This window comes from Akebia trifoliata, chromosome 8 (genome assembly GCF_017979445.1).
Source record: "Akebia trifoliata isolate Shusen 1 chromosome 8, ASM1797944v1, whole genome shotgun sequence".
In the NCBI taxonomy this organism is placed as follows: domain Eukaryota; kingdom Viridiplantae; phylum Streptophyta; class Magnoliopsida; order Ranunculales; family Lardizabalaceae; genus Akebia; species Akebia trifoliata.
The window spans coordinates 17,955,131-18,027,219 of NC_141382.1; the positions used below are offsets into that span (position 1 = coordinate 17,955,131).

Genomic DNA, 72,089 nt, shown 5'->3' on the forward strand with positions numbered 1-72,089 from the left:
TAAATCGATTCAAATTTCTAATGTACCAAAAATCAGTGAGTAGACTCAATAATTTTGCTCAAGAAAATCTTGATTTTCCAAAATCGTCACATGCGCCAAACTTAATGAATTAGCCCATACATTTCGTAAAATCAACGAATTGATCCATTAATATTATAAAATAAGAAAATTGATCCGATAATATTAATAATTAATTTGTTGATCCATCAATATTTCAGAAAATTTTAAAATTTGTTATTAGTGTCACGTATACCTAAAAAATCGACGAATCCATTCGGATACATAAAAAATTATGAAGTCAAGAATAAATAAATGAAATAAAAAAGTAAATAAAAAAAAAATTACCTTTATCGAATGATTTCGGATGCTTGGATTTCTTCAATAAAAACTCGAAATAGCTTATAAGTAGTGTCGTGATCTTGTGAGTTTGATGTGTGAATCTTTCTCCAAAATAAATTTTTTTTCTTTGAGGGTAACGAAGAAGACGTTAATGGAAGTGAGGCTATAGCTGATTTTTTTTTTATGGTAAATAGAGAGGGAGAGAGGAGTTGAGGACATTAATAGAGAATAAGGTGTGACTTTTTTTTTTTTAAAAGGAAGAAGGTTGTAGGTTTAATGGTAAAAAAATGTTACTATTTTTTTAGAGGGTAGTCTCATAAATATTTTTCTCATTTTCAATGGTTCCTTTGATCCTCTTTTATGATAGTTCTACCATCAAACATGAAAGAGGAAGAAATGGGAGTGATGGAGGAGGACATGAGTAGTTATGAGAAGTTGGAGAGAAGGAGATGGAGGACATGGGGAAGAGAGAGTTAGAGAAGAAAATGTGTGTCCATGTATTTTTTTTATCTTTTTTTATTATTTTTTATTTTTTATTTTTAGAGAATGGGAGGTGGTGATCCCACGCTACTCGCTTTAATGATCTCTCATAGACCATTAAATTGATTGGTCAGTTGGAACTCAATTTTAATTCAATCGGATTTATATTTCAATTTGATCGAGTGAAATTTTTTTTTTTTTGATTGATTTAATTTTAAATTCGATTGGTCAATTTTAGTTTTGAATTTAGTTGATCGATATTAATTATTCGATTGGATTTTAATTTCAATATTAATCGATAGATTGGATTTTGATTTAAAAGTTTGGTGGATTTTAATTTTCATTTTACTTAATCAATTGAATTTTAATTTGACTTTTGTTTGATTATGATTTGATTTTGAATTTTAATTTGATTTTAAAATTTGATTTGATTGATTCAATTTTAATTTGATTTTGATTTTATTTTGATTGGTTGATCGATTTGATTGATTCTAATGATTTTCAACTTGATTTTCAATTTAATTTTGAATTGAATTTAGATTGATTTTTGTCGATACTTTAATTTGATATTTAAGTTTGATGTTTAAATTTTGATTTTGATTTTGTATTTCAATTTGATTTGGTTGATTCAATTTTAATTTAATTTTGATTTTGTATTTTAATTGGTTGATTAATTGGATTTTGATTTGATCGAATGTATTTTAATTGGTCGATTTGGTTAATTGATTTTAAAATTTAATTTTGCATTTTGATTGGTTGAATGATTTTTAACGTGATTTTCTATTTATTTTTTTAATTTTGATTTTGTATTTTTAATCAGTTTCTTGATTTGTAATTTAAATATAATTTTTATTTTGTATTTTAATTGAAATTTAATTTGATTTTACGATTTTAAATTGATTTTAAATTTTGGATTTTAATTAGATCTTAATTTAATTTTCAATTTGAATTTTATTTTGGTTTAATTTTTTATTTGAATTTTATTTTCCTAGGGATCAAGGTCTTTATGTTAGAGTTGGATGTTAAGGGGCGTTTTGCTCATTTTTACGATTTTTGACGATTTTTCTTGAATTCTCTGTTTTCATCGATTTGAGTCCCGTTAGACTCGAAATGACATTCTGAGTTCAATGGAGGTACTTTCGAGATTTTTCGGAGGTCCAAAATTTATGAGGGGTATTTTCATCATTTTTGTGATTTTTCAGATTTTCTATGATTTTCAGCGTGAGGTTTCTTTTGGTCACCGTGTGAGTATTTCTAAGTATCAAAATTATATTTTCCTAGTGTAGCAAAGTCTGTAAGTTATCGAACTGTTTAGCGAACCTAAGCGTAAGTGTTTGCTAAATCAGATGTAAGGTATAGCGATCCTAAGCGTGCGTAAATTTCTATGTTGATTCGTAACGAGTAGAGGGGATGAAAAGTCTAGAAACAGAAGGGATCAAGCAATACTCACAAACCTTCGAGTTCTTTTATGCTCATCATTAGGAATCCACAATAGTCGACTAACAAATTGTCGAATTGGGCAGATGCAAAAATGGGGTGTCTACACCAGTTAACTTGATTGGGAACAAAAACCACTCCTTGTTAGAGTCGGGAAGCTCGAACAAGGACAGCATCCCTCTCCTTTTGGTTAAGTAGAAAAAGCCTTGTTTTTTGGGGCACCTCTTCAAAATGAATTGAGCCTTAATATTGAGGAGCCTTGAGCTGTAGACCCTCATCTAGTCGAGCATTCATCTGCTCAAGGTCGTGGATTAGGCAAAAAAAGTTCCCGCTCATTTGGCCTGAGGCCCACCTGTAAAAATTCAGTACCTCCTGATTTAGCTTACTTAGTGGAACTCGGAGGCTTGCCTTAATTTTCCCCCAGTATACCACGATGGTACCTTGGGAGAAACTTCAAGAGGACGTGGGCTTGTCCAAGTAGGACATACCTACGCTATCAAGGATAGCAAAAGCTTCCTTAACATCAGATAGAGAAGGGCATGCGGGGGAATAGGATTTCCCCCTGGCCATTGGGAGATGGAGGAGTAAAAACAATAGGAAAAAGGGAAGAAAACGTTTTAGAGGAGAGGGAGAACATACTTGGTTCCTAACTTAGCAGAAAGAACGACTAGAAAAAGGAACTTGAAATGCTCAGAGAACTTGCAGGTGCCTTGTTTGTGTCAAGCTTGAGAGATTGCACAAGAACATAAAGATAAGAGATAGCAGAGAAACTAAAAGGTAAAAATGAAAAATGAGAAGAAACGATGGGCTTAAGAGGCCTCGAGATGCGTAACCAGATCAAAGGCTAGGATGCCCTTGAAGAATGAAGCAATGATGACAACAGCGGAGTATTAAATGGTGTTGAAAACGAGGTGAGAGTACGAATACGCATGTGTAACCGACCATTCACAAGACACCACGTGTGGACAATGCATAAATGCGTCACACAACGGAACGGTTGGGAGCACACATCACGAGGGCAATAATTACGCACGCCATCTTCGAAATATGTACAGTCGGATGTCCTGAATTTATGTAATTGATGAGCCAGCTCAGACCAACACACAATTGAAAATCGCCACGTGTTAGCTAACTATATATCTCGGGGTCTCGGATCTAGATCAAAGACCTCGAGAGGGGGTACTATGGAAGGCATTTCTTGGAGCTAATGACATATGGCAATTTCAAGAAATCATTATTGTGGCGCCCCGCCGAACACTAACACAAATCCCCATGTCAGATCTCGAGGTAGTAGGTGGCACCTCGAAATTTCGGCATGGTTTCCTCTGTTTATGTTAGCATTCCAATGCGAATAACCTGCACCTGATAAACGACATACAATCCTGCATATATACGCATAAAATAGAATACTAGCGGAAGCTTATACACATCTAATATCGTACGATAGATCAGAGTGCGGAAGAGAAAATTTATATACAGGATTATACAGAGATTTTCTCACTCTAACAAAAGTCCTAACACTTAAGACAGAACCCATAAGACTACCTGGGGAACTGACAACACTAGGGGGTATAGCCCTAGTACTTACCAGGTGACGAACTCTGGTTGTCTATCTGACCAACCAGATGATCCTTATTCGTACTCTATACTTGCCTCGCCAAGCTCTAAATCTGAAACTAAAAAAAGTAGAGAAGGAAAGGGTGAGTAACAATGGTTACCCAGTAAGGAAAAACACAATTTCTGCTAATAACCTCTTCTAACATGAACGAATAAGCATACTAGATCATTTTAAAGTTTGTAAAATTTTACAAAAGAAACTACGATTAACTGGTACATATAGCCAGGGATGAGCAACTAAACATTTTAAAACTCATATTACATCAATCAACAGTACTCACTATAACATTCTCTTTTTATACAAATCTAATTGATCAAATAGAAACATTAAACATGGATTTAATTTTATATATCAAAATAAGGCAACATGTACATAATACACAATGGTGAAGTATTGGAATTAGAGATTTGGGATTCACAACTGGATCGCTCCCAGTCAGGACATGATGTTACAATTCTTCTATGGTTTTTAGTTCCTGATTTTGTGGCTGGTCGCTGTTTACCACGCTTGGTTGACCATTTATCCAGCTCAGGCTGGCCGTTTGACGTGACCGTAAGCAATGGGTCTCTTTTCGATGTGTCAGAACGTTCGACTACTATAGATTGTTAGTGATCACTGACTAATCATCTTCGTCTATGCCTATCAGGCGTGCATGTGATTCCCAAATATACAAACCATTCGTATACGACCACCTTTACATTACAAGTTCACTAGTAAAGATAGAGAGGAATAAACCCGAATTCCAATTGTGACTCCACTCTCATACGCGTCCCATACCACGTATGAGCTTGGTGGTCCCTACCGTACATCCAAGGATAGTACACCACTCCGGATGATATGACGCACTATCCCTTCAGGCATTCACAAACTCTTTAACAGCTCACAAAATAGCTACACATATATATTATTTTCATTTGAAAACAAAAGAGAAATTAACAATACAAGGTTGAGAATAGACATCCAGTTTCCTACCATGCAAGTGTGGCCACCCGGCCTAAAATAAATAACAGAACAGAAACGTAAACAGTGCCTCGCGCTAACAGAAAGTAAATAAACATGCAACTAGTAACATTATCCCTAGATATTTGTTCACCAACCTACAAACAATATAACAACGTAAAATGCAGACATCACCCCTCGGGTGTGACTCTGACATTTTATCGTTTCATACCTTTTTTCCCTCTTTCCGATTTTTTTTTTTTACAATTTTCAATCTCTTCAATAAAACATCCATTTTCTGATATTCATCAACTCAATATGAGTTCATTGAATATTAAATCACATTTTCCCACTAAAGAATTTATTTTTATCAATAATATTGAAAAAAAAACAAATTTCATATCAAAACGGGGTCCGAGCAGTGCACAAGACCCAATTTATAGAAATAACCCGTTAAAATATCCTACCCACGTATAATTTGTTAAAAATACAATTAAACATATCAACATGCAATTTCTGACGTGAATTTTGAAATAACAAAAGAATTCTATATTTTGGAAATACATCAAAAATTTTCAGATAAAATCTTAAATGCAATTTTCACAATCTACGATTACTAATAGAAATTGAGAGTTCTTTACAATCACTTGGCGACGGAATTGAAGTACGTGCGCGGAAATCGAGGTGAACAGCACTGAAATCGAGACGGACCGAACTTCGAAGCGGCTGATTTTTGAAATCGACCCGGTGGTTTCGAAGATCTCGATGTGTTCGTCTCTTCTCCCTTCTACGGCGAAAGACGGTTTGACCCCGAAACCGATGATAACCGAGGTCAAAGTTACGAAATCTCCGTATAAAAATACGGCTAATTTTTGACTATACGGGGTGAAAAACACGAGAAAACGGAAGGAATTTGGGTGGGTTATGTAGAGAATGAGACTGCGGACGTTTCTCCCTTCTGCGTCGGAAGACGATTTGACCCCGAAACGGATGAAATCTAAGGTCAAAGTTTTGAAATTTCCGTATCCAAATACGACTGATTTTTGACGATATCGGGTGAAATAGAAAGTGAAACGAAGAAAGGTTGGGTGGGTTTTGTAGATGTCGAGGCTGCGGATCTTTTTCTCTTCTGCGGCGATTGTTGAAAGTGGACCGTTTGCGAGGGATCTGAGGTGGAAGATCGGAAGAAAAAACGATTTTTTTTTTTCGTTTATTATGTCGCGCGGCTATATTGACGAGTTGGGGAAGATGACATATAAAAAAATTTAAAAATATTATTTAAATAAAATGTGGGACGAATTCGGTATTTTCGCCTATTGTTTTGATCGACGATAACTTGACCGTCCGGACTCCAAAACTGACAAATGAATACTCTATTTCGCCTAATTTTTCGTTCCGGATCTAATGGTATAGTCAATTTCTAAAAACTTTATCTCTAACAAAAATTTACATTTTTAGCCTGACGTGACCCCTAAACTTGATGTCGTTTTCATTTTTGACAATAATTCGACTTCCTGATCTCCAAAAATGATAAATAAATAGTCTATATTTAATAATTTTTCGTTATGAACCCAATGGTATGATCGAATTTTAAAAATTATTGTTCTAACAAAAAGTCACTGTTTTAGTTTCCGTATCCAAATGCGGACGTTTCTCCCTTCTGCGTCGGAAGACGATTTGACCCCGAAACGGACGAAATCCGAGGTCAAAGTTTTGAAATTTCCGTATCCAAATACGGCTGATTTTTGACGATATCGGGTGAAATAGAAAGTGAAACGAAGAAAGGTTGGGTGGGTTTTGTAGATGTTGAGGCTGCGGATCTTTTTCTCTTCTGCGGCGATTGTTGAAAGTGGACCGTTTGTGAGGGATCTGAGGTGGAAGATCGGAAGAAAAAACGATTTTTTTTTTTTTACAATTTTCAATCTCTTCAATAAAACATCCATTTTCTGATATTCATCAACTCAATATGAGTTCATTGAATATTAAATCACATTTTCCCACTAAAGAATTTATTTTTATCAATAATATTGAAAAAAAAACAAATTTCATATCAAAACGGGGTCCGAGCAGTGCACAAGACCCAATTTATAGAAATAACCCGTTAAAATATCCTACCCACGTATAATTTGTTAAAAATACAATTAAACATATCAAACATGCAATTTCTGACGTGAATTTTGAAATAACAAAAGAATTCTATATTTTGGAAATACATCAAAAATTTTCAGATAAAATCTTAAATGCAATTTTCACAATCTACGATTACTAATAGAAATTGAGAGTTCTTTACAATCACTTGGCGACGGAATTGAAGTACGTGCGCGGAAATCGAGGTGAACAGCACTGAAATCGAGACGGACCGAACTTCGAAGCGGCTGATTTTTGAAATCGACCCGGTGGTTTCGAAGATCTCGATGTGTTCGTCTCTTCTCCCTTCTACGGCGAAAGACGGTTTGACCCCGAAACCGATGATAACCGAGGTCAAAGTTACGAAATCTCCGTATAAAAATACGGCTAATTTTTGACTATACGGGGTGAAAAACACGAGAAAACGGAAGGAATTTGGGTGGGTTATGTAGAGAATGAGACTGCGGACGTTTCTCCCTTCTGCGTCGGAAGACGATTTGACCCCGAAACGGATGAAATCTAAGGTCAAAGTTTTGAAATTTCCGTATCCAAATACGACTGATTTTTGACGATATCGGGTGAAATAGAAAGTGAAACGAAGAAAGGTTGGGTGGGTTTTGTAGATGTCGAGGCTGCGGATCTTTTTCTCTTCTGCGGCGATTGTTGAAAGTGGACCGTTTGCGAGGGATCTGAGGTGGAAGATCGGAAGAAAAAACGATTTTTTTTTTTCGTTTATTATGTCGCGCGGCTATATTGACGAGTTGGGGAAGATGACATATAAAAAAATTTAAAAATATTATTTAAATAAAATGTGGGACGAATTCGGTATTTTCGCCTATTGTTTTGATCGACGATAACTTGACCGTCCGGACTCCAAAACTGACAAATGAATACTCTATTTCGCCTAATTTTTCGTTCCGGATCTAATGGTATAGTCAATTTCTAAAAACTTTATCTCTAACAAAAATTTACATTTTTAGCCTGACGTGACCCCTAAACTTGATGTCGTTTTCATTTTTGACAATAATTCGACTTCCTGATCTCCAAAAATGATAAATAAATAGTCTATATTTAATAATTTTTCGTTATGAACCCAATGGTATGATCGAATTTTAAAAATTATTGTTCTAACAAAAAGTCACTGTTTTAGTTTCCGTATCCAAATGCGGACGTTTCTCCCTTCTGCGTCGGAAGACGATTTGACCCCGAAACGGACGAAATCCGAGGTCAAAGTTTTGAAATTTCCGTATCCAAATACGGCTGATTTTTGACGATATCGGGTGAAATAGAAAGTGAAACGAAGAAAGGTTGGGTGGGTTTTGTAGATGTTGAGGCTGCGGATCTTTTTCTCTTCTGCGGCGATTGTTGAAAGTGGACCGTTTGTGAGGGATCTGAGGTGGAAGATCGGAAGAAAAAACGATTTTTTTTTTTCGTTTATTATGTCGCGCGGCTATATTGACGAGTTGGGGAAGATGACATATAAAAAAATTTAAAAATATTATTTAAATAAAATGTGGGATGAATTCGGTATTTTCGCCTATTGTTTTGATCGACGATAACTTGACCGTCCGGACTCCAAAACTGACAAATGAATACTCTATTTCGCCTAATTTTTCGTTCCGGATCTAATGGTATAGTCAATTTCTAAAAACTTTATCTCTAACAAAAATTTACATTTTTAGCCTGACGTGACCCCTAAACTTGATGTCGTTTTCATTTTTGACAATAATTCGACTTCCTGATCTCCAAAAATGATAAATAAATAGTCTATATTTAATAATTTTTCGTTATGAACCCAATGGTATGATCGAATTTTAAAAATTATTGTTCTAACAAAAAGTCACTGTTTTAGCCTGGTCCGACCCGATAATCGAGGATTTTGCAACTTTTATATTCGGACTCGCATTTGAGCATGCTTACAGGCTAAACTATGTTTTTCGATCATTTTGAATCTAATGGTGAGGTTAGATTCCATTACAAATGATCAGAACAAGGTCCTATAGTTTTACCCTAAGTCCCACTTTCAAGATTTTCTTACAATTCCACTATTTATTTTTTTTCCTTGAGATACGAATTAAAAATTCGGGGTGTTACATTCTCCCCCCCTTAATAAAAATTTCGTCCTCGAAATTGAAATCACACTTATAAAACTTAGTCGCGATTCCACTAACACGACATGTATAATAAACAACACTTATTTTCGATTACCATCTATTGTTAGTCCCAAACCAATCTGATTTATAACTCGTAGACTTATATCTCCCATATTCCATCAACTCAACACATTAATTAATTAATCACTATATTTCAAACTCATACTCCAACTAATCCATTATTTGTATAACCTTAAGATAACAATCAATTTAACTTGTATCACTTCCCCACCAATGTCTATCAACCACAATCCTTTCACATCTTCTTTATTCTTCATCTTTACTTCTCTCATCAATTACATCGTCTATTATGTTTTACTCATAATTGTTATGAATATTACTCCTCAATGCATAGTCTTACCGCAAACACACCATTATCTTTATATTTAATTCAATATTATATTTTCTACTTATTGCGATATTTCCTCAAAACCTCTGTCATAACCTTTATAATTTAAAATCTTACTCGAGGGGATAAATCATACATTTATTTTCTCACAATTCCATTAAATCATCATTAATGCAACATTGTCACAAGATTATTCTTTCTCACATTTTACATCGACCCACCTCCTAACTTATACTATACTAAATCTCTTTAGGATGGATGTGGACACTGGCAGGTGGTAGTCGCTGCTTCTATGGAATCATTATCTTTACTTATAGCGCTTTCGTTTCGAGGAGTGAAAATGAGCCACAATCAAAAGCTCGAAGTGAGTGCTTGTCTGTAGAAGGCATTGATCATGTAACGAGAACGATAATAATGAATTCTTCTATTGGAAGGCGATCGTGAAAGGAGAAAGCAAAAGAAGAGTTAAAATCGACACCGAGGATAGAAAGATAAAAGGAAAAAGATGATCTATCTTTTCAAAGGAGGAGAATCAATTCAAGAAGTTGTAAAGCAAGAACTGCTTTATCTAATAGTTCAGTCGTTAGGCCTCCCAAAGTTAAGCCATCTTCAATCGAAAGGAAAGATACGCTACTCCTTGTGTTGATATTCGAAGAAGTAGCTCTCGACATGAAGAATATACAAGAAATACCTGCTTATCTACTAGTGTAATATACGAGTAATTGACTAGACTATTGATATAAAGACTAGCGTACCAATTGAACATTACTTGTCTTTTCACACTTTACAATTATTCTAATACCTATTTTGCAAGTTTTTAAATGATCTTCCAAAAATCTTATTCTTTCTTCGCAAGGCCTCCCAATGGTATAAATAATTTCATTACTTAATTCATGTCAATAGTTTCTAGATCTAGTAAGTATGCAAAATCTCGACAGAATTATATGATCTAAAGGAACCAATATTGAGTAAAACTCCACGTTCTAACATTATAATTAGAAATTGTACCTTCCAAAACTTCGTTGGAGACAGGTACTTTCTCCTGGGTCACAATCCTTGCTCGCGATTGTGATAGAAGGCATTATTTCCTAATATGTTCCACCTGACCACACGCGTAACAATGTCAATGATTTTGTCTTCGTAGATCTCTGTGGAGTAGGCAGTTGGTAGACTGGGGTTTGTAGGCTCTGAACCTACTTTGTTGATTCCTTTGGCCTTGTTGGCATCATTGGAGCTCCAACTGCTCTATAACTCAGTGATTGGGGAATTTTACAACTTGATTACGAAGGAGTTCTATATTATGGATACATGGATCCGGGAGAGATTTGTCTCGTATACATCGGCCTCTTATCCGAATCTAATTTGGGAATAAAAGAAATCTAAGGTCAACTAATTTGCCCCCTGGAGGTCTGTAACTCTATCTCCTCTCGTTCTATCCTTTAAGCTCGATTTACCGTATCTCTATAATTGGTAATCTCAATCATCAACCTCCTAGCCCTTAGGGAGGATCATAGTCCTTTAAAGAATCTACAGGATTTTTGTAGATCTGCTAAGATAAGCTCGAGCGCATATCGTGACAATCTAATGAACATCATATCATAGTCTGTAAGTGATAGAGTACCATGCACTAATCTCAAAAACTCCTAGTGTTTGAATTCTTGAGCAGTCTCAAATATAATCTATTAAGAAACATCTTCTCGAGGTCTACCCACTCAAACGATCCATCGCCTAATACATTCCTCTCAAAACATTATGACTAGCCTCCATGTCCAATTGGAATGTAGTCACCGTTACCCATTGATTTCTCGGGCACTACATGGCACTCAAAACCTTTCAAGTCTTTAAAACTCACTCATTGACCTCAGTTGGATCGAAAAAAAAATCTTAAATTTCGGTGACGTAATCGTTGGAAATTCTATAATTACATCCATGAAGTTACTTGTCCTTTGGGCTGGAAAATTCTCTTATTCTTCAAAGATACGACCTGTGGCAGTGGTCCCTGAGGTGAAATAGTATAAGTCTCTTGCGAAGAAGTCCAACGATTCCTTATTTCTTGGACTTAGTGGTACACCTTCCAATTGTGGTAAGTCTTGTACAATTTCTTGCTTCCAATCGGTAGTCTTGTCTGTTCGGGGTGGCACGAGTACATTATTAACTTTATTGAAATCTGGTGGCCTTATTATTCATTGAATTGGTTTGTCTAACATCTTTCTGAGCCACGCATCATTAATCGGTTGACATCAACCCGAACCTTGCTTTCCTTTATGTCCCGATTTACCACAGTCATAACATACTACAACTCTTTCTTTTAACTGATTTAGTAGTATATGTTATTGTCTCTTATAAAATTCTTCCATTCATTGAGTTGGTATGTCTATAATATCACTCCTCACGTATAGTTATTTTTCCTATGAATTTGTTAGTTTCGTAATTTTTTATCTCTTATTAGATACTAATTGTCTTCTTTCCATTTGGTTTCGAGGTGGTGGTGGTTGTATTATTCATATTTCTTCTCTAAACTTGTCATGAAACTCAGTCACCTATTCGATGAATGACATTAGTTGTGATATCAAGTCAAATGTCTGATCTAGAACCTATCTCTGTTGTGTTTTGGCCTCTACCTCGTCCACTTCTCTCGCTTGTGTTTATCCGTAACAAGAAACTTATCAGAATAAGGCCAAAACTGCTTTTACGTAACTATGAATTGTTACCATAGCTTGGAACTTAGTAATGGACTCAATTTCCATTACTAACAGAACAGACCTAGAATCCTATCTGAGGCTTACTAAGCTCTATAGACTTCTAGACACGGAAGAACTCGTAATTCCAATATGGAACTACTGATGAGCTCGGATACCAAATTCCTAGTGACACTCTATGATTATCGATCAAATATCTATGGTATCAGTAAATTCTCCAAAATATAACAGATCTGTATCCCATACGGATCTAATACTATGCTCTTATACCATCTGTGGCGCCCCGCCGAACACTAACACAAATCCCCATGTCAGATCTCGAGGTAGTAGGTGGCACCTCGAAATTTCGGCATGGTTTCCTCTGTTTATGTTAGCATTCCAATGCGAATAACCTGCACCTGATAAACGACATACAATCCTGCATATATACGCATAAAATAGAATACTAGCGGAAGCTTATACACATTTAATATCGTACGATATATCAGAGTGCGGAAGAGAAAATTTATATACAGGATTATACAGAGATTTTCTCACTCTAACAAAAGTCCTAACACTCAAGACAGAACCCATAAGACTACCTGGGGAACTGACACCACTAGGGGGTATAGCCCCAGTACTTACCAGGTGACGAACTCTGGTTGTCTATCTGACCAACCAGATGATCATCATTCATACTCTATACTTGCCTCGCCAAGCTCTAAATCTGAAACTAAAAAAAATAGAGAAGGAAAGGGTGAGTAACAATGGTTACCCAGTAAGGAAAAACACAATTTCTACTAATAACCTCTTCTAACATGAACGAATAAGCATACTAGATCATTTTAAAGTTTGTAAAATTTTACAAAAGAAACTACGATTAACTGGTACATATAGCCAGGGATGAGCAACTAAACATTTTAAAACTAATATTACATCAATCAACAGTACTCACTATAACATTCTCTTTTTATACAAATCTAATTGATCAAATGGAAACATTAAACATGGATTTCATTTTATATATCAAAATAAGGCAATATGTACATAATACACAATGGTGGAGTATTGGAATTAGAGAGTTGGGATTCACGACTGGATCGCTCCCAGTCAGGACATGATGTTACAATTCTTCTATGGCTTTTAGTTCCTGATTTTGTGGCTGGTCGCTGTTTACCACGCTTGGTTGACCATTTATCCGGCTCAGGTTGGCCGTTTGACGTGACCGTAAGCAATGGGTCTCTTTTCAATGTGTCAGAACGTTCGACTACTATAGATTGTTAGTGATCACTGACTAATCATCTTCGTCTATGCCTATCAGGCGTGCATGTGATTCCCAAATAAACAAACCATTCGTATACGACCACCTTTACATTACAAGTTCACTGATAAAGATAGAGAGGAATAAACCCGGATTCCAGTTGTGACTCAACTCTCATACGCGTCCCATACCACGTATGAGCTTGGTGGTCCCTACCGTACATCCCAGGATAGTACACCACTCCGGATGATATGACGCACTATCCCTTCAGGTATTCACAAACTCTTTAACAGCTCACAAAATAGCTACACATATATATTATTTTCATTTGAAAACAAAAGAGAAATTAACAATACAAGGTTGAGAATAGATATCCAGTTTCCTACCATGCAAGTATGGCCACCCGGCCTAAAATAAATAACATAACAGAAACGTAAACAGCGCCTCGCGCTAACAGAAAGTAAATAAACATGCAACCAGTAACATTATCCCTAGATATTTGTTCACCAACCTCCAAATAATATAACAACGTAAAATGCAGACATCACCCCTCGGGTGTGACTCTGACATTTTATCGTTTCATACCTTTTTTCCCTCTTTCCGATTTTTTTTTTTTTTACAATTTTCAATCTCTTCAATAAAACATCCATTTTTTGATATTCATCAACTCAATATGAGTTCATTGAATATTAAATCACATTTTCCCACTAAAGAATTTATTTTTATCAATAATATTGAAAAAAAAATACAATTTCATATCAAAACGGGGTCCGAGCAGTGCACAAGACCCAATTTATAGAAATAACCCGTTAAAATATCCTACCCACGTATAATTTGTTAAAAATACAATGAAACATATTAAACATGCAATTTCTGACGTGAATTTTGAAATAACAAAAGAATTCTATATTTTGGAAATACATCAAAAATTTTCAGATAAAATCTTAAATGCAATTTTCACAATCTACGATTACTAATAGAAATTGAGAGTTCCTTACAATCACTTGGCGACGGAATTGAAGCACGTGCACGAAAATCGAGGTGAACAACACTGAAATCGAGACGGACCGAACTTCGAAGCGGCTGATTTTTGAAATCGACCCGGTGGTTTCGAAGATCTCGATGTGTTCGTCTCTTCTCCCTTCTATGGCGAAAGACGGTTTGACCCCGAAACCGATGATAACCGAGGTCAAAGTTACGAAATCTCCGTATAAAAATACGGCTGATTTTTGACTATACGGGGTGAAAAACACGAGAAAACGGAAGGAATTTGGGTGGGTTATGTAGAGAATGAGACTGCGGACGTTTCTCCCTTCTGCGTCGGAAGACGATTTGACCCCGAAATGGACGAAATCCGAGGTCAAAGTTTCGAAATTTCTGTAGCCAAATACGGCTGATTTTTGACGATATCGGGTGAAATAGAAAGTGAAACGAAGAAAGGTTGGATGGATTTTGTAGATGTCGAGGCTGCGGATCTTTTTCTCTTCTGCGACGATTGTCGAAAGTGGACCGTTTGCGCGGGATCTGAGGTGGAAGATCGGAAGAAAAAACGATTTTTTTTTTTTCGTTTATTATGTCGCGTGGCTGTATTGACGAGTTGGGGAAGATGACATATAAAAAAATTTAAAAATATTATTTAAATAAAATGTGGGACGAATTTGGCATTTCGCCTATTGTTTTGATCGACGATAACTTGACCGTCCGGACTCCAAAACTGACAAATGAATATTCTATTTCGCCTAATTTTTCGTTCTGGATCTAATGGTGTAGTCAATTTCTATAAATTTTATCTCTAACAAAAATTTACATTTTTAGCCTGACGTGACCCATAAACTTGATGTCGTTTTCATTTTTGACAATAATTCGACTTCCTGATCTCCAAAAATGATAAATAAATAGTCTATATTTAATAATTTTTCGTTATGAACCCAATGGTATGATCGAATTTTAAAAATTATTGTTCTAACAAAAAGTCACTGTTTTAGTTTCCGTATCCAAATGCGGACGTTTCTCCCTTCTGCGTCGGAAGACGATTTGACCCCGAAACGGACGAAATCCGAGGTCAAAGTTTTGAAATTTCCGTATCCAAATACGGCTGATTTTTGACGATATCGGGTGAAATAGAAAGTGAAACGAAGAAAGGTTGGGTGGGTTTTGTAGATGTTGAGGCTGCGGATCTTTTTCTCTTCTGCGGCGATTGTTGAAAGTGGACCGTTTGTGAGGGATCTGAGGTGGAAGATCGGAAGAAAAAACGATTTTTTTTTTTCGTTTATTATGTCGCGCGGCTATATTGACGAGTTGGGGAAGATGACATATAAAAAAATTTAAAAATATTATTTAAATAAAATGTGGGATGAATTCGGTATTTTCGCCTATTGTTTTGATCGACGATAACTTGACCGTCCGGACTCCAAAACTGACAAATGAATACTCTATTTCGCCTAATTTTTCGTTCCGGATCTAATGGTATAGTCAATTTCTAAAAACTTTATCTCTAACAAAAATTTACATTTTTAGCCTGACGTGACCCCTAAACTTGATGTCGTTTTCATTTTTGACAATAATTCGACTTCCTGATCTCCAAAAATGATAAATAAATAGTCTATATTTAATAATTTTTCGTTATGAACCCAATGGTATGATCGAATTTTAAAAATTATTGTTCTAACAAAAAGTCACTGTTTTAGCCTGGTCCGACCCGATAATCGAGGATTTTGCAACTTTTATATTCGGACTCGCATTTGAGCATGCTTACAGGCTAAACTATGGATGTTCGATCATTTTGAATCTAATGGTGAGGTTAGATTCCATTACAAATGATCAGAACAAGGTCCTATAGTTTTACCCTAAGTCCCACTTTCAAGATTTTCTTACAATTCCACTATTTATTTTTTTTCCTTGAGATACGAATTAAAAATTCGGGGTGTTACATTCTCCCCCCCTTAATAAAAATTTCGTCCTCGAAATTGAAATCACACTTATAAAACTTAGTCGCGATTCCACTAACACGACATGTATAATAAACAACACTTATTTTCGATTACCATCTATTGTTAGTCCCAAACCAATCTGATTTATAACTCGTAGACTTATATCTCCCATATTCCATCAACTCAACACATTAATTAATTAATCACTATATTTCAAACTCATACTCCAACTAATCCATTATTTGTATAACCTTAAGATAACAATCAATTTAACTTGTATCACTTCCCCACCAATGTCTATCAACCACAATCCTTTCACATCTTCTTTATTCTTCATCTTTACTTCTCTCATCAATTACATCGTCTATTATGTTTTACTCATAATTGTTATGAATATTACTCCTCAATGCATAGTCTTACCGCAAACACACCATTATCTTTATATTTAATTCAATATTATATTTTCTACTTATTGCGATATTTCCTCAAAACCTCTGTCATAACCTTTATAATTTAAAATCTTACTCGAGGGGATAAATCATACATTTATTTTCTCACAATTCCATTAAATCATCATTAATGCAACATTGTCACAAGATTATTCTTTCTCACATTTTACATCGACCCACCTCCTAACTTATACTATACTAAATCTCTTTAGGATGGATGTGGACACTGGCAGGTGGTAGTCGCTGCTTCTATGGAATCATTATCTTTACTTATAGCGCTTTCGTTTCGAGGAGTGAAAATGAGCCACAATCAAAAGCTCGAAGTGAGTGCTTGTCTGTAGAAGGCATTGATCATGTAACGAGAACGATAATAATGAATTCTTCTATTGGAAGGCGATCGTGAAAGGAGAAAGCAAAAGAAGAGTTAAAATCGACACCGAGGATAGAAAGATAAAAGGAAAAAGATGATCTATCTTTTCAAAGGAGGAGAATCAATTCAAGAAGTTGTAAAGCAAGAACTGCTTTATCTAATAGTTCAGTCGTTAGGCCTCCCAAAGTTAAGCCATCTTCAATCGAAAGGAAAGATACGCTACTCCTTGTGTTGATATTCGAAGAAGTAGCTCTCGACATGAAGAATATACAAGAAATACCTGCTTATCTACTAGTGTAATATACGAGTAATTGACTAGACTATTGATATAAAGACTAGCGTACCAATTGAACATTACTTGTCTTTTCACACTTTACAATTATTCTAATACCTATTTTGCAAGTTTTTAAATGATCTTCCAAAAATCTTATTCTTTCTTCGCAAGGCCTCCCAATGGTATAAATAATTTCATTACTTAATTCATGTCAATAGTTTCTAGATCTAGTAAGTATGCAAAATCTCGACAGAATTATATGATCTAAAGGAACCAATATTGAGTAAAACTCCACGTTCTAACATTATAATTAGAAATTGTACCTTCCAAAACTTCGTTGGAGACAGGTACTTTCTCCTGGGTCACAATCCTTGCTCGCGATTGTGATAGAAGGCATTATTTCCTAATATGTTCCACCTGACCACACGCGTAACAATGTCAATGATTTTGTCTTCGTAGATCTCTGTGGAGTAGGCAGTTGGTAGACTGGGGTTTGTAGGCTCTGAACCTACTTTGTTGATTCCTTTGGCCTTGTTGGCATCATTGGAGCTCCAACTGCTCTATAACTCAGTGATTGGGGAATTTTACAACTTGATTACGAAGGAGTTCTATATTATGGATACATGGATCCGGGAGAGATTTGTCTCGTATACATCGGCCTCTTATCCGAATCTAATTTGGGAATAAAAGAAATCTAAGGTCAACTAATTTGCCCCCTGGAGGTCTGTAACTCTATCTCCTCTCGTTCTATCCTTTAAGCTCGATTTACCGTATCTCTATAATTGGTAATCTCAATCATCAACCTCCTAGCCCTTAGGGAGGATCATAGTCCTTTAAAGAATCTACAGGATTTTTGTAGATCTGCTAAGATAAGCTCGAGCGCATATCGTGACAATCTAATGAACATCATATCATAGTCTGTAAGTGATAGAGTACCATGCACTAATCTCAAAAACTCCTAGTGTTTGAATTCTTGAGCAGTCTCAAATATAATCTATTAAGAAACATCTTCTCGAGGTCTACCCACTCAAACGATCCATCGCCTAATACATTCCTCTCAAAACATTATGACTAGCCTCCATGTCCAATTGGAATGTAGTCACCGTTACCCATTGATTTCTCGGGCACTACATGGCACTCAAAACCTTTCAAGTCTTTAAAACTCACTCATTGACCTCAGTTGGATCGAAAAAAAAATCTTAAATTTCGGTGAACGTAATCGTTGGAAATTCTATAATTACATCCATGAAGTTACTTGTCCTTTGGGCTGGAAAATTCTCTTATTCTTCAAAGATACGACCTGTGGCAGTGGTCCCTGAGGTGAAATAGTATAAGTCTCTTGCGAAGAAGTCCAACGATTCCTTATTTCTTGGACTTAGTGGTACACCTTCCAATTGTGGTAAGTCTTGTACAATTTCTTGCTTCCAATCGGTAGTCTTGTCTGTTCGGGGTGGCACGAGTACATTATTAACTTTATTGAAATCTGGTGGCCTTTATTCATTGAATTGTTTGTCTAACATCTTTCTGAGCCACGCATCATTAATCGGTTGACATCAACCCGAACCTTGCTTTCCTTTATGTCCCGATTTACCACAGTCATAACATACTACAACTCTTTCTTTTAACTGATTTAGTAGTATATGTTATTGTCTCTTATAAAATTCTTCCATTCATTGTTGGTATGTCTATAATATCACTCCTCACGTATAGTTATTTTTCCTATGAATTTGTTAGTTTCGTAATTTTTTATCTCTTATTAGATACTAATTGTCTTCTTTCCATTTGGTTTCGAGGTGGTGGTGGTTGTATTATTCATATTTCTTCTCTAAACTTGTCATGAAACTCAGTCACCTATTCGATGAATGACATTAGTTGTGATATCAAGTCAAATGTCTGATCTAGAACCTATCTCTGTTGTGTTTGGCCTCTACCGTCCACTTCTCTCGCTTGTGTTTATCCGTAACAAGAAACTTATCAGAATAAGGCCAAAACTGCTTTTACGTAACTATGAATTGTTACCATAGCTTGGAACTTAGTAATGGACTCAATTTCCATTACTAACAGAACAGACCTAGAATCCTATCTGAGGCTTACTAAGCTCTATAGACTTCTAGACACGGAAGAACTCGTAATTCCAATATGGAACTACTGATGAGCTCGGATACCAAATTCCTAGTGACACTCTATGATTATCGATCAAATATCTATGGTATCAGTAAATTCTCCAAAATATAACAGATCTGTATCCCATACGGATCTAATACTATGCTCTTTACCATCTGTGGCGCCCCGCCGAACACTAACACAAATCCCCATGTCAGATCTCGAGGTAGTAGGTGGCACCTCGAAATTTCGGCATGGTTTCCTCTGTTTATGTTAGCATTCCAATGCGAATAACCTGCACCTGATAAACGACATACAATCCTGCATATATACGCATAAAATAGAATACTAGCGGAAGCTTATACACATTTAATATCGTACGATATATCAGAGTGCGGAAGAGAAAATTATATACAGGATTATACAGAGATTTTCTCACTCTAACAAAAGTCCTAACACTCAAGACAGAACCATAAGACTACCTGGGGAACTGACACCACTAGGGGGTATAGCCCCAGTACTTACCAGGTGACGAACTCTGGTTGTCTATCTGACCAACCAGATGATCATCATTCATACTCTATACTTGCCTCGCCAAGCTCTAAATCTGAAACTAAAAAAAATAGAGAAGGAAAGGGTGAGTAACAATGGTTACCCAGTAAGGAAAAACACAATTTCTACTAATAACCTCTTCTAACATGAACGAATAAGCATACTAGATCATTTTAAAGTTTGTAAAATTTTACAAAGAAACTACGATTAACTGGTACATATAGCCAGGGATGAGCAACTAAACATTTTAAAACTCACATTACATCAATCAACAGTACTCACTATAACATTCTCTTTTTATACAAATCTAATTGATCAAATGGAAACATTAAACATGGATTTCATTTTATATATCAAAATAAGCAACAGATACATAATACACAATGGTGGAGTATTGGAATTAGAGAGTTGGGATTCACGACTGGATCGCTCCCAGTCGGGACATGATGTTACAATTCTTCTCTGGCTTTTAGTTCCTGATTTTGTGGCTGGTCGCTGTTTACCACGCTTGGTTGACCATTTATCCGGCTCAGGCTGGCCGTTTGACGTGACCGTAAGCAATGGGTCTCTTTTCGATGTGTCAGAACGTTCGACTACTATAGATTGTTAGTGATCACTGACTAATCATCTTCGTCTATGCCTATCAGGCGTGCATGTGATTCCCAAATATACAAACCATTCGTATACGACCACCTTTACATTACAAGTTCACTGGTAAAGATAGAGAGGAATAAACCCGGATTCCAGTTGTGACTCCACTCTCATACGCGTCCCATACCACGTATGAGCTTGGTGGTCCCTACCGTACATCCCAGGATAGTACACCACTCCGGATGATATGACGCACTATCCCTTCAGGCATTCACAAACTCTTTAACAGCTCACAAAATAGCTACATATATATATTATTTTCATTTGAAAACAAAAGAGAAATTAACAATACAAGGTTGAGAATAGATATCCAGTTTCCTACCATGCAAGTGTGGCCACCCGGCCTAAAATAAATAACATAACAGAAACGTAAACAGCGCCTCGCGCTAACAGAAAGTAAATAAACATGCAACCAGTAATATTATCCCTGGATATCTGTTCACCAACCTACACACAACACAACAACGTAAAATGCAGACATCACCCCTCGGGTGTGACTCTGACATTTTATCCGTTCATACCTTTTTTCCCTCTTTCCTTTTTTTTTTTTTTACAATTTTCAATCTCTTCAATAAAACATCCATTTTCTGATATTCATCAACTCAATATGAGTTCATTGAATATTAAATCACATTTTCCACTAAAGAATTTATTTTTATCAATAATATTGAAAAAAAATACAAATTTCATATCAAAACGGGGTCCGAGCAGTGCACAAGACCCAATTTATGGAAATAACCCGTTAAAATATCCTACCCACGTATAATTTGTTAAAAATACAATTAAACATATCAAACATGCAATTTCTGGCGTGAATTTTGAAATAACAAAAGAATTCTATATTTTGGAAATACATCAAAAATTTTCAGATAAAATCCTAAATGCAATTTTCACAATCTACGATTACTAATAGAAATTGAGAGTTCCTTACAATCACTAGGCGACGGAATTGAAGCACGTGCACGGAAATCGAGAACAACACTGAAATCGAGACGGACCGAACTTCGAAGCGGCTGATTTTTGAAATCGACCCGGTGGTTTCGAAGATCTCGATGTGTTCGTCTCTTCTCCCTTCTACGGCGAAAGACGGTTTGACCCCGAAACCGATGAAAACCGAGGTCAAAGTTACGAAATCTCCGTATAAAAATACGGCTGATTTTTGACTATACGGGGTGAAAAACACGAAAACGGAAGGAATTTGGGTGGGTTATGTAGAGAATGAGGCTGCGGACGTTTCTCCCTTCTGCGTCGGAAGACGATTTGACCCCGAAACGGACGAAATCCGAGGTCAAAGTTTCGAAATTTCTGTATCCAAATACGGCTGATTTTTGACGATATCGGGTGAAATAGAAAGTGAAACGAAGAAAGGTTGGTGGAGTTTTGTAGATGTCGAGGCTGCGGATCTTTTTCTCTTCTGCGACGATTGTCGAAAGTGGACCGTTTGCGAGGATCTGAGGTGGAAGATCGGAAGAAAAACGAATTTTTTTTTTTCGTTTATATGTCGCGTGGCTGTATGACGAGTTGGGGAAGATGACATATAAAAAAATTTAAAAATATTATTTAAAAAATGTGGGACGAATTCGGTATTTTCGCCTATTGTTTTGATCGACGATAACTTGACCGTCCGGACTCCAAAACTGACAAATGAATATTCTATTTCGCCTAATTTTTCGTTCTGGATCTAATGGTGTAGTCAATTTCTACAAATTTTATCTCTAACAAAAATTTACATTTTTAGCCTGACGTGACCCCTAAACTTGATGTCGTTTTCATTTTTGACGATAATTCGACTTCCTGATCTCCAAAAATGATAAATAAATAGTCATGTTAATAATTTTTCGTTATGAACCCAATGGTATGATCGAATTTTAAAAATTATTCCTCTAACAAAAATCACTGTTTTAGCCTGGTCCGACCCGATAATCGAGGATTTTGCAACTTTTATATTCAGACTCGCATTTGAGCATGCTTACAGGCTAAACTATGTTTTTCGATCATTTTGAATCTAATGGTGAGGTTAGATTCCATTACAAATGATCAGAACAAGGTCCTATAGTTTTACCCTAAGTCCCACTTTCAAGATTTTCTTACAATTCCACTATTTATTTTTTTTCCTTGAGATACGAATTAAAAATTCGGGGTGTTACAATTATTGACTCATCGAGTTGGTAGTGTACTGAATTACATTAAACCAAATCTCGTGAATGAAGGTCGGATGCATGTGGGACTTGACAGGTTGGATATGACCATTTTGTCACTGACAAGGCAGAGGTAACAACCCCCAACCTGACAGAATGGTTGAACCTGCTCCTGCACTGACAAATCAGGTAAAACAACTATTGCAACTGACAGGCTAGAGAACAGGCACAACTACTCTAATAGGAATCATTGGAAAGATCTTGGGAGATCCACAAACTAGGAACTCTATAAATACCAGGTAATAACTCACATTAAAGGTTAGAAAAAATCTTCCCAGAGAACCTTTTATTAGATCGGCTCTAATTTTTAACTTGATTGTCAAAGTGGTCATGTTGCAAGCAATCCACCAAGCTGAAAGTTTTCAAGGGAGATCTCAAGGTAAAACGAAAAATTACATCTACAGTTTTATTTTTTGATGATGTGTCATCCTTCTATGTTCACTAAGGTCCACCATGGCATGATGCAAAATTTGGGGAATCTGTGTGGCCTTCATATTTGGTATCATCTTTTTTTAATGGGTAAGCTGGGCTTGAACCCATGACCTCAAAGTTGTTTTGCAATGTGTCAAACCAACTAAGCTATTGGACTAAGTTCTTCATCAAGTCTGCTACACTCATGCCTTCATCCAAAGTAGTCTAAAAATCAATTCGCTTAGCCTGATGGTCATCAACTAGGTCAATTGTTCCAGAACCCTCAACAACTTGAGTAGTAAATTGAGTTGAATTAGGGAGCCACTTTCTCTTGAGAGATTTTGCTTCATCTACCCTTTTTTGGGTCACTGGTCTTTGCCACGGTAGAATGTGTAGTATTCTTTACATGATTTAGGTTTCCATTCATAGAGGATTTTTTGAGGAATGCTTTTCTCGTCCTCTTATTCTAATAGAATATCATCTAGAGATTGACAAGAAGGCTCAATTTCTACAAAATATAAGCATAACATAGTCGATGCTTATTAGTCGTGACTTCTTCCATGTGGAGAGGATCACCAATCACACTACCCATCCCCATCTTGCCACATGTTTTTGGAGACCAAAATTGTAGGAGGAATTGAGGAAATCTCAGCCTTATGGGGATTTATAAGAGTAAATCACAAACTAGCTTTGAGTCTGATGTATTTACTTAAGATCAAAGGTCTTCTTCCTACTGTCCAAATCACTGAGTTGCGGACCATATCACAGTCGTCCTTATTATTGAACTATATAAAAAGAACCCTTCTTTGAGAAACATTATAGCGAGATATCCCTTAATTTTCCAGAGCTCCTCAAAATAAACAATAGTTCTACTAAGTAGTCTATGGAACCAAGTCAGAGCATATTCCTATTGGCTAGAAAGGAAGAGTCTACCCATCAAGGCTTCGTTCCCTTCTCACAAAGTTAGTATCTGCTGAAAGTAGTACAAATGCTTTATCGAGTCCTTCATACCGGTAAAGAGGGTAAAACGAGATGCTACAAACATTTTTGGCATCTTTGCTGCCAAAAGCTTAGCTGTAAAAGGAGACCTTTGGATCCCTTTAACAACATGAGCTACAGCAAACCACACTTCCATATTATGTCCCTATTCTCTTCTCTAGTTAGGTTTGCTGGTGTTTTGATCTGAGTTGCTATAGATGTAGAAACCTCAGTATCTCTTCTCTTTCCAGGGGACCTGGAGCCACTATTTCCCTCGGAAGCACGATTTTCCGCATTTTCAACCTGATGCTGAGGTTGATCTTGTCTTTCCTTTTGTTGCACCTCTAAACATTGGTTTAGAGTTTGATTCTCGTTAGCTAGGGTATCCATCCTTTACTGCATTTCCCCCTTCCACTTCTTTATCTCATTGATCTGAGTCATCAATAATCTTTCAGTAGAAGGAGTAGCAAGTGGAGGTAAGTTATTGGCTTCAACAAAACATGTGGGTCTTACAATTATTTTCTCAAAAATCAACTATTGGTGTAAACCTTTTTCCACAGACGACACCAAAGATGTAGAGGTGATTTTTGTTACTTTTATCAAATTTACTCTAAAGCTCCACTAGATACTCCCTCTGTTGTCTAATGGCACGATGTGGTACCTGTCAAGAGTCCTCTGACACCTCAATTAGACCAGAAGAAAAAGATAAATTGATTCTATAATTTAGGTCGAAAGAAGAACATCCTTTTTTCCTCCGATCTTTTTCCCTTTTATAGGATTTCCATTAAAATAGGAATTCCATCCTAGACCCCTCAAACTCAAGATTCAATGGTGCTAGGAAGTCCCTTATTTAAAAGGAAACCCTACTAAATTAGAATTAATTCGTTTGATGCTATTTGATTTTTGGGATTTGTCCTATAAATTAGGAAGGCAAAAGATAAACCAAGACATGTGCATGTTTACCAAATTTTCCCTGCTTTGCTATTAAAGCAAGCATCTATCTTTACCTTACCTTGAAATCGAACAGGACTAGGCTGTTGATTTGGTCTACAACCACTTAAGTTCTCTTCTAATTTGTCTTGATTCATGTTTGGATCAGCACACTTTTAGGGTCCTAATCTATTACAACTTTTACAATCTACAAGTATATTTATAGTGCTCCAATAAAAGGAACTTTTCAGAACCATTGAATTAAAACTTGATCCAATGACCAAGTTAAAAGACACATAAATATAACACCACCAAAATTTAAAATCCCACAAATGCCCGTAATTTTACATTTTAACTTAATATTATTAAGGTTATTTTCATAAATAAAAAAACTAATAAAATTATAATTCCACAATTTAATAATGTTAGTTAGTTTTCTAAAGTGGTGACCCCATGATTGTGCTTAACCTTATTATTAACAAGGTCGTTTTGTTGAAATGAATAGAAGTACAATCTGGCTATATCTATAAAAATGTTAATTATTTTTATATAATTACAATTTTTATTTTTATTTTTTATGATGGGGGTTCTAGACCCATAGGCTCGACTAGCATGGGCGAGATAAAATATTTTTTATTAACAAGGTCGTTTTGCCCTAAATCCCCTCAAGTACATGGAATACCCCCCACAAACCACATATGGTAGCTAAGCAAGATAAAATATACTTTTATTATGTTTTCTTCAAAACCATCTAATTTAAGATTTAAAATAAATTTAAAAATAAAAATAAAAATCCGCACAATATACTAAATAATAAAATATGATATAAAATTAGGTTATCTATTTGAAATTCTTAAAAAAAATTAAATTAATTATAATTTTTTTTTAATCATGTATAAATCCTAAGTTTTGTAATGTATGTAGGTTTCCACATGACACCTATTAATCTTCTACAATATAAAAATAAAAGAAGATTAACTATGGAAAAATCCCATTTTATTTTAAAATTCTCTAATGAATATAACTTCGACTAACTGGCTTCAACCGGGGTCCAACGCTGGACCCGGTTCATAAAAAATTTAGTGAAACACATCAAAAGGAGGGAACCAAACGGCTTATCTTCAACTGAAAATCGACTTATCTTCATTTGTACACTCTCCCTCACACACACACACAGAGCAACATTCATGGCTGTCTCTTCCTTCAAATTCACTCCAGAAACCGAGGATTCAGATGAAGAAGAAAAGGTAATCAGAACCCAAGGCCTGGAAAAACGGATTCTCCAACAAGGCAGTTCATGGAAAACTCCATTTCCAGGCGATGAAGTCGAAGGTATGAATGCTCTTTCTCTCTCTCTCTCTCTCTACTATATTCTTATCTAAGTCTGCTCTCTCTGTCTGTCCCTTTTTCTGTTTTTTCTTCTAATACCCGTTCTTTAATCCTACAATTTGCAATTTGCAGTCCATTACAGCGGTCAAATCGAGGGAGGACCGAATTTCGATTCAAGTTGGGAAAGAGGTACCCCATTCAGATTCAAATTAGGCCAGAGTAAGTTTGTCCAATTCAAATCTTCACTGCGTTATTTAATTTCAATTTCTAACCCATACATTAATGCAAGTTTCATTTCTTTCTATCTTCGAAAATTCAAATTTGATAAAGTAGACATATGGATTTCAGGTGAAGTTATCAAAGGATGGGATGAAGGAATTGCGACCATGAAAAAGGGAGAGAGGGCTATCTTTATAATTCCTCCAGAATTGGCTTACGGAGAAGTGGGTTCTCCACCGATGATTCCTCCCAATTCAACACTCATCTTCGATGTAGAGATGCTTTCGTGGCACACCATTAGGGATCTGTCTGGTGATGGAGGAATATTGAAGAAGATACTAAGGGAGGGTGAAGGATGGGCTACTCCAAAAGATGCCGATGAAGTGTTAGGTAATTTTGTTACTCGTTTTCGAGTTCTATTTTCTTTTGAATTGTTTATAAGAAGGTGCATTGGTTTCGCTGAGGCCATTTAGTTGGATTTTATGATTTATACCCTGCTAAAAAAATCATCAAAGCAATGGAAGATAAAATAAGAAAGAGAGTAAGAGTTATTAAGCATAGGAAATTAATAGTATTCCACACTTGTTCATTGTAGTTAAATACGATGCGAAGCATGAGAATGGAACAATTTTATCCAACTCAGATGCAGGTGTGGAATTTTATATCAATGATGGTAAGTTAATCGTTTGTATATGGTGCAATTTACCAAATTTGTGTACGCCAAGGTATGATCGCCTTATAAACAGTCTTATGTTGTTCCAAAGGTTTACTTCATTCACTAAATCCTTTTTAATTAAGTCGAGCAGGTTATCTATGTCCTGCCATCAGTAAAGCTGTTAAGACAATGAGGAAAGGCGAGAAAGCAGAGTTGTTGGTGAAGTTTTCATGTGAGTTAAAATCATCCTAAGGTCCCAACTCCAATTTTTTTTTCAGGAAAACAATGCCCAACGACTCATAAACACACTACACAACGTTAGAACCCTGAGTTCACAGGACCAGTAATCAATTTCCATCATTTGAAGTATGAATGAATGATTATTTCAGTGAGATCCTTGATGAATCTTAAGCATGCTGATGATGTTCAGATGGTATCGGACTAAATGCAAATGAAGCAAATCCAAGTTTAAATATTGATCTAGAGCTGGTATCGTGGAAGACTGTCATTGATATAACAGAGGACAAGAGAGTAACAAAGAAGGTAATAAGAGAAGGTGAAGGTTATGATCATCCCAACGAAGGATCCACAGTGAAAGGTATCCCTGACTAAGTTTTCCTATTAAATCCATGAAAAATCATCATGGAATTTTAATGATCTTTCAACCTTTCTTTCCAAGTATGAAGCTATTAGCATCTAAGCCATGTCAAACCCACGGTTTCAGTGAAATACATATGTAAACTTGAAGATGGAACAGTTTTTGAGAGGAAAGGGTCTGATGAAGACCCTTATGAGTTTGTGTGTTTTGAAGGTACCAAGCATTTCTTTCTGTGAAGAATTTTAAATTAGGCAAAAATATATTCCCATTATATCTCACATACTGACTTGAGATTTGTTTCACTTGTTCTATTGCAGAAAATATTCACGAGGGTTTAATCAGGGCAATCATGACCATGAGAAAAGGTGAAAGATCACACGTTATCATCTGCTCTGACTATGGGTTTGACAATGTAATCTCAGGAGCGCTTCCTGCAAAAGCAACACTTCTTTATGATGTGGAAATAATTAGCTTTAATAAGGTATTTTCTTTTATTCAAACTTACGCCTTTATTCGTAAATCCCAAAGTTTTGCATTTGCGATCTTTAATTCAAATACTTTAGCTATTTTAGCTATGGTTCTAATCATCGTTCCCCTTTGCTGTGTTTTCCAAATAAATTTCTCTTTTCTTTAAAAAAAATTTCCTTCTTTTTATGATCTTAAAACGTGGGTTTCAAATTTTAGTATCAGTGTTTTGCTTATCCATGCGATTTTATTCATGTTGTGTGATATTATACACTTAAGTGCTCTTGTTTGAATATTTGTTTTATGTAAAGGAAAAGCCATATTGGAAAATGGAAACATTAGAGAAAATAGAGGCCTGTGAGAGAAAGAAAGATGAAGGAAATAAACTGTTCAAGGCAGGGAAGTTTTGGTGTGCCTCCAAGAAATATGAGAAGGAAAGTTATTTATGATAAAATATAGTTTCAGAAAAAAGTTATGAAAATGTTTCACTCTTGCAAGCTAAACAAGTCATTCATGCTACATATTGCAGGCTTCTAAATGTGTTGAGTTCGACCACTCTTTCACTGATGAAGAACGGACTCAAGCAAATGTATTAAGCATCTCATGTAATTTAAACAATGCAGCTTGTAATCTTAGACTTGGGGAGTATGTCGAAGCTGCAAGATTGTGTTCAAAGGTTTAATCCCTTGTATCCTAACTCCATCCTACCTTGATGTTGTATTATAATTAAGTTTATCCAAATCTTCTTGTCAATATTTCTCTGTAGGTCCTGGAACTTGATCCATTTAATGTTAAGGCTCTGTATAGAAGATCACAGTCGTACTTAAAAACATCAGAGTTAGAAAAAGCTGAGGTTGACATCAAGAGAGCTCTTACAATTCATCCAAATAACAGGTTTGTATGTGTGATGAACTAATAGCCCAATAATGTCAAGTTATGTTCGATTTCACACTGACACTCCTATTAAATAACCATGATTATGGTTGATTCTTACTAGATGTTTAGTCATACTTAATGTTGTTCCTATTTCTTCAATTGAATTTTTCCGGATTCTTTGAATCAACAGAGACGTGAAGGTCGAGTACAACAAATTGAAAGAGATGCAAAAGAAATATGCTAAGTGTCAAGCTGAGATTTACAGCACCATGTTTTCAAAGATAGGTCGGCTTGAGATTTGAAGGGAAGGTATCACTCTCTATGCTGGAAAGAATTGATTAGAGTGATCATTGTCTATTACTTTAGTTTGTTTTTGGGCATGATTGTAATGCCCTGCCCGAGTTCACTGTATGCATCCCAAGGATCCCATGAATGTCTCGGGGACCACTAATTAAATTTTTAAATGGAATCACTTATAATTGTGCATTGGTTCTATACATGGTTTAAAGTATCGTTTCGTTTTGGCCGAAACATTTTGGTTTTTTCAAGTTTCTGAAATGAAACACCAGTGGAAACGAAATAATCTATGGAACATTGATTTTTCTATTCAAAACTTTCAATTTCTCTTCTACTTCTAAGAGATCCATAAGAAAGGAAGTTGAGAAATACAGATGAAAGAATACAGATCTGAGAGAGAGAGAGATCCAGATATGAGACGGAAACCTTATTACCTTGTCGCCATTGCCATTGCCATTGCCATTGCCATCGCCGGAGTTCGAGGTTGGTTACTCGATTTTCCCTGCTTCGGATACGGATTTGTTTTAATGAATTGCACTTGACCACAGTCAACACTCAAAGACTCTTGGATTTAGGAAACCCCCCTTCAATTTTAGGTAATATGTGAGAAGCCCATTTAGGTAATATCTGTTTTTGTCGTGTTGGTATCAATTGCCCTTGACCACAATCAGATCTGAAAGACTTTTGGATTTAATAGAAACCTCCTCAATTTTAGGTACTACATGTGAAACCCATTTAATATCAAACTAATCTTTAGATAATATGTGATAAATCCCTGTATTTTTAAACTAATGACATGTCCCTTAACCCGGGTCTCTTCTAAAAGACCCATTTTAATGTTTTGAATGCATCATTTGTTTCAGTAATGTTTCAGAATGGTTAGTAAATGTTTCAATATCATTTCTATTTTTTAGAAATTCAAAACATTGATACGAAACGATAATTTAAACCTTGGTGCTATATATTCTTGGGAAGCGATTCTACTTCAAAAGATGGCATACATACATTGTTTTATAATTACATATAAAAAAACAAATGTGTTCTGATTTCCTAAACTTAGAAATAATAAATTACATTGGAGGTTGGTCATGGGTGACCTCCTCCTCAATGAACTTCTCACTCTTCTTCAAAATGTAACCTGCAATCTAGAGTGTGGAGGGTAGGAGTGAGTAACAACAAGTAGTAATGAGCGAGATGCAAATTGTTGAGTAGTAAAAATATTTTATAATCATACTAAGCATGTGGCTACGATAAATAGTGGAAGGCACAATCCTCACTTCCAATCATGAAAACTGTCATTTTGAAGTTTAAAATATTAATTCAGACAACGTTGGAGGATAATACAAATAAAAAAAACTGTTTTCTAGTTTTTAGAAAACTAACTAAAATGGGCTCAATATAGTGCGATTTGGATTTTTCATTTTCAAAGGCTTCTTTGTAATTTAAAATATTAAAAAATTAGCTCTAAAACTTTTAGGAGATCAACTAAAGTGGGCACCGCTTCAATGTTACATTGTAAGGGCAGTTTAATGTTTGAGTTAGATGGTTTTGAAGATAGCATAAATATAAATGAAAAGTTCAGTTCTGAAATTTTATTTTGAAAGTTAGCTAAAGTGAGTACATCCCTTTTGTAATTTAAAAATATTGAAAGATGTTTAGAAAATAAAATGATAAACAGGGTTAGTTTGTAATTTTTAGAAAATTTATTGAAGTGGCTACAGGCTTATGTGATTGAAAATTTTCATTATGAGTGACTTTTTAATAATTTAAATTTAAGTAAGTGGTCCAATATAACATAAGACAGAAGTTAATTTTAGAAATTATAAAACTAACTAGAGCTAGTTGTCTAATTGCTTAGAATAAAAAAAGGGAGTGCACATAGTATTTATGCGTAAACAATGGATCGATTTTCGAGATAACATAAACAATAAGTTATGGGATTGAAATTTTATACATTTTGATGAACAAAACATTAAAGCAATCTAATTTTATTTAACATTTATTATTTTGTGAAAATCTGAGAATAACATAGATAGCATACACACGGCCCGGGTGCTCCCCATAAGGGTCCCATCAGTGAACCACGACCTGGGCAGTTCCTGTGAGATACTTCAGTGATCCAAGGTCCTGGACATTTTTCTCTTTAGGGCCCTTCTTGCAATTCTTGTAGTGGGTCGTTCTTAGTGTCTTCCTAAATTATTCCAATCTAAAATCCTAGGTGTGGTTCACCCAAGCCCATCCGGGTCCTAGGGTTCAGATTCAACATTTCCGATCATACCAATCCTTAGATCCTATAAGTGTATCGACTCTTTCAAGATAATCCCAACTAATGAGCTTAAAGTGTTCGAACCTCAAGCACGCTTAGAAGTGATTCTCCAAGGGTATTCCAATCAATAGGCTTAGGTAACCTTGCAAGCTAATTATCTAAACCTCTAGGCCTCGGTGTACCACTTATCTCAACTTCCATAGATCTAAGTGTTAGTTTTACAAAACCTCTAGGTCTAAGAGGGGTCTTCCAATCCATCCACAACTCTACAAGTACATTTCTCAACCATATATCTAAGTGTGATTTCTAAACTTACCAACTCCCTAGGTCTATGTGTTAATCCCGCCAAGTGTTAGTTCCCCCGAGTTACTACAAAATATCTTTTTGATGCGAGGAGGGAGAAAAGCTTTTCAGCCCGTTACTTCATGTCCGTTTTGTGAAGGATCATCCAACCCATCTCATTAGATTTCTTAGGAAATCCTAAGAGAATTTAGATCGACAAATCCACATCAATTTTAGGTTTGTTAGAACATTCGAAGGTCCGACCTTACTCCATTCATGGATTACCTTAGACCATCATACTTTTCGTAGTTCCGATCTCTTAAAGATCTTTGAATATCTCTTGAAGATCCAATTTAGGTCATTTTTGTTTCGTAGTTCCAAATCTCTTAAAGATCCTCAACCTCTCAAAAGTCACCTTAGACCGTAGTTTCAGATCTCTTAAAGATATTTTAACCTCTTAAAAGCCACTGTAGATACGTGGGCTTCAAAATGTTTTGGAAGTTTGAACTCATCTACTTGAGTTTTAAAGTTGCCTCCGTTTAATTAAGGTGTGAATGGGTCGGGCAACATAAATGAGTTTTAAAATTATTTTTCCTTATTTATAATTACTAACATATCCAAAGGATATATGGGCATTTAGTCTACCTAAAGATTCAAATGTAAGCGAGTTAAGTTGGGGGACAAGGAAGGTGTTCAATACTTTATTCCTCGCATCCAAAGATGATTACCAAAATAACCATTAAATGAAATTTTAAAAATATTTTTTTGCCTTTTTAAGGAGTAAAAGGGATAATATGAGTTAAGAGATCAACGAACTATAGTTCGGTTTACGAAGTAGAGAAATCAAGATGAAGAGTAGGCCATATCCAAAGTGTATAGTTGCTGTTTTTTTTGTGAGCATAGTACTTTGATGAGAATCTACTTGGATTTCATTATTAGGAGTCCCACAACTTCAAATCTAGCTTATGTGCTCCCTTGGGAGCTTTTCTCTATTGATTTTGTAGACACCCCAATTTGAACGGGCCCTCACTCGAAAGGGCCCAAAAACAATAATCTTTCAATAAATTTGCCAACGGGCCTCGATGGCCCGAATCATCGAAATATGATATTTTTGCCAAAACCAAAGCCTTTAACACCTCTCAATGGGTTAGTAGGTCTACCAAAAGGATTCGGCATACTCCCATCTACACCGCTCCATTCGAAATACCGACTTTCCAACAAAATAGGCCAACAGGCCTCTAAGGCCCAAAAAGTTAAAAAAGTGGTAATTCAATTGAATCGAGCACTACAACAAATATGGAAATTAGAAATGGTTTATAATCGTTCCTAAACCTATATGAAACAGTTTGTAGACCGTCTCTAATTGATGCGTCGTTAATGAGTTTAGACAGCTGGAAGCCGTTCTAGATTTCAGGATTTGGAACGGTTACAAACGGTTCCCGATCTTAGAATTTAGAACCGCTTAAAACTGTTCCAACTCTAAAAGCATTACCACAAAAAAAAAAATAACACCTTAGACATCGATTTAAAATCCGATGTCGATAAGACTCATGTGTCTAGATTGAGACTTTAGACATCGGTTACAAACCGATATCGAAAATAGCCATAAACCGATATCTAAACTTAAAAAAAAAAAATTAATTTTTGAATTGTTTTTTCTACGTGCCTATTAACCGTAGTCAAAATAAAGAACATTGAGGTTCTCTATCACATTTATTTATACACAAAAAGAGTCATAATTTACAAAATTACTAAATACTTCACCATCGAAATTACAAAATGTCGTATAATACTACAAACAAACCGCAATTGTCCCTCATTTGGAGATCCACTGCCACCAGGGCTGTCATTCCCAAGTACTTCACCATTGGTTAGCTATACAATTGCTTGTCCCTTACGCATATAACCAGATCTACTCATTGGGAAACGTTTGGGATTGGAAACCTTAAGAAAAGAAAGCACAACAACAATGTCAGAAGAAAACCTAAAACACTATGAAATTGCAATAACTATGAAGCCAATGCCACTTATCAAGATTGATAAGTATAACTAACAAGACCATTCAATGACAGATGTTTTCCACCATAAAATTAACTTGCATGTTAGAAATCCCCATTATTACCAAAATCACACTAAAATATGAAACAAAACCTCAAGAAACTAAAGGACTACTCAAATTTCATGAATAAAAGGACAAGATAATTGCTACTTCATACCGAATCTGCAGTAGCTTGTAAATAGAAAATCTTTCTGCATTAAAACCCATCAAAGTGAGTTGCCTTGGAAATAGAAAATCCATCTCCAAGTACATCCTTCTTGGAGTACCCCTTAAAAGAAGACCAACAAAACTAATCAAAGTGGACAATGGTGTGTTTAACTTTATTCATTAGGTTTAAATATAATATTTAACACACCCCATACAGCTACCACATCTGCACACTTACATATCTACTCATTTATTAATATTTTACAGAGATATCTTTTGCTAATGACAAGGGTCCCCCACACATGTATGATTGAGATACCCACTAATGTCAGACATGGGTAGCTGTTGTATAAGACATAGACCAATCATTTTGGCGGCCTGGATATGCATGTTTGTTTATTTTAATGGAAGATTTAAAAAAATAAAATAAAAGGTGTTTATACAACCAATGGATGGTTCCTTCACTCCTATTTCATAACAGAATGAGAATAAACCAGCAAATACACAAAATATAGAAGAACTAGTTTACATGGAGAAAGACTTCCCAAACATGAACATCCAAGTTCTGGGAAACAGCATGTCTATGTATAGAAAAAGAAAAAAGAAAGAGAGAAACGCACCAAATCCATCACCTATATTAAATGAGATGATAATACAATCAGATTCATTATGCATTTGCTCAAATCCACCTCCTGGTCTTGCATTCCATCCAATGTTTTATTCTTGGAACATATACTATGGTTTATAACTACATACTTTATAAATTGTGTGAGATTAAAAATGCGACTTAGAGCCATCCTTGTAAGCTCATTTAATATCAATCAAATGAAATTAAAAAGCTAAAAAGAATTATATTATAGGATTATTGAAGAAACACCGTAGCTGGATGCTGTAACCAGTGCAGCCAGATGTCTTACATTCTTTTCCAGAAGCCTAAGAAGAAGCCATATCTTAAGACTATGGGTTGCAATAAAAGAAGTAAATCGATTTAATAAATTTGATGATTAATTGTTAGTATATTAGCAGTCAGGCATAAGGCTTAAGACCTCATAAATGAAAAAGAATAAGAAAGGTATAAGCCTTAAGACCTCATAGATGAAAAATATCAAAATGGTCACTTACCACATCTTGTTCCCCCAAATTAGCCAAGGATGTTGATTTCAAGCTTGTGTCTGCCTTCTCCCTGACTGATTAAAATATAGTTAAGTGAAAAATAACACAATTTCTCATCACCCAAATGAAAAAAGAAAAGACCAAGATAAACAGTAACAACAATAAACATTAACATCTATTTTTCATTAAATCAGCTATGCTATATATAATGAGTATGCTAATTAGTTATACATGCTATTGAATTGCTTCCAAGAAAATAATATACTAAGAGTTGCAAGAACTTGAGCAAACTTGGGCCTCTACCTTAAATCTAGTACAAACTTGGGCCTTTATCTTAAATCTGGTAAACAAGATCATCAATCTAAACTATCATACCCATAACCACCTCCTGGATTTGATTAATCAGAAAATAAAACCTATAAGACATTCTCAGTGACTACTTTTGCTCACCCTATAGACTCATAAAAAATGTTCTAGAAGGAGTCAAATTCATCAAATAGGATCTTCAATCCATGTGACTTTTCGGGCACTCGCAATAAAGTAAGAAGCCCAATGTTCGACGACCCCTAATCCATGGCCATTTAAACCATATATATTCATCAAACCGTTACTCCAAATATTTGGGGCCAGCTGAGCAATCCATGTCTCCACATTCAATTTTAACTGAAGTTATGTTTTTTATTAAATCAAGTGTCTTCATATCTCCTCTCACTACCTTGATCCATATCCATCTAGTCTTCATCTCACTCTTATAATCATCAATTTATATGATTCTGTCTTATTGGTCTACAATTCACAAATGCATCTAAACACATGTATATTAACAATACTAGAGTATAGTAGCTTCAATTCTACAAAATTTCCTCTGACAAAGAAATATGAAGTTTAAACAAGATCAAATTGATATACTGAACACATTAAAAACATATTCAAATGAAACAAATGCATGATCATCAATGCTGATTTTCCACACACACAGCAAAAAATATAAATAATCAATAATGAAGTTGAAGGATACATTTCTCGAAATCTTTTTTATCGGCCAAACTTAGCTTCTTATGGGATTGGGAACAACTATATTCAAGTTCAACTTCTTCGACAACTACATGCTTTATATAACTATCTAATCTCCAACAAATTCTAAATTGGCAGATTGAGAAACACTACAAACTTTTATCAAATAAAGAATTTGTTTCTTGTTCCATCAAGAACACATAGGGCCTGTTTGTATGCCCCCCAAAAAAATTAGAAAAAGAAAAAACAGAGAGAGAGAGAGAGCATTACGTCTCAAACGCCCAAAACCGGTCTCATTCTACAAAATCCGTCAATGTTTCCTTTAATATTAAGTCCGTTAAGCGATCTCCCAATGCAAAGAAAATTGCGTTTGCAGATCGAAGGGTTCATATATGTCTTGTATTAGAGAAACGTATGTGAACCGTTGGATCACATATCCTCCTCTCTAAAATGTATCTGAATATCCTCTTCTTTAAAATGTTCTCTATTTTCTTCCGATGGAAATGTTATAGATATAGTTGTGCTTTCTAGAGTCTGATGATGTAGCAGTCAAAATATATGTCATCTGTTATATACTTTCAAGGTGAATTTGAAGAACCGGGAAAGCTTACCTTTGCAGATACAGGGGGATTAAAAAGCTTTTGTTCAAAAGCATTGGAATCCCACTTTAGAGAGAACTCCTTGGCAATCTCTCGCATTAACTGCAGCTTCTTATCCTTTGTAGGAGGCTTCGATGCTAACTTTTCAACAAACTACTCACAAGAAATTAAGTGGGCTAGTTGTAGAATCAAGTTATAAAGAAACATGAATGTTTCATTGAAATTGGACATTATAGACTATCACCTCCGGATTCACAAATGATTCCAGAGAATTCCCGTATCTCGTTTATTCCAACTATACATCATATTTTCTATAGTAGCACACATGCAATAGCAGCCAACATCAAGTACACGATACATAAAAAGTGAACTTAGATTAGTTATACTCGTATGCTTGAAACCAAACTCACACACACAAAAGACCCACAACCTCACTTTACCCGTATATCATCATTGAGATGAGTTGTGTCGTATTTTGCAAGCAAGTCAAAGGCATTGTGGTCTGCAAAGTCTTCAAACTGCAGAATGTGTTTGAAAGATTCAGAAACCATGAGAATAGCATCAATAAAACTCAAGTCAAGCTCCGGGAAATTGTAAGAATTGATTAATGAAATCTCATTCAGGTCTGGTACTTATTACTAACCTGTACGAGGACTTTTTCTCTGTAGTTCTGCTTAACTACACACATGAATTCATGTAGAAATTCTGTGTATTCCTAGATTTAGAAAGTACCAAATAACATTTTAGTATTACAAAAAATAGCATAATTTACTTGTATAGATGCAGTATTATGGGCATAAAATTTAAGCAAACTAGGCTAATGAAAGTATTTACCGAAGAAGGACGAAGACCTCCAAGTGCCGTGTAAAGAGAGAGTTTCCCGACGGGTATCCCCATCCCCTGAGAACATTTCAGATATTGTCGTCGATTGGGTCGGCAAGGAATCCCAAGTAAACAGATATGATGACCAACTGACATGCTGATCCAATATTCTTGTTTTGTGAATCTGTATTTTAAAATATTTATGTCCAAGAATCCAAAGATAACCAATCAAGAGATTATTACCTGGCAGCCGAGATCCCCAAGCCTCAAAATCAGTTCACTATCGGTAACGACAATGACTTGGATAGCTTTCGCAGGCCAGTTCTTCAATACCTCAAGAATCTTCCCCCTATAAAACCCACAATTCCTCAGGCTCCACATGAACAATTAATGTAAACAACACATAAAAAATCCAAGCTACAGTAATGTGGGGAGCTGAAAAACAGAATATCTCCTAAGAACCCATACTTCTCTTTCAAACTGATGTAAAGACCCTGAGGGCAGCGAAAGATGCTTCCATATTTCTGGCAAGCCTCACCAACTGTTGGGGTGTATACAACAGTTACTAGTGCTTTTCTTCTTCAATGTTACTAGTGCTTGTGCATCCCAAGCACCCATTTCTCTTTCCCTGAAGTCCTGGACAATTCCTTTCTATTACCTATCAAATTGTTTCTTGATCTTAATTTGTTTTGTGGACTAGAACCACAACAGAAGAAGGCTACTATTTTCTATTGCCATGGTGCATTAAAAATAACTATGGTATAGTGGTTGTTCTTATGGAAAAAGGAGAAAGTTATAGCACCAGTTGGCTATTCTTCATATTTACAAATATTCGTGTGCAGGGTACTGCACAGAGACCAGAAGTACGTATTGTCACTTGGAAAAATGATGGAACTTGCAACTGATGCTCTTCCAGTACATGGATTTGAGCATTACAAGGCAAAGGATTATTCCCTTACTCACGCTCCTTTCTCAGGTAACTCAATTTTCTACTTGATTTTCTTATTGAACCATTATAGTTTTAAGTGTGCAACGAGTTGCACCTTTAAATGGCATCAATGCTTCTGCATTTGAATGCAGGGAGCAACTATGCTGGTGGAAAATCTTTAAGTAAAATTCATACTTCAAAATATTGAACTTACTGATTTAGGCTTCTTGCCCTTGGTGGGAGCTCCTCGTTTAGCAACCGATGATGATGGTTGCATAGGAGCAGCTACTGTTTGTGGGTGCAAAGCAGGGAATGGTGCACTTAAGGACATAGAAGGCAGTGCTTATGCTGTCTTTTGTTTCTTGCGAGATGCTGAGATAATAGGACTGGGTACTGGATCATGAACAGGTTGAGCAATACTATGCAAGCCAGATTGGAGCCCGCCCGACTGTCGCCACTCCCTGAAGTAATCATGAAATAACACTTCCAGTTAAAAAGGTAGAACTGATCAAAACTTGTTGCAAATCTGATTGATATATCTCGGAAAAAAGAACATAGTTCACTTCATGACATTATCAGACCTTATCCTCCGAATGATGTCATCTGCATTAACTCTGCCTATAAGCTCTCTGTGTTCTTCATTTGATAGTCTAAGCTCTTTTCTAAGTTCTGTTATTAAACTTTCCTTCTCCTGAAGAATTTCCATTTCATGAGGTAGTTATCTAAGCATGGTGAAGAAAATATAAATGCATTAGTAGTGAAATGATGTAACAGTAAATACCCAAGTAATGGCATCAGATTGGGCTTTAAAGGCCCGTAGGACTGAACTGTATGCTTCTTGCTCAATATGGTGGAACTGGGCCTCCATATCATTATGCGTCGATCTAAGGTATGGGACAGAGCCAACAACAGCAGATCTTCCATTCCCAGCTAGACGGCCACCCATTTGTGTTTGCAATAACTATAAAAATAGTAGACATGGATCTAGGATTTGATCTTGAACAAATAATATAATAATCGAATCGAACGAACAATAATTGTAAAATACCTAGATTCGCTTTTCCGATTATTCGCGGAGAAGGCGTTGATCTTGATTTGCAAAGAATAAGTGCACTACCCCAACTCTGCCTACACTTTTGGTAATGGGAACCTCTATCTCAATAATAGAATAATCTGTGTGTGTAGAGAGGGGGGGACGGCCACCTATTTATAAAGAATGATACTAGATTTTCTACCCATCGTAGAATTCTAGTATTAGGTGAATACCACTTAAGTTTTGATAGGATGTTCACTAACCCATCATATTTGATGTTGGTAACCAATGCTAGACCACTAACATGGTTTCCAATTTTATCCTTAATGTTTTGAACAAATTACAATCCAGTATATATAAAATTTGTATATGTGAAAAGGCCACAAAATAATTTTGATAACGAAAATAATAATAATAATAATAATAATTCCAACAATCTCCCACTTGGCCTTCACAAATACCTTTTGTTTAAAACGACTCTCTGGATTGTTACCTTTTGAATAATCGAGTGCACTCTTTTGAAAAACAATTGTTCAAAACAATTCAGATAATCTTTAACTGTCACCTTCATTCAAAGATACCACTAATAATGGATCATGGATGTAATAAAGTGCTCATTTGTCGGCCCTAAGACAGTTCCATGGTTTCAAAACTAGTACCATCAATAAATTCAGGAGTTTACCTTTACGTGAACTTTCTTTGTGGTATTAGGGCAATGTACAGCCTTCAATGTAGTCTGTATGTACATTCCCTAGGTGTCCAGCTTCATACTCATCGTATATCATTCTGATATCTTACTAGCAACCAGCTATGTGATATTCCATCACCTTTTTATCTAGAATGAAGACTTCATCAATGTGATGCCAAGTCACGTCTAGTCCAAGCATTTCTTTAATACTTTACGAGTACATCTACTCACAGGCAACTTAACATGTGTACACAATAATACATAAACAATGACTAGTCATAATTAATTTCTTTAAACAGCAATAAATAATCTATCAAGAGTATAAATGAATCAAAACAAGCATAAAACAAACTTAACACTTAAATAACATGAACAAATGACATAATAACTCCCATACGAGTTACATGTTCCTTGAAAATCTTAGGCGGGAATCATTTTGTGAGAGGGTCAGCTATCATATTACTAGAATCTATCTTGGCAATCTCGATCAATCATTCACGAACCTTTTCACATACTAAAAGGTATTTTATTTCGATGTGCTTGTTTCCTTTAGTTACTCTTTCATTCTTTGCAAAATCAGTAACAACCTTATTATCACATAAGAGATGAGCATCATTGCTTACTAGCAATATATCATCAACATAAATCACAATAATGATTAATCGACTCCCACTCATCTTGCGATATATGCATTTATCGATGACATTTTCTTTAAATCCGTATCTAGTCACCACTTGATCAAATTTTAAGTACCACTGTCTTGATGCCTGTCTTGATGCTTGTCTTGATGCTTGTTTCAACCTATAAATTAATATTTTCAGCTAGCAGATAACTTGAGAATAAGTCTTATAGAAATCAATACTTGACTTTTGTATGAAACCCTTGCTACAAGCCTTATTTTAAACTTCTTGGCCTTACTTTTGAATCTTTTTTATTTTTTTTATTTTTTATTTTTTTAGTATTGAAAACTCATTTACATTCTATTATCTTACAACTTTTTTTTTTGAAAGCATCGTTAGTTCCCATACTTCATTCTTTTCCATAAATCCCAATTCTTCTTTCATTACTTCCTGCCAGAATTGAGATTCATTTAAGTCCATTGCTTCTTTGAATGTTGAAGGATCATCTATATCACCTTTGACAACATCTCATTCTTGAAAATATACCTCATAATCATCTGTAATAGCGGATCTACATTCTGGGGTAGATCTCCTAATGGGAATGATTGGTTGTGGAACTGAAACTACTACTACTTGAGGATTGGGTTCTGGTTGGATTGTTGCATCTTCTACAATAACTATACGGATAGGTGATGCCACCAAATGAGGTAAAGGTTGCGGAATAAAACATATTGGTGGATCACTGCGTTTCTCTCAAAATATAATTTTTTTTTTCTTCGCTTTTCACTCCCACTGTTTTGATCATATTCAAGAAACCTAGCAAATCGGTAACCCTAGTAACTTCAAACTTCAGTTACTTAATCATCTTATCTTTAAGGCAATTCACACAAACATCAAAAATCTAAAAATCTAGAGGACCTATAATTCTTTCCTTAATTAAGGATTCTAGTCTTTTCTTGGAAATGTGACCTAATCTCAAATTCCATAACATAGAAGAGTTTTCTGACGAACTAGAATACTTAGACTCCGAAACATAAGAATCAACAAATAAACATAACAGAGAAGAATTAAATAAATTATCCAAAGATAACTGATAAATACCATAAAAAACATGTCCAACAATATCCAATCTAGAAATGGAAAGAATGTTTCATCTAAAAGACGAGATGTAGAAAATCTCCTATAAAATTAAAGAATGTCCTATGTCGAAAATGAGACAATAAGCTCCAACAACCTCAACCTACAATGCCTCTGCATTCCTAAGAAAAAGTCTATCATCTGGTCTGGGATTTTTCTTGCTGTCGAACGCCTCCTGAATTCTTTTGCAACCAGTTTTTATACGCAAAATAATCTCTCTTCATGTGTCCCTTCTTCTTGCAGAACCAGCAATCTTCATTATCTATTTTTTCAATCTCTGTCTTTTCCTTGATTGTTTTCTGATTCTTGAAATCCTTGAACTCTTTTCCTTGCTTAAAATTCTTGTTGCCGCTTTTCTTGAAATCTTTCTTGCTATTTGGATGAACTGCCAAGTGTGCTGACTCAACATTCGAACCTCTCAATCTTGCTTCCTCAGTGACACAAAGGGAAATCAATTGATTCAGATCCCATTTAGTTTCTTGTGCACTGTAATTGACTTTAAAAGTATCAAAAGAATTAGGTAGAGATAAAACTGCCATATGCACCAGAAGGTTATCTTAAAAAATAATCCCTTACTCTCGGAGACCAATTACAAGTTTTGACATCTTAAGTATGTGTTCCCGTACATTTCCATTACCATCATATTTCAGATTCATTAACTGACCCAAATACTCATACTGAACAGATCTCTTTGTTCCCACAAACTGTTTCTTGATGATCTGCAATAGTTCCTTAGTTGTATCTGTGGTCTGAATACCACCTCGAAAAGTCTCACTAATAGATGCTCGAATGATCATCATGGACAATCTATTAGTCTTTTCCCATTTAGCAAAATGGGTTCTTACCAACTCCGTAGAATCTGAAAGTGGAGCTGGTGGGATGTCCTCAAAAAGAACAAAATCAAAATCCATGCATCCCAACAGAATATCAATATTCATCCTCCAGGATGAATAATTAGAGCCATTAAGAGGCTCAATCCCTGCCAGACTCTTTTGAATCAATGACCCATCCATAACTGCATTAAAATATGGTCAAACATTAATATATATATAAATATATACTATGGGATTCAATTCTTTGAATTCGTACCAGGGGTTTTGGTCGAATCGTTTCAGAGTGTTTTATTAAGGGTAAAACTTTCCACTCTGCAGGTACAAACAAGTCGCATCATCAAGACTCGCCTTTGAGCTGAGATCTTAATATGCTATATGTTCCCTAAAGTTGCGTTGGAGTTCGCACATAGACCTAGCCACTCATGTTCCAGTTCAATCCAGACACTATCCACACCTTTAGGCAAGAGGGTTATCCTTCTCTCTCCTTCACACTTGTGACTATTCTATTCACTCAATCTACACAAACATCCCTAAATCACCTTTGGGCAGAAATTAGTGATTTCATGTAAAAGAGTGTCACAAAGTGATCTTAATGAGATACTAAGTCTCAGAATTCAAGAACCCGTAACTTCCATAGAACGGTCACCTTTAGGCAGACTACTATCCTATTTCCATCGCGTTCCTTGAACTATCACTCAAAATGTCTTCCTAAACCCCTATAGGCAAGACCTATACCCTAATATATCTAAATTTACTTTCTAATTATTCTAGTTTTACATATGGGTAGATTCAAATAACAAAATAAATTATTCAATATAAAAGAAAGCAATTATAGATATATTCTCCAAAAGGGTACAACTTAATCTGAACTTTACTGTTATAGGTTGCTGTCAATGAATTGTTTTAACATTTTTATTGAATAGATCTCGAAAAAATATTCAAAATGGACTTTTGTTTTGTCTAAATCGGAGTTAAAACCATTTAGTTATGATTTTTCAAAGTTTTAAAGGAAAAACCCAGTTTTCTATGGTCTGGTTCATGTTTGAACCAACTGAACCGGTTTGACTCGGATCGGGTCAGAGGTTGACCCAAACGGTTCGGTTAAGTGAGTCGGTTCGAGTCTGAAACGGGTTTAACCCAGCAGACTTAAAACATTGGTTTAATAATTGAATTGGGCTTGGCCCAAACAGAAAATAAAACGGGCTTATTTAAACTAATTGATATTGGGCTGGCCCAAAACCGAAAATGTTATCGGGCTTGGCCTAATCAAAACTTAAAGCCCAACCGGAAAAATCAATTGAGTAGGCCCAGCCCAACCCAAAGAGATCGTCTTCTTCATCAAGAAGACGCATCTGCTGAAAACCCTAACCGCCGCCATCACTACTGCAGCCACCCATTCGCCGACCGGCAGGCCTGATCAACGGTGCCGGACGATACCTACGGCCAACGGAAACTTTCCGGTAGCGTCAGATCAAAACCCCTGCGACCGGTCGGCAGACCTCATCGACTGATATATATAATATATATATATATATATATATATATATATATATATATATTTTTTTTCGGTTTGGTTTATTTATTCTAAACAGATCTGAAATCTCTTCGATTTCAGATTCTCACAATCGATTATGATTCAAGTTCTTCTTCAACCGAACTGTTCGATTCAAGTTTTGGATTCGAGTATGTCTCTGTTTTAATGGATTTACAGAAATTGATTTCTATTCTATTCAAGTTCTTCGATTGGATCAAGAAAACTTGATTCGTTTGGTTCTCTTGGATTGAAATCGATACGATTTTAAATAATTAAATAAATAATATTTATTCCAAAAGAAACATGGATTCGTATCTGATTTAATAAAAAAAATTTTGAACAAGAACAAATCCAAACGGGCTCTGATACCAATTGTTTGCAATAACTATAAAAATAGTAGACATGGATCTAGGATTTGATCTTGAACAAATAATATAATAATCGAATCGAACAAACAATAATTGTAAAATACCTAGATTCGCTTTTCCGATTATTTGCGGAGAAGGCGTTGATCTTGATTTGCAAAGAATAAGTGCACTACCCCAACTCTGCCTACACTTTTGGTAATGGGAACCTCTATCTCAATAATAGAATAATCTGTGTGTGTAGAGAGGGGGGGACGGCCACCTATTTATAAAGAATGATACTAGATTTTCTACCCATCGTAGAATTCTAGTATTAGGTGAATACCACTTAAGTTTTGATAGGATGTTCACTAACCCATCATATTTGATGCTGGTAACCAATGCTAGACCACTAACATGGTTTCCAATTTTATCCTTAATGTTTTGAACAAATTACAATCCAGTATATATAAAATTTGTATATGTGAAAAGGCCACAAAATAATTTTGATAACGAAAATAATAATAATAATAATAATAATTCCAACAATTTGAACTCTATTTTGACGTGAAGGAGGAAGATCACATCTGTGCCTGCAGATGTTTAAGAAAGAACTAAGAAGTAAATAAAATAATGGGATATCAGTAGCAGCTTAATCTAAATGTTGAGATAAAAGAAAAAGTCTTTATTTTAATGCTTGAAGATTAAAAATCAAAATAGTGGATCCATCCAAGTGAAGTAGGACAAGGTTCGGGTTTATTAAAAAAATTGGGTGTAGAATTCAGGCAAATTGCTAATATTGCAGAAAGAAAAAAACCCAACAAACATGCTCTAGTGTCAAGGTTTTGGAGGACGAGCATTATTAAGGATTATCTGAATAACATATATCTCCACTTGGAAGGAAAAAACTCAGGGTAAATACATTAAAGCTTCCAAAAAAGAACACAAGGATTTGAACAAACAGAGAATCTATTTACTCTGATTATCATATAAACAAGAATACAGGAGTACCTTTGTGTCGTGCGGAAAAGCATCTACGGTAATGTGCACAACACCACATCATTTTATCACCTTTGTGTCTCCGCTTGTGTCACCCCAGCAGTACACTTATTTTTTTTACTATAACAATCCACATCATGTCATCCGTTCTTGTCATTTGTTAACAAATGAATATCGTTTTGTCATTTATTGACATATTTTTCAGGATTTTTTTTTATTGTTCTTTGATTAGATTTGCCTGTAACTCCTAATGCTCTACCTTCAACTTGTAACTTAAATATGTTGTTGTTGAAATTCAAACATACTCTCTTCTAGCTAGGATACCCCAAGATAATAAAAAATGTAAATTTCAGAAAGTCAGTAAAAGTAATAGTGAAGGATTCCATCGAAGAGTTTGCAAGCAAGCAAGCTCTTCTGATTTTTCTCCTTGTGATGTTTACATGCATATCACAGATTCCAACTACGTACCAAGACTGCGTGCATTCATCATTATTTATATAACAAATCAAATTCATCATCGGTCCTTCAAGATCATAAGACAAGTCTTGGAGAGAGCACATACACACTTAGATAAGGCTTCATACTTCAAAGTAATTTCGGTGCACTTAAAATGGAAGTAGAAATCACATAAATCCAAAAACAAATATAAATCAGATTGCTACATTTTATTCAAATACATGAAGAAAGCACATAAATCCAATTAAAAGAAGACCATCCTCTATTTATTTTTATTTATTTATTGAGAAAAAAAGCTTCTGAAATCTAAAATCCTCAGATTTTCAACAAATACATTAAAAACAACAAACATGAATAACATAAAAGAAATTGAAGTAGAAACTATTAATGAAGATGAAATTATTCCTAAACATAAAGAAAACCACACTTAGAATGGTGACCTTACCATGAAAGAACAGAGAATCACACAAACACAAGAATTTTAAGTATGGGACAGTGCAAATATAGGAACTATTATCACACTCGGTAAGAGTTCTTGGTCAATTTAAGAAGGATGATCTAGAAATTACATATGTGCAGAAACATCAAAATAAGGTCAATAGATCTAAGATTGAATCCATAAATCAGAACTGTGAGATAATCGAATTAACAAAACTGTGTTTAATCACATCTAAAAACCTAAATCGTCAATCCAAATCCGAAGATATCAAATAAAAAACCCTAATACAAGAGGGATTAGAGAGAGTACCTAGCCCGAAGTCGCAATGATTCCTGGCTTCTGGCATGAGGTGATGAGCAAGAGAGATGAGATCGAGAGGTCGATCGAGGGAGCGACTGAGTGAGAGAGATGAGATCGAGAGGTCGATTGAGGGAGCGACTGAGAGATAGAGATGAGATCGATAAATCGATCGAGGGAGAGAATGAAAGAACGGCTGAGACAAAGACTGAGATCGAGAGTACAATCGAGAGAGAGAGACTGAAATCGAGAGTTCGATCAAGAGAGAGACTGAGAAAGCGACTGAGAGAGCGAGATGTGATCGAGAGTTCGATCGATAGAGAGACAGAGAGTGAGTTCGATCGTGGAGCAGCTGAGAAAGAGAGAGAGAGAGAGAGTGAGACAGGTTCGTTCCAACTGAGTGAGACGGACATTAGGTTGTCGAAATACGAATAAAACGGTTTTCAAAATTAAAACGGTTTAATACCATTTTTTAATAAAAATGGCTTAATGCCGTTTTAAACTTCTGTTTCTATTTTGCAATTTTTTTGTAGTGGAGGCCCCTAAGACCTCCCAATGGTCTAGGGGACCTACAAAAAGGGTTGTGACCCATCCTACATGTGTTCAATATCACCACCCCACCCCACCTTTATATCCAAGAAAAATCGAACGATCGATGAAATCCTTCAACAGGCCCAAAAAGCCCGATTTGCCAACGTGACATTTTTTATCAAATCAATGATCGCAAAAATCTCAAAAAAATTAAAAATATAAAAATGTGAGACTTGGGACGCCTATCCTTCATCTACCTTCCACCGCTCCACCTTCGAATCCGCGAACACCTTAAAAACTCCAAGTCCCACAAACCCTCAACCCTTTTCTAAATTAATTCCTCACCTTACCCCTAACCTAAAAATCAATCCCACATCATCTAAAATCTAAAACCAACCTACCTTTTCAAAACCATTCCTAAAATAACCCCAATCAATTCTTAAAACCCAAAACCACTTCCAAAACCTAAGCCCAACACTTAAAAGCCCATAAGCCACTACCCATATCCAATTGATTATCCAACCCACAACTTTAACCCATTATCCATTATCCATATCAACCAATCACCTTCTCAACATCAAAAGATGACACATGTCATCATCACCCTTCACCTCCTTCATCTAATCACCTACCCCCATCATCATTCTCTAAACAATTCATCTAAACCACATCACTTCTCTCCAAAATCGCCTCAACCCAAACCCTACCCTAACCTACCCTATATCCCTTCTTTAACATCAACAACCACCCACATCACAACTCATACCCTATACCCCCGAACCTATCTTCATTCTCTAATACCATCAACCACCCACATCACAACCCATATCTACACCAATCACTTCCCTTAAAGCACTCCAATGATATCACCTCAACCTATACCCCCCTCATCATCAATTAACCAACCCATACTCTTCTCTCTAATCAAACAACCACCATCAACCAATCAACCAATCTCATCACCTCACTCTCTCATCACATATGCCACATGTTATTCCCTCCTTTATTATCCCAAAATCCAACCAACCAATCTCTTACACTACCCATCCCTCCAAATCTAAATACTTTACCCCTTCCATCAATCCAACACTCAATCAAACACCTAATACCTTACACTCCCATTCTCTCCATCAATCATCACTCATCTCACCCCACTAAACACTCTACCCAAATGGATTTGGATGAGATCCAAACCATTTGGATCAAAACCTCACCCATTTTCATTCTTTACAAAATTACCCTCAATCTCAATCCAAATTTCTTACCCCCATCTTTAAAAAAGAATGCCATTACCCATTCTCCTAACCTTTAACCCCATTATACCCCCAAATACTCTCCCAACACCTATAAATACCTCCCTCCTCATCCCAAAAACGGTTACCAAATTTCACTAAGTTTTACTAGAAAAAAAAAAGGAAATATAATCTCAATCTCTCTTCTACTCTCCTACTCTCACTATAACCTTAAAAATATACACATACTCTCTCATAGCCTACTAAGAACTCAAGAAGAGTCAAGAAGAAAAAGAAGAAGAAGAAAAGAAGATCAAGAATACAAGGTGGGTGCATCAAATACTCCTCCCCACCTCTTTCTCTATCCTCTCTTCCTCCCTCTCCTATTATCCCTCTCTTCTCTTCATCTTATTTTTTAGGATGTTTGGACCCCAAGGCTAAAGGTCTAGAAGGGTCATTTCCATCAATGAAATGACCCTATGATCAAGCCGAAAACAAACCCCTATCTAGGGTATAAAGACACCCACGTGGCACTTTAATTTTTAAATTTTTTTAATCAAAATGACCGAAGTATTTGAGGTTACCACCACTTGGCGGGGAGAAAAGGGTGCCTAACACCTTCCCTTTTCTCCAACCGAGCCGCTTACCCAAATCTCAAGGGTGATTACCCCTTATCCATCGTGAGTCACTAAAATGCCAAAAATGTCATTTTTTGAAAAATGTACATCGGGTGACCATTCACACCCACTTACAATATGAATGGTGGTGACTCCAATTCATCGTAGATGTGACCGTCGTAATAACGAAAGCCATGTGTCTACAGCTGGCGACTCCACTGGGGACATGGTTCATCCCTCGTGACAACTCGATCATTTTTGAAAAAAAAAAAAGATTTTATTTACTAACATTGTTCGTTTGTTGTTTCTTATGTTTCCTTTTTATTTTGTTTCACATGTCCACATTGTAATATTTATTTACTTTTGATGATTGTATTATTGTAAGGGGGTCGATGAAAAGAAATGAAAAAAAAGAAAAAAAAAATGGCACGAGCACTTGCGAGCGTAGCCTCACTTCCAAGCCACCCCACCCTTAATATACTTAGCCCCGATGCTTAGTAGTTCCATGGCTTGAGATCGTTATTTCAAGTGTCGGGAATGAACACATCAAACCTGATCACCAACCAACGACGTGTATACTTCGGTATGCATCGAGGTTTGAAGATCGAGTAGCCGTGAAGCCACCCACTAGCCGCATACATATGCCCGATTAGTCAATGCTAGGACACGAATCTTCAAAATTACATCGGCCCCCAATCAAGGTTGTAATTGTACAAGTTGTTGTCGGGCCTCGAAACCCAAGTTGTAAGCTCAATGGGGCATCCTTAGTGCACTAGGTAGATGTTTCAATTTATTTTTATCCTCCCTTAGGTAAAAGGGAGTAGTGCATGTAGCATCATTCAAAACAAAAAGAAAAAAAAAACAGTGGGCAAAGGACCTAAATCAGGGGAGACATGAAGAACAGTGGGCCAAAGAACCATTTCTGTGAAAATCCAGAAGTTGGAATTCTTTCTGGTCCGTGTCCGTGGCACGGACAAGCGAAAATGTATCCCATCCGTGTTGGGAACATGGTTGAAACAGTAGGTACCTCAACCATGTTCTAAGCACGGTTGAAGCGACGAATTACTTTATCCGTGTCTTGAGCACGGTTGAAACAGTAAATGTCTCATCCGTGCCCAAAACACGGATGACAGAATATAAATTACATCCGTGCCATTAACATGGACCAAAGTGAACTCGACCTTACAGAATGAACTCGAAAGTCCACTTTTGAAAATGCTCACTTACTAATCGATCCAACGTCGAAGGCACCCTTAGAAAAATCCTGAGTTTTAGACGAATAAAGTAAAATGGATTTTTGTTAGTCAATGTTTCCAAAAACAAAACAAAACACAAAAAAAAGGGAAGGGGAAGAATTTGCGGATTTCCCCAAACCAAAAATAATTTCGTGGACTGGGTCCCCACTCGTATCCATTTAAACCGGGCCCACGACCCACACCCATCCAAATTGGGCCTATGACCTGTACCATTTCAATTGGGTCCATGACCCAGATCCATTTCCAACTGGGTCCACGACCCAGATCCAATCCAACTGGGTCCACGACCCAGATCCATTTCCAATTGGGTCCACGACCCAGATCCATTTTCAACTGGGTTACGACCCAGATCCATTTTTAACCGGGTTACGACCCAGATCCATGTTCAACTGGGTTATGGCCCGGATCTAATCCGATTGGGTCCACGACCCAAACCCATTTCCAACTGGGTCCATGACCCAGATCCAATCCAACTGGGTTATGGCCTAGATCCAATCCAACTGGGTCTGCAACCCGGATCCAATCCAGCTGGTCCACGACCCAGATCCATGTACCTTTTCAACTGTCCACGATCCAGATTCAACCCATTTCAACTGGGTTTACAACCCAGATCCATTTTCAAACTGGGTCTATGACCCAGATCCATATCCATACCGAATGGGTCCCCGACCCAGATCCAAACCCATTTCAACTGGGTTTACGACCCATATCCATTTTCAAACCAGATCCACGACCCAGATCCATGTCCCTTTTCAACTGGGTCCACGATCCACACCCAAATCCATTTCAACTGGGTCCACGACCTAGACCCATTTCAACTGGGTCTACGACCCAGATCCATTTCAAACTAGGTCCACAACCCAGATCCACTACAAATCGAATCCATATCAAATTTCGAATCAAGTTCATGATCTAACAAAGATAACAACCGATCAATCGATTCGAATGCATTCAACTTTCTCAAAACAAAAATAAAAGAAAAAAAGGGATTTCAAAAAGCACCAATTACAGTCTTTGATCAAAGTCGGTGCCTAGAAAGATCTTACCCTGTTGATACGAGGGGGTAGACTACGTCTATTCAGGGAATAAGGTGATTTAAGAGTGTCATTGTGCGCCGTCTCTTCCTTGGAGATCTTCCTGGCCGGCGGTGATTTCAGAGAACTAAATTGGAGACTACAAAAAAATATGGGTTATTCCAACTCGATTTATCTCAGAAATTATTTTTTCAAAATATTTTCCCGACTTCGTGTCGATGCCAGCTCCGTGCTGATAAAACTACTTTTTCAAAATATTTTCCCGATTCCGTGTTGATGCCAGCTCCGTGCTGATGAAACTACTTTTTCAAAATATTTTACCAACTCCGTGTCGATGCCAACTCCGTACTAATGAAACTACTTTTTCAAAATATTTTCCCAACTCCGTGTCGATGCCAGCTCTGTACTGATGAAATTACCTTTTCAAAATGTTTTCCCGACTCCGTGTCGATGCCAGCTCCATGCTGATGAAACTACTTTTTCAAAATGTTTTCCCGACTCCGTGTCAATGCCAACTCCATGCTGATGAAATTACTTTTTTCAAAATACTTTTCCCACTCCGTGTCGATGCTAGCTCCGTGCTAATGCCAACTCCGTGTTGATGCCGACTTCGTGTCGATGCCGACTTATTGCTGAGATAATTCCACTTTCAAAATATTGTTTCGACTTCGTGTCGATGCCAGCTCCGTGCTGATGAAATTACTTTTTTTTATAAATGATTTACCAACTCCGTGTCGATGCCAACTCCGTGCTGATGCTAACTCCATGTTGATGCTGACTCCGTGTCGATGCCAGCTCTACACTGAGTTAATTCTATTTTCAAAAACATTTTACCAACTCCATGTCGATGCCAGCTCCGTGTTGATGTAATTCTTTTGTAAAATATTTTACCAACTCCGCGTTGATGCCGGCTCCGCGCCAAGAAATTATTTTTCTGTTAAAACTCACAATAAACAACTTTACCTGATCTAATAAAACATCATGCATCTTCATTTTTTGTAAACAAGATAGTAACGCTTGGTCTTCTGTACCCACAGGTGGCCAACCGAAAGAAATACAAGCAGCTAGAAGTGCCTCCCTATTTTCTCAGATCGTCTACCGTCACCATGAGTTCTTCTGAACTAGCACAACCTCTAGTGACCGAAGCGTCAGGTATCGACCCACAAATAACAGTACTATTGAAGATAATTGAGTGGCAAGAAAGGATAGTAAGTATTGTGTTAGCCAATGCTACATCCTACAAGCCCAAACAATACAGCAGCACGCATCCGGTCGAATCAAAAGTTACTTGAGCAACCTCCACAGGGACCACAGACCACAATGCCACCTGCAGTACCTGAATACCAGGGGCCTCTGCTTTATATTCCAAAGAATCGATCACCCCCTGTGGTCATTCCAGACGATGAATGTCAGTACAGGGTTACGGAGGCCAATAGCGCAATAGACGAAAAATTGGCTCAGCAAATCGAGTCTCTCTAGGAAGAGATGAGAAGAATGAAGGGCCTCAACACGATGAGTGGAACTTGGTTCAAGGACCTCTGTTTCTACCCCAATACTCAATTACCGGCCAAGTTCAAGTGTCCGGAGTTCAAAAAGTATAACAGAGTAGGGTGTCCCCTATCGCATCCAAAGTTATACTGTGGATCCATGTGCCAGTACGGTGAGGATGACAGGCTATTGGTGCAGTTGTTCCAGAGAAGCTTAACAGGGCCAGCCCTTAAATGGTTCTCCGGATTGGATCACTCACTCATTAAGAACTGGCAGGACCTAGCCGAGATGTTCTGGCAAAATTATCGGTTCAATACCGATATGGGGCTAGATCGAAACGACATGGCCAAGATGACAAGAAAGCAACGGAAAACGGTGAAAGAGTATACACAGAGATGGCTAGAGTCCGCTTCACAAGTAAGGCCTGCAATGACAGAACAAGAGATGAACACCACGTTTATCTCGACACTAGGGCACGCCTTCTATACTCATCTGGTGGTGCACACCACAGGCATATTTTTCAATCTAGTACAAGTAGAAGATCGGGTCGAGGACGGGATCCGAACCGGTCTGATTTTTTATTTCACCAGTTTAGGGGCAACGACAGGAATCCCTTCGCAGAGAAAGCCAGTGCCTACAGGAAAGAAGAGTCAAGAAACACAGGTCAACAACATACAGCCAAACTGACCCCTCTTCATTCCTTCACCAGCACCAAGACCACAGGCACCGTCAACTTCATGGGCCCCAACACCTCCACCAACATGGAACCCTCCACCTCAGAACCCATTTCGAGCAAATCCTCCACCAGTCCCACAGCAGACACCGCTATATGGGCAGAACCAGCAGGTACGACCCAACAGGGTAAACCGAGTATTTACCAGATTGCCCATGACATTGTCAGAATTACTGCCAATCTTACTCAGGGGTGAATATTTGGTAAAACGTCCACCAAATCCCGAAGCTGCCAAAGGGCCAAGGTACAACCCTAACCTGTATTATGAATTCCACATGGGTGCACTAGGGCACTCTACAGAACAATGCTGGCAGCTCAAACATCAGGTACAAAACTAAATTGATAAGAAGGCTCTCATCCTAGATGGACCTGCCAACGCCCCAACAACAGAATATCAATCAAAACTCCCTACCTACTCATAATGAAGAAGGAGGTGGGAATAGGGTATTGTTGTTTGTGGAGAACTCGACTCCAATCCCTCAGATGTGATAGCGCCTATCGGGGCAAAAATCAGGGTACGCTTCACAAAAGAATCAAAGGCGTCCACGATTAACACAATCAACCATTATACAACAAATTCATCGTAAAACTCGCAATTGCCACTCAGATTGGTCGACCTCACCATCCATCCCATTCATCAAAATACTGCTACTCGACCCCCTTTAGTTATACCTTACAGATTACCAAGCCATCAAAATTCAACCCGACCTCATCTGGTTATACCCTACACACTGCCAATTTCTCAAGGATCAACCCGACCTCCCCTTCACATACCATACAGCTCATCCTCACGTCCACCACTCATCATTCCATACAATCCTCACGTACCTCCCCCTACCACCTCTACATCCAAATCATCACCACCACCTCTCATTCTCAATGTGAAACCCGATCCACCCCTTATAACCATACGCTCGCCTAAACCATTCCCTTATAGCTTCGATCAGGCAGTTCCCTAGAGTTATGAGACCACTATCACCACAACCACCGGAGTTGAGACCATGAAGAAAGCCATGGTGACTGATATAAGCCATATGACAAGGGTAGGAAAATGCCAAAAATTACCAGAAAAGGGGGTGAGCATCAGTGAAGAAACAAAAGAGGTCACGAAAGAAGGGACAAATGAAGAGAGAAGAAAAACGAAGGGAAAGGGTAAGCTGTATAAAGACAATAAGATGGAAGAGAAGGCGAAATTGACAGACAAAAAGGCTGCAGACTTCATTAAGCTCGTTCGAAAGAGTGAACATAATATTGTGGACAAATTGAACAAACAGCCAGCTCAAATCAGTATCCTGGGACTGATATAAAAATCGAAAAAGCACCAAGAGGCATTACTGAGGGTTTGAGGAAAATCTCATGTACCTGCAACTACCTCACCGGCACAGTTGGAGCAAACGGTTGGCCAGATCATGGCCCCCAATCCTATTATCTTCACCGAAAGTGAATTTGTGCCAGAAGGACGGGGGCACGTCAAGCCATTAAACATAATGGTCATATGCAAGGACATGATGGTTGCCAGGGTGCTGATTGATAATGGTTCAGCACTTAATGTCTGTCCGCTTGAAACCTTCCATAAATTCAACGCTGATTGGTCACATGTCAAGCCTAACAACAAGGTTGTCCGAGGATTCGACAGTTCAAGAAGGGATTCGGTGGGAGAAGTGGACCTACCTATCACGATAGGTCCTTGTACCTTTGAAATAACGTTTGAGGTCATGGAGATACCGACAACCTTCAATTTATTACTGGGCAGACCATGGATCCAAAGAGTCAAATTCATTATAGGGCAGAGAATGATATCAGTACTGGCAGAAAATCTTATCCTAGCTGGGAGAGCTCCGGATGTGCCATTTATCTACATTGAGATGAGGAAGGATAAGGCAATGTACCACTCCTACCAATTTGCTGTTGTTAATCACATTGAGAAGGGAAAAGAGAAGATAAAGGCAAAGCTATCAAGGACAAATCTGATAATTGGTTGGGTTATGAAAAAAATAGGTTACCGACCCAAGCAAGGGTTGGGACCGGGAGGAAGAGGGAGAGCTACACCGGTCGAAATAAAAAAGCACAATCCTTATTTTGGTCTAGGGTTTAGGCCCACAAAAAGGGATATTGTAGAAATGAATGACAAGAAAAAAGAGCTTCGACTAGCGAGAAGGCAAAACCATGAATCGAATGTCTGGAATCTAGGTTGAGTTCCACATATCAGCGTTAGCTTCCCAAAATCACATATCAGAGCCGACAGCTTATCAGAACCACCACCAGAAAAAAGCCAAAAATGGTAAATTTCGCACCGGTGCACATTCATGAAAACTCAGTCGTTGAGTCCCAATCATTCTTCGTAGAAGGCATTGATGTTCTATTCAATGGGGATTCTGATGAAAGCCTATCAGAAATGGCTCTAGAATCCACCAACGTGGAGATCATTACCGACCAAAAGGAAGACTCACCTTTTCTAACGGGCATTGACTGGGCATCAGTCGTCATCCCACCGAGTTTGGAAGGGACTATGCCCCAATTTGACAACAATCAATCGAAGATCATGGTCATCTCCGAACAACTAATCAAATCAACTAACAGATCATGGTCATCTCATCCGCCCTCTCAGAGAAGGGGAGACATTGCACAACTGGGAAGAATTCCCATTAACTCTTGAGGCTGTTGAGGCCTAAAAAAAAATGCCGTTAGGCGACATCAGTTTGCCCGAGGATCATAACGAGCCCCCGTCCTCGGGTAAAGACTGTTTTGAGGGCTCCCCATCTTTATTAACGAATTTGCATGATTGTTCTTCTTATTTCAGGTATCCAGAAAATCACAAAAAAACAAATATTTCTTAAAAGGTAAAAAAATCAAAAATTTCTCAAAAATCAAAAAAATCAAAAGACTTTCAAAATTGCAAAAAAATAGATATTTTCCAAAAAATAAAAAAGAGTTTTCAAGGGATTTGTTTCTATCAAATGAGTATCTAGATAAAACGAAATTTGAAAGGGATGAGTATGATTTCGATCTTGAACTCGACTTCGACCTCATGGGGATAGAAGAAGAGTTTGAGGACGAAATGGAGTACCCACCCAAAGAAATCAAAGACTTGGTAGAACGTCACGAGAAAGGTGTTCAGCCAAACATTGAAGATACAGATTCAATTAATCTTGGTACCGAAGAGGACCCACGAGTTGTCAAGATCGAAGCTTTGTTAACGTCACAACAGAAATAAGAAATGATCGAATTCTTACGGAAGTATCAGGACGTCTTTGCATGGTCATATAGAGATATACCGGGTTTAGATATAGATCTGGTTGTCCACAAACTACCCATCGCTTCCGGAAGTAAGCCAATCAAGCAAAAACTGAGAAGACTAAAGCCAGAATGGACCCTCAAGGTCAAAGATGAGGTCATGAAACAGTTTGAAGCAGGGTTTCTTGTAGTCTCTACATACCCGGAATGGTTGGCTAACGTCGTCCCAATACCAAAGAAAGATGAAAAAGTACGCATGTGTGTTGACTATCGAGACTTGAACAAAGTTAGTCCTAAGGATGATTTTCCACTACTACACATTGACACTCTAGTCGATAGTACAACAGGGCACGGCATGTTCTCATTCATGGATGGCTTCTCAGGCTATAACTAGATAAAAATGACAGAAGAAGACCAGGAGAAAACTGTATTTATCACACCATGGGATACTTTCCACTACAATATCATGCCATTCGGGCTGAAAAAAGCAGGGACAACTTACCAACTGGCAATAACTGCATTATTCCACGATATGATCTATAAGGAAATGGAGGTCTACGTAGACAACATGATTGCTAAATCCAGTATTGAAGAAGACCATCTGGTGAATCTAAAAAAATTGTTTGATAGGCTGAGGAAGTACAGTTTAAGGCTAAATCCGACAAAATACGTGTTCGAGACAACATCAGGCAAGCTACTAGGGTTTATAGTCAGCAGAAGAGGTATCGAGATAGATCCAGCAAAAACTAAGTATATCCTCAAAATGAAGGCACCTGTTTCAGAAAAAGACGTTTGGGGCTTTCTGGGGAGGATACAATATATCAGTCAATTTATAGCTCAACTCACGCTTATCTGTGAGGCAGTCTTCAAGCTACTGATGAAAGACACGCCGAAGAAGTGGAACAAAGACTGTCAGGAAGCATTTGACAAGATCAAGCAATATCTGCTCAATCCACCAGTCTTAGTCCCTCCTACTCCAAGGCGACCTCTGCTGATGTATATCTCGGTACAAGAAACGTCAATGGGGTGTGTGTTAGGGCAACACGATGAATCAAGACGGAAGGAACAGGCCATCTATTATCTCAGCAAGAAATTTACTGAGTACGAGGCGAAATACTCAATACTTGAGAAGACTTGCTGTGCATTAGTCTGGGCATCTCAACGACTACGTAATTACTTGCTCAGTTACTCGACTATGCTTATAGCTAGAATGGACCCCCTGAAATACCTATTCGAGAAATCAGCATTAACAGGTCGCACAGCGAAATGACAACTATTATTATCTGAGTTTGACATCACCTATGTCACTCAAAAAGCCATCAAAGGGCAAGCCATTGCCGACCACCTTGTCGAACACCCGTTGCCTAACTACGAGCCACTAAAGACGAACTTTTCGGATGAAGCCATACTATTTATCGAGATTGAGGATGATGACGATGAACCAGGTTGGAAAATGTACTTCGACGGAGCAGCCAATCAGAAAGGAAACAGAATAGGGACAGTTTTGATCAAGCTGGATGGGTCCCATGTACCGATTGCCATCAGATTGAAATTCTAATGTTCCAACAATGAGGCTGAATACGAGGCATGTATAGTAGGGTTGAAAGCAGCACTGGATCTCATGGTAGATGAGATCGATATTTTCGAAGATTCGAGCCTAGTAGTCTATCAGACGACTAGAGAATAGAAGGCCCAAGAATAGAGACTGGTCCCTTACCACGAGTATTTGGAATAACTAAGCTTGTACTTTGATAGAATTTCATTCATATACATGCCAAGAGCTAAGAATCAGTTTGCAGATGCACTTGCTACGCTTGCTTCCATGATTAGTATCTTGGAGGATCTAATTATCGACCCAATTGAGATTGGAATTCAGGATGAGCCAGCCTACTGTCTTCCCGTCGAAGTAGAAAAATCCAAAGAAAAGCCTTGGTACTCAGACATCAGGGCATATCTCGAGGATCGAACCCTTCCCTCAGATGCAACGTCCAATGATCGCAGAACCATTCAGAAATTAGCAGGGCAATTCTTTTTAAGCAATGGCATTCTGTACAAGAAGTCGCACCACGAGGTCTTGCTCCGATGCGTGGCAGAAGCAGAAGCAAGATGATTAATCAAGACTATACAAGGCGGAGTCTGTGGACCTCACATGAATGGTCATATGCTAGCAAAGAAGATTATGCGGATGGGATATTACTAGACAACAATGGAAAGTGACTGCTATCAGCATGTTCGCAAATGCCATCTATGCCAGATCTACGCCAACAAAATCAATGCTCCGCCTTCAGAACTGCATAATATGATCACTCCTTGGCCTTTCTCGCTCTGGGGAATGGACATCATCGGGCCAATCTCACCGCTGCAAACGGGCATCGCTTCATCTTAGTGGCTATCGACTACTTCACTAAGTGGGTATAAGCTGCTTCATACGCCAACGTCACAAAAGGTAATGTCCTGAAGTTTGTCAAGAACAGCATTATCTGCATATATGGGTTTCCCAGCGGATTAGTGACTGATAATGCCAAAAACTTCAAGAATAAAGATATGGTCAAGATGTGCGAAGATTTCCAGATCACTCATCACAACTTTGTACCATATAGACCTAAGATGAATGGAGCAGTCGAGGCAGCCAATAAGAATATCAAGAAAATTATCGAGAAGATGGCGGTTACGTACAAAGATTGGCACGACATGTTGCCTTTCGCACTTCACGCCTATCGAACTTCGTTCAGAACTTCGACTGGGGCAACTTCATATTCATTAGTCTACGGAATGGAAGCAGTCTTACCTGTAGAGGTTGAGATTCCTTCCCTCCGGATCTTAAAAGAAGCTGAGTTGGATGAAACTGAATGGATTCAAGCTCGGTTTGATCAACTAAATCTGATTGAAGAGAAGCGCTTTGCAGCCATCTGCCATGGATAGATCTATCAGCGACGAATAGCTCGTGCCTACAATAAGAAAGTCAAACCCAGATATTTCTCACCAGGAGACCTTGTACTGAAGAAGATCCTGCCAATCCAAGAAGATGCCAGAGGAAAATTTCGACCAAACTATGAGGGACCCTTCATCGTGCAGAAAATAATGAAAGGAGGAGCTCTGATCCTTACGGAGATGGACGGACAAGTCTTCCCGCAACCGATCAATGCTGACACTGTTAAGAAATACTACGCCTAAAAACTGATCCTGAGACGACGAAAGGCCATCTTTGTTATCCCAAACTAACTATCATACCCTAGTCAACCCTTTTGAGCCATCACGTTCATTTCTTAACCTAAGACTGGGGCAAGTCAACAACTACAAAACGATAAAAAAAAAGAACAAAAAAAAAGGTGACAAAAGAAAAGAAAAATGAGAAAATCAAAAAATAAAAAAGCAAAAGCATCAAAATACTCCTGGCCCGCATGAGGATAAACTGTGAACGGCTAAAAATACAAAAAAAATCAAAAAAGTCAAAAAACTCAGACATTTGATCTGAGCTCGACCCAAATCTCTAGCCTAAACAAGTTCGAGAGACGTTGGGTGGAGATATAGATCACCTTTTCGAAATAAAAATAGATGAGCCCCATGTCTAAACCATTCTAAATACATCCAGACCTTAACCTTTTTGCGTCCTCCCACTACCATTAGCCCAAGCCAACATTTCGTCCCACCAAAAGTCCTTTTTGATCAGGAAATGTTCAAGGGCAACACGTTGACAGTGGCAGCACCAATGATCTTACAACTTGCTTCGGACCTCAAAGTTTTATTAGTCGTTGGAAGACTCGAGAAGGGAATCCAGGTCGGATATTAAAAAAAAAAGAGTACTCGAAGTGTAGAGTAGCCGATCTCGCGGCTCAACTTGAGTTGCCGAACCACGAATAGTTGTCAGCAAACTAGAGAGGGGAATCTAGACCTGTTACTTAAGAAAGAGTGCCACTACAAGAGTAGAGTCGCCAATCTCGCAGCTCAACTTGAGTCACCAAGCCACAAATACACAGAGACTCCGAGTAGAATTGTAATGAAAAATCTAAAAATATAAGCATAGTCTGAAAGGGCATAGTGAAAATCTGAAATGGCGTTATGAGTAAAAGAATCAGACTATGGCAAAATCAAAACCATTGACACGATGAAAATCCCAAAAAGGACGTCGATGCACAAAAATGTGAAAATCGGGTCTGGTGAAAATCGTAATTGGCACCAGGGGCAATAAGGGTGAACAACAAAAAAAAAAAAAAACAAAAACAAAAAAAACAAAAGAACTCCTAGCCCGCAAGAGTATAAACTGTAAACGACGAAATCCTTCCAAGAAAACCCATGTCTCGAGCAGATAACGATCCTCCAATACCAAGGCACAGGGGATGACTCTAAAGGAACCAAAAGAGCAATTGACATTTATATCCTCTGTTATTGGCAAAAATACCAAGATCGTCACAATCAAAGATTTTACAAACTCTGAATTTATCGTACTCATTTGAAAAAGATATTTCACAAAATTGCATTTCAAAACTACTATTTTGGCCAATGATGACAAATCTAGGACTCATTCGACAAAACTTCGTGTTTTTAGGAACATTAGATATACCTGAGGCCAAGTAAGTACAAAACCTATTTTCTTTGCATTAGTTTTTTAACATTTTGCATACATTCGGATAATGAAAAGAAAATACAAAAAGAGCGAATACAATGTAGTCGATCAAACATCATGGTAAGAAATGAAAAATGAGTCAAGGCGTTCCTCCAAAGCACGGATCCGGGCAGCTTGGCTCATCATCACTTTCTCGGCATTTGAAGCATCACAACTCACCAAATATGCTGCAAAGTCCTCAAAATGAGGACACTGGGCAAGCCAATCCCTCAACTCAGTGACTTCAGCTCGAAGCCTAGCCACGTCACCATTATCACTAGATTCAGACTAGACAAGGGCAGATGTCAGTTGAGCAATCTCCTTCTGCATCTTCTTTTCAGATTTAAGCCAGATAGCCTGAATTCGACGATGATCAGTCTGAGACTCCTCCACTCGATCTTGATAATCAAAGAAGGATGAAGCACCAGGGCATGTTCGGGGAACTACCGACATCAAGGGTCTCCCAGAGACGAGTTTTCAAATCCAATGAAGATATGCCAGGAACAGATGTGCTGCAAAGATGGATCGACTCAGAACCTCAACTTGACCCCATTCTTTCGCAAGTTGACTCAAAAGTGCAGTCGACAATGGACCAACCAACTCACTAAAGTTCTCAGGGATGAGCACACCCTGGTCATAACCAAATTGGCGAAGAACCTGAAGTGGTACATAATGAGTTGCCTCGTGAAGACCAACCAAAACGAGAAAACGAGCACCATCGAATGCTATCACGGGAAACTCTCGAGGTTGAAAGGCACCAACCCACCTCACTTCTTCCTCATCAAGGTTGCCAATAAGGGAATACCACTCTTCTTTGCCTCCTAAGACGAGGAGAGCAACTCGCATTGACATCATAAGTACGAGATTGGTATTAAAGCAGAAGGGACGACTAACAACTTCAGTTGAAGCCAGATGATCCATAAACCAGAGCTACAATAAAAAGAGCATTCTAAACTTTGGAAACTAGTAAATTAAAGTTTAAATTTAAATCTAAACTAAGTTTGGAATTTACCTGCAGGAGGGGAGCGCATCCCTGGAAAATCTGATCACGACCAGAAGAATAAGCCGTGAGAGATTGGAACATCTCGCTCAAAAGTATCGGTGCCAACCGGCGTCCCTCTCGGACTTGCTGAATCACGGGAATGAGAAAAAGATCTATGATGTCTCCGCCACCTAGGAACAAGAGTCGACTCACCACCATCAGAGTAAGAGCGTTAAAGTGAATCAACGGCTTCGAGGGATTCGTGAGGCGTTCAATCAAGAAAGACTTGGACATTGTCTTCAAAACCGATCCACCATCCGGAATCTTCAAAAACTTACGGCTTATCCCCAAGAAGTCAGAAGCCTCACTTCGGTATCCATCACGCAATGGTGGAATCACAACTGGGTCCGATATCTCGAGCCCCAACAATACTTCAAACTCCTCAATGGTGGGAGTCATTTCATGCTCCCGAAATCAAAAGAGATTAAGCTCGGGGATCCAATATCCTAATATGGCCTCAATCAAAGCCCATTGCAATGGGACCTTGGGCAAAGAAAGAGTGAACCTCAACTTATTCAAACACCATTGGGCTCTATCATCATTATCCATGCCATCTATCCAACTACTCAAGAAAAAATCAACAATGCCATACCTTTTCAAGTTGGGAAGAGTAGAGAGCACCTCCATGGAGCTTGAAGAGAAGCTTTGAAGAAGAAGGGGAGTAAAAATTACCCAAAATGTGAAAGAGGGAAGTAAAAAAATGAAATGTTAGGGCAAGATGAAGTTGAAACAGGCTTAAATGCAGGGTAAATTGTATTGGTCCGTGTTTTAAACATGAATGAAGGCAAAATTGATCCATCCGTACCTAGAGTACGGATAAAATAAAGACAAACCTATCCGTGTTTCAAACACGGATGAAGACAAGTATAATCCATCCATGCTTAGAACACGGATAAAAACTAAAATGCCTTATCCGTATTCTTAACACGGATTAAAGCTTGACAAAGCTATCCGTGTTGAGAACACGGACCAGAACATTTTAAGCCTTGGGGCCTGAGTCATTTGAGATTTTGGCAACTCCAAACCACATAATGGCCATCTCAGGGCTCGATACCTTGAAATCATATAAAAAAATAGTGGGAATTCCTACGCGCTCGATAGATGCGTTCAAAAAGCTCAAGACTCTCAAAATACATACCGGGCACGTAAGAACTCGCCAAGATCATACTGGGCCAAATCAGACCTCCAAGGACCACCTCAAGCTATCCGTGTTGAGAACACGGACCTGAACATTTTAAGCCTTGGGGCCTGAGTCATTTGAGATTTTGGCAACTCCAGACCACATAATGGCCATCTCAGGGCTCGATACCTTGAAATCATATAAAAAAATAGTGGGAATTCCTATGCGCTCGATAGATGCGTTCAAAACGCTCAAGACTCTCAAAATACATACCGGGCACGTAAGAACTCGCCAAGATCATACTGGGCCAAATCAGACCTCCAAGGACCACCTCACTCACCATGGATCCCAAACAACTCACACCACTCAAAAAACACCCTCGAAGGGTCCTTTGGACCATAATCGTACCCTTTACCCGCCCATAGGCTCACCAACACTCAAAAGGGCTCAAAAACCCTAATGATTGATACCACACCCAAAAAGCTCGTTGGAGCCCGAATCAGTTGCACATGTAATCATAATACAACAAATGCAATAAAATAAATACACATATACAAAAGTTGTAATGTTTACATATAAGGTCCACAAACTAATGCAAAATATCTAATCTGTTGCAAGGTACAATAAAATTAGATGGAGGGGGGAGCATCGTCCCAGGCACTCTGAGTCTTTGGTATTACTCTAGAAGAAGATCCGGCCACTGCACCCGATCCAGACACCCCAGAAGAAGGTAGACCATGCAATCGCAGTCGTCCCTCTGAATCTGTGAAGAAAAGCTTCGTGTCTAGGGCAGCATCCTGTCTGTGGTACCCACGAGATCAACGCCCGGGACAAGTGATCCAATGGAAGGAGAGGCCTGAAAAGAAAGAAACAGAGCAGATTAAAACACAGGCAGTAATATATACAAGATATGCAAAGAAATGAACAACTAAAATGCAGATACTTACCCTAGGAGGTGTCGGAAGACGCACAGAGGTGCTCGCTCCGTCTCGGTGTCGATAGTAATCCTGAGAAGATCACGAGAAAATCAGTCAGAACATATGAGAAATATGCTACAGTCTACACTGGAATGAGAAAAAGAAACAAATGATGACATACCATCTCAGCCTGGAAGCGAGACTCCCGCAAGGCTGCCTCCAGCTCTAGCTCCTGGATGCGAGTTGCCTAGGCCTTAAGGCGAGCCTCCTGCTCCTCAATACAGGCAGCCTGCTCCTCCACCTCCGCCCTAGAGGCCCTCCATCTGTTCTCCATCTTCACGGCCCTCGCTGCCTGAGCCTCGATTATGTCGTAGCCCTCTCGGAGACGACGAAGATCATCGGCCTGAAATAAAGAACATCGACCAAGTGAGAATGATAAGGAACATAGAGTTCTACAGAAAGGAGACAATGATAGAATGCATACCATAACAACGTGCTCCTGAAGAAGGACCCCTCCAATCTCAGTGATCCCATCACGGGCAATGACTGTAGGCATGATGCATCCAATAGATGCCTCTCGGAACCAAGCCTAGAAATCACCCGCTCCCACCAGTTCAGCAGCATCAACACCCCTCGACTGGGCAAGATACTCATCTACCGTCATAGCCCCCGAGATGGGCTCAGGTGGAGCGACAGGGATGTTAAGGCTCCCGTCGTGCTGGAAAAATAGACGCTCCCCTAGATAAAATGTGTAGCACTGCTCGCTAATGAAGTAGGGGTAGCGCTGTCGCCTGGTGTTACGCCTGTAGGCATTCCTCACCTCCTGCCTCCCGCTGACAGTGCGGGGAAGATCTCGAAGCGTAACGAAGAAGATCTGCAAAAGAGACAGTCAGAAAATAAGTACAGATAGCTCCAAGGCCAAACAAGAGAGAAAAAGTTCAAGTACTTACGTCTCGAAGACGACATCGATCGATATGGGCTCGAGCACTCCTAAGGCTGCTCCTGATAGCCCTGGCGTCTCTAGTAGCCCAGAATGCGCCCAACGGATAACCCTCGTCGGGATGACGGCGAGTAAGTAGATAGAAGGGGAAATAAACATGAACGAAGATCTGGAGAAAGAAAAAAAGCCTCAGACGATGAATGAGATATAGAGAAAGAAACTGAGGAGAAATGAAATGAAGATCCATTTTACCTCAATAAAGTGCAAGAAGAACTGAGTGGAGATACCAGCTCCACGAGGCACAGTAATGCCCTCTACTACTCGATCCAACCCAACAAGAATAGTCCCATATATCAGGCTCCCCCAGTGAAAATCGCCAATGTGGTTGATGTCGTGCATAACCGAGAGGAAAGTGGTACAGACTGAAGAATCATCCTCCAAAAAGAAACAGCTACCGATGAGGAGAAAGAAGCAGATGCGGAAAATAGTGTCGAAGTCTCTATCTCCAAATCGGGCTGATCGTTCTCTAAAGGTGTGAGGGGCCCTATCCTATCCCTTAATCAACAACAAGCCCATCAAGACCTCTGTACTGATACGTCCCATCCTCCCCACCATAGAGACAGGGACTATGGTGAGGCCCAACAGCTCACCCACCTCTTGAACGGTCAGCATAGTTAGGGGTAGGGGCTCTCCATCCATCGCGATGTTGGTAATAGCAACGAAGTCAGAAGGCTAAATGCCAATCTCCACCTCAGGCATGTGGAAGGAATGAGTCGACGGGAACCATCTCTCCACCATGGCCAAAAATAAGGGACGGTCTGCTCTGAATGCTGGTATCTGAAGAAGAGCCCCGAAGCCCACCGTAGCAAACTGCGTCAAAATATCGTCCGAAAACAGGACGGCAGTAGAAAGAAATGCGCTCCACCTCCATTGGAAGCTGGCTGAAGGATAAGGGGTGGAAATGTCTAAACGAACCAACATGGAGACGTGTCTCCCTAATCCATGAAGAAGAGAGGTATCTGGAACTCTCTCACTCTCCTACGCAGGGATCTCGACCCTGGGAACCTCTCTGCCTACTCTGCCGGCACATACAGCCCTATCCGCCCAGCCTCTACCACCACGTCTACCTCTCCCACCACGTCTACCTCTCCCACCACTATTGCCTGGCAGGTCCTCAATCGGACCACTCCGAGAAGTACTGGCCTCATCTGCCTTGCTCCCAGAAGAAGAGCCGGCCATTGAAGCCAAATTGGGTCTCCGTGAAGGCTGCCTCGGCCAGCCATACTCTGTCACCACCCCAGACCCCAAAGCAAAGCGAGCCCGGGTCCGGGGCCTCGCCTCTTCCTCCTCATCAGAAGAATGTACTACTCGGCTCCTCCTCTCTCTACCCATCTGCAAAATAATAAAATTCTGAGCCAACAAAGGAAAGTGTCCTATTTACCTATCTCGAGGCAACCCAGTCCACCCATTAAACCTAGTTAATTCAACCAACTCACCCAAGACCAAGTCAACTCAGCCAACTCACCCAAGACCTAGGTAACCCAGTCAATCCAGTCCACCTATTAAACCCAGTCAACTCAGCCAACTCACCCAAGACCAAGTCAACTCAGCCAACTCACCCAAGACCAAGTTAACCCAGTCAATCCAATCCACCCAATAAACTCAGTCAAAGTTCAGTCTACCTAAGTCAAAACCCAGTTAAACTCAGCCAACCTAAGCCAAAACCCAGTTAATTAAGTCAATCCAGTCAGACTCAGCCAACCTAAGCCAAAACCCAGTTGATTTAGTCAAACCCCAGACAAACCGGACAAATCAAGCCCAACTCAGTCCACCTAAGTCAAAATCCAATCCAATTTAATCAAAACCTAGTTAATTCGGTGAACCTAATCAAATCTAAGTCAAACCCAATCCAATCCAAGTCAAACCCAATCAACTCAGTCAAACCTACCGAATTTAAGTCAGACCTATCCAACCCAGTCAACCTAGTCAACCCAATCAAACCCGATCAACCTAATCCAACCTAGTCAAACAAGTCAACCTAATCAACTAATCAAGTCCAGTCAACGATTCGAGCCCAGTCTAAAGTTTAGTCAACCTCGATCAAATCTAGTTAACCCAGTCAACCTAGTCAAGTCAAACCAGCCAAGACCCAATAAACCCACAAAATCCAGTCGAACCCGTCTTACCTAATGTCAAAATGGATCAAACAATCATCACAATGTGTCGAGATGTTAAGAGTGGGCATCCAATGCAAGTCATAATATTCAAGTGAAGAGAAGCATGGGTAAGAGAAGAAAGATAGCAAGCATGATAAACAATCAGTTTCAAATCAAAAGCATGCTAAAAGGAGAAAAGGAAAAAGAAGAAAAAATCAACTCACCTAAGCCCCCATTATCAACAGTCCAACTCAGTTAGAATAACCTAAAACAGCTTCCAATCCATCTCCAAATAAACAATCCCTAATAGCCTCACTACCAACACCCCGCCTCACTACCAACACCCCGCCCTACCATCCTTAACAGTCCCTACTTCAATCAACCCGAAACCATCACTTGACCATCTAATTCATCACCCAAACAGTCCTTAAAAGCTTTAATGCAGTTCATAACCAAACAACCCTTAAACTAGTCTCAAATAGTCCCTAACCCATAACCAAAACCACCCAATTCCCCCGTAAACCAGACACAACCATCACCCTATCAACTCCCTCCTAAGAATACCCGATCTTCTTCACATCCCCCAACCTAACTAAACAAACCATGAACCAAACCGACCAATCCCGAAAAACACCCAAGAAACAACTAGTCTAAACCCCTCATTATCGTGCCACACAAATCCAAACCAGCCCAACCATTTGACTCTTAAAAATACCAGCCGCCCACCATCGTCAAGCCCCCGAACCAATCTCAAAACAGTCCAAACACCAACAACTCTTAAGTCAGCCCTACTTCATCTCAACCATTTCGTTCAATCAATCCATCACAATCGAATCCCCAAACGTCCTGGGAAATCCTCACACAGAAACATTATCAATCCAATCATCCATCAACCCCATAAACCAACAATCCATACAAGCAAGCATGAGAAAAAAACAATAAAATCAGCGATGCAGGTCGCCCAAAAACAGTAGTAAGGAAGGCAATATGCACTCATAGCAGACTTCAAAAGGAGGAAAACGAAAGCATCACGCGTGGAAAATATGAATGAACCAAAGCCAAAAATAAAATAAACAAAAAAAGAAAAATAAAAATGAAAGCGAGTGAAAAATGAAGGTTTACGTAACATGATTACAAAAGAGAGGAAAATCAAGAATGTGAAAGGGAAAATAATCGAGACTTACCTCGATACGAATGGTCCACTCGTACAAACGAACTTCTCAAGGCTTCAAGTCGATTCCACGAGCAACACACGCTCCAAAACTCCCAAGCCAATCCACCAAGCATCCAAGTCAAGGAGAATCGAAGAGGAAACGAAAGATAAGGAGAAGAATCGCCAAAAGTCGCCCGAGAGAAGAAGAGAAATTGAAAGAAATTAAAGAAAACGGAAGGAAACCGAAAATGAAAGGGTGCGCAAGCTTTAAGCGTTTAAATTTCTTACTGGTCTGCGTTACTAGTACGGGTAAGACAATGGGTATGCCATCCATGTCGCTAGTACGGATAAAGGAAGTTTGGTTGGATCCGTGTCCAGAATACGGATGAAATAAACAAAAATACAATCCGTGTTTTAAACACGGGTAAAATCGAACCATTGATATCCGTGCCTCAAGTACGGATCAGTCAACAAATAAAAGGGAAAAATCAAAATAATAATAAAAAAAAAATTTCAAAAAATTTCAAAAAATCCTTTCGAGTTACAATCAATTCTAATTTGTTAAAACACGACTGAGAAGTACCCGAATTTCAAAATCATCAAATCTTCATCAAATCCGAGATCTCACATGAGCTCCGTGCCATCGAGATCAAGGAATTAATAAGGTAACTCTGTCAGACCCCGTGCTTGAGTAACCATTTCTTACGAAAATCGTCAATTCAACCGGTAATTCGAAGTAGTGTTTTGCAAAATTTCGTCTGGCCCGTACAAATAGGGGTTTAGTCTATTCTTTACAGTTCTTTGCACGCAATTCCTACAAAGAAAGGCAGCTATAGACACCCCAATTTGAACGGGCCCTCACTCAAAACGGCCCAAAAATAGTAATCTTTCAATAAATTTGGCCAACAGGCCTCGATGGCCCGAATCATCGAAATATGACATTTTTGCCAAAACCAAAGCCTCTAACACCTCTCAATGGGTTAGTAGGTCTGCCAAAAGGATTCGGCATGCTCCCATCTACCCCGCTCCATTCGAAATACCGACTTTCCAACAAAATAGGCCAACGGGCCTCTTAGGCCCAAAAAGTTAAATAAGTGGCAATTCAATTAAACCGAGGCCCCTAAGACCTCCCAATGGTCTAGGGGACCTACAAAAAGGGTTGTGACCCATCCTACATGTGTTCAACATCACCACTCCGCCTTTATATCCAAGAAAAATCGAACGATAGATGAAATCCTTCAACGGGCCCAAAAAGTCCAATTTGCCAACGTGGCATTTTTGATCAAATTAATGATCGCAAAAATCTCAAAAAAATTAAAAAAATAAAAATGTGAGACTTGGGATGCCTATCCTTCATCTACCTTCCACCGCGAACACCTTAAAAACTCCAAAGCCTACAAACCCTCAACCCTTTTCTAAATTAATTCCTTACCTTACCCCTAACCTAAAAATCAATCCCACATCATCTAAAATCTAAAACCAACCTACCTTTTCAAAACCATTCCTAAAATAACCCCAATCAATTCTTAAAACCCAAAACCACTTCCAAAACCCAAGCCCAATACTTAAAAGCCCATAAACCACTACCCATATCCAATTCATTATCCAACCCACAACCTTAACCCATTATCCATTATCCACATCAACCAATCACCTTCTCAACATCAAAAGATGACACATGTCATCATCACCCTTCACCTCCCTTATCTAATCACCTACCCCCATCATCATTCTCTAAACAATTCATCTAAACCACATCACTTCTCTCCAAAATCACCTCAACCCATACCCTACCCTAACCTACCCTATATCCCTTCTCTAACATCAACAATCACCCACATCACAACCCATACCCTACACCCCCTAACCTATCATCATTCTCTAATACCATCAACCACCCACTTCACAACCCATATCTACACCAATCACTTTCCTTAAAACACTCCAATGAAATCACCTCAACCTATACCCACCTCATCATCAATTAACCAACCCATACTCTTCTCTCTAATCAAACAACCACCATCAACCAATCAACCAATCTCATCACCTCATTCTCTCATCACATATGTTACATGTTATTCTCTCCTTTATTATCCCAAAATCCAATCAACCAATCTCTTACACTACCCATCCCTTCAAATCTAAACACCTTACCCCTTCCATCAATCCAACACTCAATCAAACACCTAACACCTTACACCCCCATTCTCTCCATCAACTATCACTCATCTCACCCCACTAAACACTCTACCCAAATGGATTTGGATGAGATCCAAACCATTTGGATCAAAACCTCACCCATTTTCATTCTTTACAAAATTACCCTCAATCTCACTCCAAATTTTATACCCCCATCTTTAAAAAAGAATGCCATTACCCATTCTCTTAACCTTTAACCCCATTATACCCTCAAATACTCTCCCAACACCTATAAATACCTCTCTCCTCATCCCAAAAATGATTACCAAGTTTCACCAAATCTTACTTGAAAAAAAATATATAGAATCACAATCTCTCTTCTACTCTCCTACTCTCACTATAACCTTAAAAATATACACATACTCTCTCATAGCCTACTAAGAACTCAAGAGGAGTCAAGAAGAAGAAAAAGAAGAAGAAAAGAAGATCAAGAATATAAGGTGGCTGCAACAAATACTCCCCCCCTCCTCTCTCTCTATCCTCTCTTCTTCCCTCTCTTATTATCCCCCTCTTCTCTTCATCTTATTTTTTAGGATGTACGGACCCCAAGACTAA

General features: G+C 38.0%; 2 protein-coding genes across 11 annotated transcripts; one reads left to right on the forward strand and one right to left on the reverse strand.

Annotated features, from left to right (window-relative positions):
* The first annotated feature begins 26,320 nt into the window (after positions 1-26,320).
* On the forward strand, positions 26,321-29,864 carry LOC147396329 (70 kDa peptidyl-prolyl isomerase-like). Of its 3 annotated transcripts, XM_086451407.1 has the most exons (12): positions 26,334-26,559; positions 26,689-26,775; positions 26,905-27,165; positions 27,371-27,448; positions 27,582-27,662; positions 27,861-28,028; positions 28,155-28,241; positions 28,346-28,509; positions 28,805-28,925; positions 29,021-29,169; positions 29,260-29,387; positions 29,560-29,864. In XM_086451407.1, exons 1-12 carry the CDS (start codon positions 26,415-26,417, stop codon positions 29,669-29,671), a joined length of 1,581 nt encoding a protein of 526 aa, XP_086307533.1. In that variant the 5' UTR covers positions 26,334-26,414; the 3' UTR covers positions 29,672-29,864. The 3 variants fall into 3 exon arrangements, with proteins under 3 accessions (XP_086307532.1, XP_086307531.1, XP_086307533.1); XM_086451405.1 differs by having other exon boundaries at positions 26,326-26,559; positions 26,689-27,165; XM_086451406.1 differs by lacking the exon at positions 28,805-28,925 and having other exon boundaries at positions 26,321-26,559; positions 26,689-27,165; positions 29,023-29,169.
* A 4,087-nt stretch (positions 29,865-33,951) lies between these two features.
* On the reverse strand, positions 33,952-39,353 carry LOC147396330 (NADP-dependent malic enzyme 2-like). 8 transcript variants are annotated; one of them, XR_015180869.1, is made up of 7 exons: positions 39,111-39,353; positions 38,212-38,317; positions 37,981-38,125; positions 37,790-37,861; positions 37,577-37,664; positions 35,543-35,603; positions 33,952-35,353 (listed from the first exon to the last, which is right to left on the reverse strand). XR_015180869.1 is itself a non-coding variant. In XM_086451632.1 (7 exons), the coding sequence occupies exons 3-6, from the start codon at positions 38,041-38,043 to the stop codon at positions 35,562-35,564; spliced, it is 255 nt and encodes an 84-aa protein (XP_086307758.1). In that variant the 5' UTR covers positions 38,044-38,046; positions 38,212-38,317; positions 39,111-39,353; the 3' UTR covers positions 33,952-35,353; positions 35,543-35,561. The 8 variants fall into 8 exon arrangements, 3 of the variants coding, with proteins under 3 accessions (XP_086307758.1, XP_086307756.1, XP_086307757.1); XM_086451632.1 differs by having other exon boundaries at positions 37,587-37,664; positions 37,981-38,046; XM_086451630.1 differs by having other exon boundaries at positions 37,587-37,664.
* Positions 39,354-72,089: the final 32,736 nt, after the last annotated feature.

Coding starts and splice junctions, on each gene's coding strand:
- LOC147396329 (XM_086451405.1), top strand. CDS start 26,415: ATGGCTGTCTCTTCCTTCAAATTCACTCCAGAAACCGAGGATTCAGAT. Junction 29,170..29,259: donor CTGCAAGATTGTGTTCAAAG/GTTTAATCCCTT, acceptor ATTTCTCTGTAG/GTCCTGGAACTTGATCCATT. Junction 29,388..29,559: donor ACAATTCATCCAAATAACAG/GTTTGTATGTGT, acceptor TTGAATCAACAG/AGACGTGAAGGTCGAGTACA.
- LOC147396330 (XM_086451630.1), bottom strand. CDS start 38,124: ATGTCAGTTGGTCATCATATCTGTTTACTTGGGATTCCTTGCCGACCC. Junction 37,665..37,789: donor GAGAAAAAGTCCTCGTACAG/GTTAGTAATAAG, acceptor CACATTCTGCAG/TTTGAAGACTTTGCAGACCA. Junction 35,604..37,586: donor ATCTCAATGATGATATACGG/GTAAAGTGAGGT, acceptor TTAATCAGTCAG/GGAGAAGGCAGACACAAGCT.